The 72,089-nt window shown below is 40.3% G+C and overlaps 1 protein-coding gene across 1 annotated transcript; it reads right to left on the bottom strand.

The window, feature by feature from the left end:
- Positions 1–42,311: 42,311 nt before the first annotated feature.
- On the bottom strand, positions 42,312–56,506 carry LOC124974616 (cystatin-13-like). Its single transcript, XM_047537757.1, has 3 exons — positions 56,279–56,506; positions 48,756–48,869; positions 42,312–42,395 (listed from the first exon to the last, which is right to left on the bottom strand). The coding sequence occupies exons 1-3, from the start codon at positions 56,504–56,506 to the stop codon at positions 42,312–42,314; spliced, it is 426 nt and encodes a 141-aa protein (XP_047393713.1).
- Between the last annotated feature and the right edge of the window lie 15,583 nt (positions 56,507–72,089).

Genomic DNA, 72,089 nt, shown 5'->3' with positions numbered 1-72,089 from the left:
GTCCCAGAGCAGGGCCTACAAGAGAAGGCAATGGGGTCCCTCCTCAGTCTCTGCTCTCTCAGGCTTTGGGGCATGTCCTAGAACCCTGAGATTAGCACATTTAAACAAAGGTGATGTTGGAGCCCTACCAGGCTCCTTCTCTTGAAGGAAGAGGAGGGGAGAGCAAAGGACATCATCTATACTTGCCAAGGACACTGGGATCAAGATGGATGTGAGTAGTCTGCCATGTGTCCCAGGCAGCAGGAAGCTATGATGACATGAGTGGCAAGAATTGGGAACTCAGTTTGGCCAGGGCTCTTCATGTGGACCCCTGGGTTACCTGCCTGGTGGGCCCCTCACTAAGGCTCGAGCAGAGTGGCCTGGTGCAGACTGTTGTTAGCTCACTCCTCTGGGTCCCCCATGGCTTCATGAGCTGTTGCTACACTCCACTCCATGCCCAAGCAGCATCTATATCTGTGAGAACAAGGGAGGCTTATGTCCACTCTTACATTGTTTAGTTCCGAGCTGTCTTGAAAGGGACGGTTTTCAATGTCATCTTCAAATTTTCCACACTTCGTATGGCGCAACTTCAGTTTCATGGAAAACATCATCAAATTCTGGGAGCTCATCTTGGACCTGACATCAGATGGCTGGAGGTGAAAACCAGTAGGATGATCTCTAGTTTGCAAAATTAAGAGCAAAGAGCAGGTGGACCTAGTGGAGGCCCCAGGAAGATAGAGGCTGGGTCACAACCACTAATACATCACAGATCTCCAGCCCCCATGTGCCCACTGTATCACAGCTTCACTCTCAGGAGGAGTTTGAACCTACAACTGCATGTACCAAATGCACCGCAGAGTGATGTCTCCCAAAATGTGAAGGATAGTCTCTGACCCAAGAGAAGAAGACTTAATGTGAAATGTTATCAATGCTTTCATCTGAGCTACAGCAAGAAAAAATGCTACTGCTACACCTGAACACTCAAAATTGGAAGACTGCCAACATCCATTCCTATCACAAAGTACACTCTGAAATTTTACTTCCACTTCTTCCCACTCAATTCTACTTCATTCTGTTCCTCAGCATCCCACCCCATCTATCCATCCATTCTTCCCCAACCACCAAACTGAACCTGCAGCTGTCAACGCCAAAGATCCCACAGTCAGACTCCAACCTGGAACAGCACTGGACAGCAGACCAGCCAGGATGCTACACATGAGCTGCCTTAGGACCTTCAGCTCTTTGTGGGTTTGGAGTCCCATTGCCCTTATTTGGGGGTTTTGGGTGATGAAAGAGGAAAAGCAATGCCCATACTCCCCCAAGACCAGAAGTGCTTCACTGGGAGATGAACACTACATTCTTGATGATGTTCCATAGCAATTAATATTAAAAGCAGAACATTTCAAGATTAAGAAGAATGACCAGAGGAACTTTCTGGAGATGTCAATGTGCTGTCAGGTAGAGATACACCCAGGAGGTCAAAGCAGATGGAAATCAGAATAGAGAAGCTGAATTCACAGTGGTTCTTGGGCCTGATAGTGGATACAATTACTCCTTAAATCATCAGTTTCCTTTACCTTCCCTTTACTCACTCTGCCTCTATTTATCTAAGCATCCCTATTTGTCATGTGCCTCTGAAATTTTTCTCACTTTATCACCGTGACGTATTCTGTGTGGTTCTTTTACTTATTCTCTGTTGTATTTCCTAAGTTGTCCTCATTGGGAAGTCATTCATCAGTTAAATAATACCATAAGGAAGAAGATCTAATAATATTTATACTAGTCAATGGAAATAGACACTATTTTAAAATGTTAACTTAAATATTTCATAAAGATTCAAACTGACTTGTATTTTACCTAAATATGGACTAGTAATATAGGTTGCATTTTACCCAGGTATGGACTAGGATGGTGACACAAGACCACCCGCTGATAAGAACCCCCTCACCCCAAGTCCCTCACAGACTAGCAGGTGCAGGAGGGCACAGCAGTAGAGGATGTATCACCAACCTTTCTTCTCCAGAAGTTAAGTACACGCACCAGTCTATAGGCATACTCATCCTTGCTCTGCTGGTTGAATGAGTGCAAAGCAAATTCCACCATGGCAGGAAAGGAAGTATCTATGTTCCTCACATTTTCTATGGTGGCCCTTCAGACAGGAGTCACCAGGAACTGCAAGCCAAACAAAAGCAGTGGCATGGCTTGGGGGAAAGCCCTCCTCCCAGACAGACATGACATGGTGCAGGCACTGGGCACCCCTACCATAACCCTCCTCAATCCTTGCTCTAAGAATAGCTTACTGGACACAGGTTCAGCCTTTATATCCATCTCCTGGGGCACAAATTCCTCCCTCTGGGACTCCTCTCTGCCATTACAGTCTTACTGTCCCTTCCCACGTGTTGCCTGCCCTCCTACAGCCAACATTGCTCAGTTCACCTCCTGTCCAGCAGGGAGGGACCCTGGCAGGGTAGTTTAGGGAGGATGAACAAGGTGATGCAAAATTTTCTGAACTGAGTCCCAGCCACACCTGTCACCTAGTGCCTCAGTGAGGTAGAGGGCATCACTTCCCTGTTGCATTGGAGCTTGGTTCTGTTGCCCTAGCAGAGCAGCCTCCTCATGCAGAGATAGAGAAAGATGAGAAGGAACTGGCACTGGATTCAGCAAGCATGCATACGGGTTATGGCAAGGCTAAGAATTAGAACACCACACTGCTAGGGGACAGAGACAGGACTGGGGACAGAGATAATGCCGTGCATTCAGCACCAGGTCACTTTCTCCTGAGCACACCTGACACAAGTGTAGCCTTGTAGTGTGTGCTCATAATGTTATGCTGCCTCAGCATCTATTTGCAAATACATTTAACTTGTTTAAACCAGATGCAGAACTCAGAAACCTTCACATAGTTCCTAGTACTCTATCCCATCAGAATGACTCCAGCCTGTGGCCAGAGACAAAACTTACAGGCATCTCTCTTTCCTAGCAAGCCGTCCTCTGCACATTTGCACTATTTTCTTTAAAGGGACTAGTCAATATTTGCCCTGAACATAAACTTACCACCTCTTGGTCACAGTGTGACCTCCAAGAATTAATGCATGCCTGTTTTAATCCCATCAATTAGAGCTCCCTTGAGGAACTAGAGCTCCATTGAGAAAAAGTCCACGCATCTCTTGATCTCTTTCTCCCTTTGTTCTCTGACCTCCATGTGTGTCCACCCCCAGTGTCTGTAAGTCCTAAAATCTCCTAAACTTTCACATTGTGACTATGTCATTGAGGCCAGACTCTGAGAGTGAGAGCATTCCCCTAGGAGACCCATGTAGAAAGAGCTCCTTACTGTGTTCTGTCTGAGCCATTCAAAACAATTGGCATAGGAGACAGCATTGCAGTTGTGAATGATGTAGTCCTGGTATTGGGGCCAAGATGGTGGAACTACTCTTCCTCCTTCTCACAGATGATAGAGGCTCAAGAGTGTTAATCAGCATTCCATCGCTGTGATAAATTACCTGAAAAAAATCAACTTAGATGAAGAAAGGTTTATTTTGATTTACAGCTTTGGAGGTTTCCATCCATGGTTGGCTGGCCTATTGCTTTGTCCCTGTGGCAAGAAGCACATCATGGCAAGAAGCATGTGGTGAATCAAAGATGCTCACCTCATGATGGGTGAGAAGCAAAAGAGACAGAAGAAGAGACCTGGGGTCCCAATATCCCCTTCGAGGGCACATCCCAAATGACCTAACTTCTTTCCATGGGACCCACCTCTGAAACGTTCCACCACCTCCCAATAGAGGCACAGACTGGTGTTCAAACCTTCAATAAGTAGGCCTTGCGGGGCACTCTAGATCCATACTAGAGCATACAGGCTACCTACCAAGCTCTAGGGGAGCAGTGATTCCCAGTTGGTAACAATCATAGATGACAGGACATGGACTTCACTGTGGGAGTGAAGTAGAGCTGGGGTAAAAGGCTCAAATTACCTAACCCTGACCCTTTACCTGAGTTCTAGGATGTCTCAAAAGAGTAGGTACTGCTGGGGCAGGTAACTCTTCTGTTGCTGTATTTCTTATTCTGCTGTCCTTCCACTCCCTAGACCCTGCAGAGGTCAACTAGGACTTCCTGGGACAGCAATACCTGCCTCCAAATTGTTTTCCAATAACAATTTGTAAGGTCAAAACAACAGGTGATTGCTGGATGCCACTGGTAGGTAAACACCTGAAGACAGAAAGAAAATGGAAAAAATACCAGCAACCTGGAATTAGAAGATGGTCTAAAAATTCCATTGGAAATGGAAAACAAGGAGACATCACCATACCATGAGGACCAACCCAGAGAAAGTTTACCTCTTAGGGCCACTGGGCCCTTCCTCCTTTTATTAACCAGAGACAGAAACTAAGAAACTCCTCAGCTACAGGTGATTAAGAGCCTTAAACTAAATGAAATGGAAAAGAAAAAGGAAATGAAGAAAAAGAGGCTGTCCTAAGAAAAAATTTTAATGAGAGAGAGAGAATAGAAGCTTATATCTTGAAGTACCAAATAAGTGCCATGTCTAGCAAACATAATGCTGGAAATGGATTACTTATCACTCTACAAACAAACCCCCACATAAGATAAAGGCAATTAAACAAGTGTTATATGTATTTTGAATAGAACTTTGTGTTAACTAAACAAATCGTGTATCTGATATGTTTTCCATAATTAGATCCAAACAGAAAAGAAAAATGTATACCAAAGAAAAGCATACTAGTTATCTCCTGTGTTTCTACAACACACTCTAATTAAATTTGACATTTGTAAAAGATACATTAATTGACAAAAATTAATGAACTTAATACTGGGGCTATAATTATATCTGGGATACTACTACATTTAAACACCCTTTTCCCTACAGTAATCTTAAGAAAGCAAATAAACAGAAAATAGGGGGAAAAAATGAGCATGCCTCCTCTGTAGCCTGTCCTATATGTCCCATAGTCTTATTCCCTTTCCTATAAAATATTCTGTTTTACATTGTACATGATGTCATGTTACTGTTTTCTAACCCTGACTGTCCCTAATAAAGATGGGGTCAAAGAAAAAACACACTTGACCAAATTTCTTCTTCACCTACCAAACTTGCGTAGGTATGTGAACCAGTCTCTGAAGATCAGAGGTCACATACACCATGAGAAGAATGGTGGCTCTCTCTGAAGTCTCGTTGTGTACATCAGATGCCCTAGGATGTCATTGTGCCTTTGGTCTAATGGGTCCTTGGCCATGATCCCTGACTAAAGCTCAGATCCACCTTAGCTGTACCACCTTTGGCTTCTTCAGGAAACCCAGGTTTGGGGAGGATCCCTCCAAACCAGATTCTACTGAGTTCCCTCCATCGACATCCTAGTATACTCCCTATGGAACCACAGAACAGAAAACTTCTAGAAATACCAAAGTTTAATGAGCAATTTTATGTGATAAAACTGGAGCAGGGTGCATTTCCTTGACGGTACCCACATGCCCACTTGTAAAACTCCAGACACTTCAGAAGAACATACAAGCATACAGATGCTCAGCAACTGTAGAGTCATCTTGAGGAAGCACTGGTATCCCTGAAAGGAGAGAAGCATGTGGACAGGCTTGTGGCTGGTCCCAGTCAGGGGAATCACTCTGAGCACAAATCATTCAGGAGTCTAAAATCTGTAGTCCCAGGATGGGTACAGATGGTGAAGAAGCAGGTGAGGGTCTGAGGGAACAAGAAGAGAAAGGTGCTGTGAGTGGAGGAGCCTCGGGAGGCTCATGGTGGATACTCTGAACACAAGGTATAGCTCAATCTTACCCCTTCTGGACATCAGCAGATGGGTAAAGGGAACATAGACCCTGATATGTCACCAACCTTCCTGAACCCTGGGAGAATCCTGACATATGTCTTGATCTGAGGCTTCATCCTGAACCAAAGGTACTTGCATCAATTCCCCTCCCCAGTCAGTGACCTCCAGAGGGGCTCCCAGGATTAGAAGATGGAATTAGAAGATGTTCTTAAAAAAAACAAAAAAAGTTCAAATAGGATGTTTTATCTTAGTGTGAGCAGTTCTCACACATATGCTATTAGATGATCTACCAATTAATCCTCTCATAAAGGGTCTACTTACCTTAAATGAGGTGTTGCCAGATGTGAATCTCATTTCATCCTGTGCCCCAGAGCAGGCATTTCAAGCATAGCAGGGACCAGGGAATGGATGGGGAGGGAGTGCACTGGGGTACCTTTTTACTCCCCAACCCCTCAGGCTCCATGGTGGTGCCAGGTGATGTGAAATCTGCACACTCAGGCAAATGTGAAGTTGGAAACAGGCTCCTCTTGAAGGCAGGGGAGTGGAGGGATGAACACAGGCAAGAACATTCTCTATTCAGGCCCAGGAAACAATGACTTAGGGGGACATAAGCAGTCTGAAGGCCATATGTCTCAGGCAACAGTCAGCTACCATGGTGTGAATGGCCAGAATTGGAAACAGCTTAGCCAGAGCTCTGCAAATGGACCCTGGGCTGCCAGCAGCCCAAATAGCTCTTGGTGGGCTCCCTGCTGAGGCTCAAGAAGGGTGGTCTGGTGAAATCTGTTGCTGACTTACTCCTCTAGGTCCCTAAGAACGGTTCTCTCAGTGTCTCATGCACCCCACACAGCTCCCAAACAGTACAGTTCTGTGATAATAAGGGAGCCCCACATCTTATCTTATACTGTTCAGTTCTGGGATGTCTTGAAAAGGGCACTTGTCAATGTCTGTCTCAAGTTTTCCACACTTTCTTCTGCCCAGCTTTTGGAAAATCCACCTATAGACACAAAAAAATTAACATAGCCTTCCGTCTGTCCTTCAGCAACTCGACTATGTGGTTGTGTTCAATGAAGGGAGAGACCTGGACTATTTAAACCATTTGAGAATTCATTCATATCCCTGGCATCGGCTCACTGGAGGTGAAAGCCACAAGGATTTTTTCTAGATGAAGACGTAGGCTGAGTCACACACCATTAATGTCAAACATCACCAGCCCCCACACCCATAGTCTACCAGCATGAGACGCTAGCCTCACTCTCAGGAAGCATCTGAACCTGCAACTGCATTCCCATGTGACAGGTCCCGAGCACCTGGCACAGTAATGGCTCTCCAAGTGCTTGATGGAAAATTGCAGCCCCTAGAAAAGATGTCAAACTTATGACATGTTGTCAATGGTTTCCCTTATAGCAAGAAAAATGCATCCAGTACTACTATCATCCATGGGAACACATGGTTGGAACAATAGTACATGGAAACACTTCTGCTCTTTTTTAAAAGTGATTCTCAAATTTTCCTTCCACTTCTCACTTTGTTCTCCTTTATACCATTCCATGTCGTCCCACCCCCTCCATTCATTCTTCTCAGTTCACAAAACTAATGCTGAAAATGCCAGCAACCTGAGAATCCATTAGGTCAGGCTCCAGACCAAGACAGCATAGGATGATGGAACCGGTCAGGATGCTGCACACAAGGATGTTTCAGGTCTCTACAAGGTTGGGGTCCCTCCACTCTATTTATAGGCTGCCAGGGCTGAGGAGGAAGATCAATGTCCAACCCCCCAAGACCGAAAGTGCTCCGTAAGGAGATAAAAATACATTGCAAGTGGCATTCTGTAGAAATTTTCTTAAAGGAAGAACATTCTGGAATGAGTAGGAATGTGTGTAGGCAGTGTATAAGAGTGGCAATGCTCTCTATGTGGAGATACACCTTGGTACCCAGAGGGGGGAGTCTAATTGCAGAAGAGGAGCTGAGCCCACAGTAGGTCTGGGGTCTGATGGTGAGTCTGATATGTTCCTTGAGTCCTCTGTGTCCTCCCTACTTCTTTCTTCCTTTCCCTGTATCTCTTTCTTTCACTCATTTACTTTTTCAAATTAACTTTCTAAAAGTATTACATCTTTGACATATTATGTCTCAGTCTGTGTCTATGGACAGAAACTTTTCTTTTCTCGCTCATTCCATCTCCTTAGTAGTACTTATTTCCAAGACATTCTTCAGTTAAACCATGTCACAAAGATGAAATGTTGAAAAAATATGTCTTGCATGTGATTAGATATTTACCTAATATAAAAGAATGAATGTCAAAGTTAAACTCTAAACACTGAAACTAACTGAAATAAAGTCTCTTTGACCAAAGCATAGGCTGCAAGTATTAAAATGCAACTCATGGAAGACACCCTCCCCCCACCACTGATACACTTTGTCTCTCAATGAGTGGAAGGTACAGAGGATAAAGCAGGAAAGGATGTATCACTCACCTCTTCCCTTGAGGAATTCAGGATGTGCAACAGCCTGTAGGCATACTTGTCCCGGATCTGCTGGTTGAATGTGTACAAGGTAAATGCCACCCTGGGAGGAAAGTAAGGAGTCCTGTCTGCTTGGTCTTCCTTCTCCTTTTTCTCTTGAGCATGTGCGATAGGAGCCACCAAGAACTGGAAACCTAAGAGAAGCAGCAGCCTAGCCTAGAACAGAGCCCTCCTTCCATGTGGAAATGACATGGTACAGGCACTGGGTACCTCTTGCCTTTACACTTTCCAGTCCCAGTCCTACAGGAGCCTATTAGGCACAGGTCTAGCCCATAATCTCATCTGCTGGGCCACAAACTCCTCTCTCTGGTCTGCCTCTCTGCCACCACACATTGTCCCTTCCCATGTGTGTCCTTGCCTTCTTCAGTCAAAGCTCTTGAATTCATCTCCTGTACAGTAGGGAAGGGAAGGACTGAGGGGGATGGGTTAGGGAGGACAAGCAAGTGGAGGGAGGGTCTCTTGACCTAAGTACCAGCGATGCCTGCTCCCTGGTGCTTCAGTGGGGTCAAGCACGCCTGATATGGATGTCCCATATTCAGAATCTGAAATGAAGACCCAAATTCAAGAGGTATTAGTGAAAGACAGCCAGGCAAGGAGGGACAGGGACAAAAAGATAAGAGGGAGGAGTGAGCACATTGGGTGAAGAGAAGGCACAGCTGCAAGGAACCATAGAACAAGCTCAGAGCTACCTGAGGATCACTGGTCTACGGCCTGATGGGTCAGGGCTGAGGATGATGATGCAATCAGGCATCACATCTGTGTTGCTTTGTAGCTCTTTTACTACTCAGTGGAATCCTGTCAGAGCATCCTCCTCACCCAGAGATAGAAAAAGACAATTTAGGTGCAGGCATCTGTTGTCAGCTAGTAGACATACGAATTATAACAAGAAGGATAAGACTCTAGAACGCTAGGCTCATGGGGGACCAAATTCAGGGCTGGGGACATAAAAACTGCCATGAATTAAGTACAATGTCCCTTTCTCTTGAGACCAGTTGGACATAGGCGCAGTCTAGTTCAGAGGTCTGACTGCAGACTGGGTGTGGCCATGAAGGATGTCTCCTACAGTACCATGACAATGCCATGAGCCTGTGCAAAACCTCTCTCCCCTGATGTGTAGGACAGAGGGAGCATCCATGAGGGACTCTATACCTGTGGAAGGTGAGGATAGGAGCTCTGCTGGCACCCACAGTGGACCTTCTCAGCCCTATGCCATGGGGAACAAAGGCCACTGAGATCCTCGGCACACCTCTAACTGCTGGTAAAACCTGAGCTCTCTCCTGAGTTTTCCCAGAACCACAGGAGTTGGGGTGGAGGGATTCCATGTCTAATGGAGACCAAGTGTTAAGTCCAGCTCTGCCATAACTCATCCTGCACCTTCGCTCCGCTCCAGCACTCTGCCTCAGTTGTCCACTCCATGAATGTAGACGACATTCTTCATACATCCATAAATGCTTTGTTGTCTGCTGGGAAATTGTACTTAGGCAGGTAAAATGGGAACTACATTCCTTATCTCTGTTGTGAATACATTTGAAACTTGAACATTCATCATTTCTGCCTGGGGAGGGGGAGTAAAAGCATGTCTCAGAACTGCCACTGAGACTGACAGTAAAGTGCAGAATTCAGAAGTTATTTTCACCTCTGTGTTGAGCAAATGCACCTGGGTGTCTGCTCCTAGAGGGGACCACACATGAAGAGGGTAGGAGCATAAGGAATTCCTCCAGAAACTAGATCAGGTAGGAAAGACAGATGGAGCCCTGGACACAGACACAACTCAGGACACTGTGGGAGAGAGGCTACTGCTCCCTTTCTGCCTCTCCCCAAGTTACCTACCTGGATCCCCCTGACACTCACTTCTCACCCATCTAAAACACTCCTACCCACCTGCATCATGGACTGAATGGTCTCCCTGATGCTCAGGTTCAGTTCATTTTCTTTTCTGAATTACAGAACCATTGAGGTTTCAAGACTGGTTCATCTCATATGTTAAGACAAATGTATATAAAATTACTCCCCCCTAATAAAAGACGAACATCCTAATACAATAGTTTGTATATCACATGAATAATTCTTTGTATTGACCAGTGCTCTCCATTACATTACTAGTCAAAGGGCAGTGAAGAGTGTTCTCATAGCAACAGTTTATGGTAGACGATTGATTCTATTGCAGAAAGTATTCATAGCTAGAAAGTTGGAGATTGCAGAACGGTAAAAGGAGCAATCAACTAAGAAGCTATAATAGTCATTAATATGCATACACTTACCACCATGGATTTGAAATATACTACAGAACAAGTAACAATGTTAAGAGGACACAACAACCCATAATTATGTTGGAAAATACTCATACATCTCTAATCTCCCAGAAGACCATAGCAGGAAGACTACATGCTATAAAAGACATGACTGAATTGACAAAGTGAACTAGTGTGTTTCAGTAGTTGTCTGTTGTTATGGTTTAGCTGTGAGGTATCCATCAAAAGCGCATGTGGGAAACAATGTAAGAAAGTAGAGAGGTGAAATGATGGGTTATGAGAACTCTAATGTAATCAATGCATTAACCCAGCTGAGTGGATTAACTGGGGGGTAATGATAGGCATGTAGAGTGTGGCTGAAGGTGGTAGCTCAGAGGGAGCCTGTCTTCAGGTATATATCTTGTCTCTGGAGAGCAGAGCTTTCTCTCTCTCTCTGTGCTTCCTGGTCTGATGTCACAGATGCTTCCTTCCACCACACTCTTCCACCATGATGTTCTGCCTCACGTTGGGCCCAGAGCATGGAGTTGGCAGTCTATGGACTGAGACTTCAGAAATGGAGAGCACCAAATGAATCTTTCTTCCTCTAAAGTTGTTCTTGTTGGGTCGTTTGGTTACAGTAGTGAAAAAGTTGACTAAAAAACCTATAATTTCCTCTATCCAATAGAAATAAGAAAAAATGTTTTTGCTTGTGGCAAAATAAACATAATACAAAATTTACAGTCTTCAGCACTTTTATGTGAACAGATAAGTAGTTCCAAGCAGAGTTCCATTGCAGTTAATGAATATAAATTTTTAAAAGAAAAATCAGGTAAACATGAAATTATTTTTTTAATTTCAAAGATATTGGCAACTGAACCACAAAGGTAGAACTGATTGTGCATTTTCTAATGATAATATGATCAAATTAGCAGTAAGAAAAAGTACCCTAGAACTTTTTCATTAGACTGAATTTGTAGAAGACACTTGACATTGAAAGTCGTAAAGAAGGTAGTAATAAATTAGTAGTAAAAGTTAGTTGTAAATTTTATTGATACTAAATGACAAAACAAGTAGCAAAAACACAAAAAACACATTGTTATGTGAGATAATACTTTCCTGCCAAATATCTCCTCACTTATTTATCTTTATACAGTTGATAAAATGCATTATAAAACTTTGTTAATGGGACCTAATGCAGTGTTATGGGGAACTTTGCACACAAAAATGTATTTATTAAAAAGTCAGAAATAATAGAGAAGTGAGCATATCATATTAATATAAAAAATGAATGATAAAACAGTTAATGTTGTAAATAAGGAAAAGTGGGTAATTGATTCAAATATTGAGCAAAAACATTGTTAGAAACAGGCAAAGGAAACCAGAGAAAGAGAAATAAAATATTACTAATGAAAAAGGAAAGACACAGGACAAATGTTAATATGCATAAGAAAATAAAATACATAGAAAAGATTTCAAGTTTCACACTAAATCATGATAAAATAAGAAAGTTGACAAAATATCCTTTTCAAAATGAAAAGCATAAATTGGGGATGTGGTAGAGTGTCTGAACAAGGACATGGATTGTATCCCCAGTACCAAATACTAATCATCATAATAATAATAACAACAACAATAACAAAAGGAAAGCTTGCTCAGAGAAAGTCTCTGTGAAGAGACAAAAATCAACAGACTGGGAGCAAATATTTGCAAATTGCATATCCATGAAACGAACTAGCACATAATATATCTAAAGAGCTCTCCAAGCTCAAGAGTAAAAAAAAATTTAGAAAATGGGGTGAAGACATATCACCAAAAGCTTACAGATGGAAAATAAGCACATGGAGACATACTTAACATCATTAGCCACCAGGGAAATACAATTTAAAATCACGATGGGACATTACCACTTGCTCAATAAAATGACTAAAAATCAGTGGGCACCCCAAGTGATGGTGAGGATGCTGAGACTATGGATCTCCCACCCCTTACTGGTGGAATTGTAAGACTTTGCAGCCTCTCTGTAAAACAGTTTCACTGTCTCTTATAAAACTAAGCCTTGAATTGCCTTCTTGATCATATTTCCCTCAGAAATTAAAAAAACATTCTCACAGGAAAACCTGTACAGGGATGTTCCTAGCAGCTTTATTTGTAATAGTCAAACACTGAAATCATCACATATATCCTTCAACAGGTGAATGTTTAAGCAAGCTGTGGCACATACAGTCTCAGCTGAGACTTGAGTAGGGTTCATTTCCTAATGCATCACCCTCTATCCTACACTGACTAATGGCGATCTTACCTGAACAAGGCAATTCTTTGGAAAAGCAGAAAGCTCTAACACATACCTGTGAATTTGTACATGCAAGTATTTTCTGGTTCAGGATAAGGCACAAATGGGAGCTGCTGTTTCAGTTCAGGGAATGGGGGCATCTGCTTTCCTCCTGGAGTTAGTGAAATATTTTCCTAAATCCAGGAGACAGGCAGGAAGTGACAGGGGATACTGTAAGGATGAAGTTAAACTACCTCCTGAGACAAACAGAACAGGGAGAGGGTAATGAAGGGGAACCAGGACCAGGACAGAAGGAACTGACTGGACACCAGAAGCCTGTGCCCAATCTCGTCTGCTCAGGGGCCATTAGACTGAGGGTTCTGAGCGCAGACCACAAGGGGGTACTCCTCTAAGAGCAGCCCTTGCTCCCTCTCCAGGATACATCTGGAGAATTCTCAGGGGAACATGGCTCATCCTACTCACTGGGCCCCAACTCATCTACAAGGACCCTTCTTAACTGAGTCAAAATCACATGCATAATATTTAGCAAGGTACCATCTGTGTTTCCCTGAAATACACTCAGTGCAAAGGGAGAGTCACACAGTTCATTCTCCAATATACTTTTCAGAACCTAAGACCTAGTGCCTGGTCCATGAGAAATTGCTTATTTAAATTCTGTCATAGAGTCTGGATGACAATCACTTTAATATTGTTGCATCCAATTTCATGAACAATAATCAATATCTACACCCACTAACCTTTAAGTTACTCAGTGTTGTACACTCACAGCCCTTCCTCAATCCCTGGCACCCCATCTGGGATTCAGGCAGGAACAGGCTGCAGTCCAGGACTCTGATTCCTGCTGGCTATCTGTTGTCCCTCTCAGGAGATGCAGCACCCATGGGCCTGAGTTTTCTCCACAGAGTCTCAGCATTAGACCCAGAGCCTCATGTTTTTCTTTTGTTTTACTTCAATACTTCTTTTTTTGTTTTGTTTTGCTTTGGTTTTGTTTGTTTGTTTTTAATTTTTATTGTAAACAAATGGGATACATCTTCTTTCTCTGTTTGTACATGAAGTAGAGGCATACCATTTGTGTAATCATACATTTACCTAGGGTAATAGTTTTTTATTTATTCTGTTATTTTTTCCCTTCCCCCTACCCCTCCCACCCCTCTTTTCCCTCTATACAGTCCCTCCTTCCTCCATTCTTGCCCCCCTCCCATACCCCATTATGTGTCATCAACTGCTTATCAGCAAGATCACTTGTCCTTTGTTTTTTTGAGATTGGCTTATCTCACTTAGCATGATATTCTCCAATTTCATCCATTTGCCTGCAAATGCCATAATTTTATTATTTTTTATGGCTGAGTAATATTCCTTTGTATGTATATATACCACAGTTTCTTTATCCATTCATCAATGGAAGGGCAACTAGGTTGGTTCCACAATCTGGCTATTGTGAATTGAGCAGCTATGAACATTGATGTGGCTGTATCTCTGTAGTAAGCTGATTTTAAGTCCTTTGGGTATAGGCCGAGGAGTGGGATAGCGGGATAGGAGTAGATCAAATGGTGGTTCCATTCCAAGTTTTCTAAGGTATCTCCACACTGCTTTCCAGAGTGGCTGCACTAATTTGCAGCCCCACCAGCAATGTGAGTGTACCTTTTTCCCCACATCCTCGCCAACACCTTTCATTGCCTGTATTCTTGATAATCACCATTCTAATTGGGGTGAGATGGAATCTTAGGGTAGTTTTGATTTGCATTTCTCTTATTATTAAAGATGTTGAACATTTTTTCATATATCTGTTGATTGCTTGTAGATCTTCTTCTGTGAAGTGTCTGTTCATTTCCTTAGCCCATTTGTTGATTGGATTATTTGTATTCTTGGTATAGAGTTTTTTGAGTTCTTTATAGATTCTGGATATTAGTGCTCTATCTGAAGTATGGTTGGCAAAGATTTTCTCCCACTCTGTAGGTTCTCTCTTCACCTTGTTGATAGTTTCCTTTGCTGAGAGAAAGCTTTTTAGTTTGAATCTATCCCAGTTGTTGTTTCTTGCTTTTATTCCCTATGCTATGGGAGTCCTGTTAAGGAAGTCTGATCCTACGCTGACATTTTGAAAATTTGGACCTTTTTTTCTTCTATAAGGTGCAGCGTCTCTGGTCTGATTCCAAGGTCCTTGATCCATTTTGAGTTGAGTTTTGTGTAGGGTGAGAGATAGGGGTTTATTTTCATTTTGTTGCATATGGATTTCCAATTTTCCCAGCACCATTTGTTGAAGAGGCTATCTTTTCTCCATTGCATATTTTTGGCCCCTTTGTCTAGTGTGAGAAAACTGTATTTATTTGGGTTTGTGTCCGTGTCCTCTATTCTGTACCATTGATCTATCTGTCTATTTTGGTGCCAATATCATGCCGTTTTTGTTACTATTGCTTTGTAGTATAGTTGAAGTTCTGGTATTGCAATACCCGCTGCTTCGCTCTTCCTGCTAAGGATTGCTTTAGCTATTCTGAGTTTCTTATTCTTCCAGATGGATTTCATGATTGCTTGCTCTATTTGTGAGGTACATCATTTGGGATTTTAATTGGAATTGCATTGAATGTGTATAGCACTTTTGGTAGTATGGCCATTTTGACAATATTAATTCTGCCTATCCAAGAACATGGGAGATCTTTTTATCTTCTAAGATTTTCTTTAATTTCTTTCTTTAGTGTTCTGTAGTTCTCATTGTAGAGGTTTTTCACCTCTTTTGTGAGATTGATTCCCAGGTATTTTATTTTTTTTTTGACGCTATTTTGAATGGGGTAGTTTTCCTAACTTCTCTTTCTGAAGATTCATCACTGATGTATAAAAATGCATTAGATTTATGAGCATTGATCTTATATCCTGCTACTTTACTGAATTCACTTATGAGTTCTAAAAGTTTTCTGGTGGAATTTTCCGGTTCCTCTAAATATATAATCATGTGATCAGCAAATAGGGATAGTTTGAGTTCTTCTTTTCCTATTCATATCCCTTTAATTTCTTTGGTGTGTCTAATTGCTCTGGCTAGAGTTTCAAGGACAATGTTGAATAGAAGTGGTGAAAGAGGGCATCTTTACCTTGTTCCAGTTTTTAGGGGGAATGCTTTCAGTTTTTCACCATTTAGAATGATATTGGCCATGGGCTTAGCATAGATGGCCTTTACAATAATAAGGAATGTTCCCAGTATCCCTATTTTTTCTAGTGTTTTGAGCATGAAGTGATGCTGTATTTTATCAAATACTCTTTCTGCATCTATCGAAATAATCATGTGATCCTTGACTTTAAGTCTGTTGATATGGTGAATGACATTGATTTCCAGATGTTGAACCAACCTTGCATCCCTGGGATAAAACCCACTTGATCATGGTGCACTATTTTTTTAATATATTTTTGTATTCATTTGCTAAAATTTTGTTAAGAATTTTTGCATCAATGTTCATTAAGGATATTGGTCTGAAATTTTCTTTCCTCAATGAGTCTGTGTCTGGTTTAGGTATCAGGGTGATATTGGCTTCATAGAATGAGTTTGGGAGGGTTCCCTCCTCTTTTATTTCATGGAATACTTTGAGGACCATTGGAATGAGGTCTTCTTTAAAGGTTTTGTAGAACTCAGCTGAGAACCCATCTGGTCTGGGACTTTTCTTTGTTGGTAGGCTTTTGATGACTTCTTCTATTTCATTACTTGAAATTGATCTATTTAAATTGTGTATGTCCTCCTGGTTCAGTTTAGGTAATTCATGTCTCTAGAAACCTGTTGATGTCCTCGAGATTTTCTGTTTTGTTGGAGTACAGATTTTCAAAATAGCTTCTAATTATGTTTTCTATTTCATTCATGTCTGTTGTGATATTTCCTTGTTCATTCCAAATTTTAGTAATTTTTGTTTTCTCTCTCCTTCCCTTTGTTAGTGTGGCTAAGGGTTTATCAATTTTGTTTATTTTTTCAAAGAACCGACTATTTACTCTGTCAATTTTTTGAATTGTTTCTTTTGTTTCAATTTCATTGATTTCAGCTCTGAGTTTAATTATTTCCTGTCTTCTACTACTTTTGGTGTTGCTCTGTTCTTCTTTTTCTAGGACTTTGAGCTATAGTGTTAAGTCATTTATTTGTTGCTTTTATCTTCTTTTATTGAATGCATTCCATGAAATAAATTTTCCTCCAAGTACTGCTTTCATAGTGTCCCAGAGATTTTGATATGATGTGTCTTTGTTCTCATTTACCTCTAAGAATTTTTTAATTTCCCTCCTGATGTCTTCTGTTATCCATTCATCATACAATAGCATGTTATTTAATCTCCAGGTGTTGGAGTAGTTTCTGTTTTTTACTCTGTCATTTATTTCTAATTTCAATCCATTATGATCTGATAGAATACAAGGTAGTGTCTCTATCTACTTGTATTTGCTAACAGTAGCTTTGTAGCATAAAATATGGTCTATTTTGGAGACGGATCCATGTGCTGCTGAGAAGAAAGTGTATTTGCTCTTGCTTGGATGGTATATTCTATATATGTTCATTAAGTCTAAATTATTGATTGTGTTATCAAGATCTATGGTTTCTTTATTCAATTTTTGTTTGGAAGATCTGTCCAGTGGTGAGAGAGGTGTGTTAAAATCACCTAGTATTATTGTGTTGTGGTCTATTTGATTCCTGGAATTGGGAAGGATTTGTTTGACGTATATGGATGAGCCACTGTTTAGGGCATAGATGTTTATGATTGTTATGTCTTGCTGCCTTCAATCCTTCTTAATTGTCCCTTTCCTGCATTTCTTTCTCAACCACCAGTTTTGCTTTCTGTCTCTTGAAGTATTTGCTGCTTCCATTTCTTCCCCATTCTCTTGCCAGTTCTCTTGATGACCTCTTAACTAGTAGACTTTCATCAGCTTTTATAAAATATTGCTCCATATGAATTTTACTTCTTCATACATGTTTATCCATATGTGTGCAGTGGTTTCCACATGTCCACAAAGACTTTGATTGTCTGTCTGTCAAGGTGCAGCCTATTTCCCTTCCCCTTTGTATTGGTTTCACCAGATACTTGCCTTCTAATAAACAGTGACCCTTCAGATACCAGCTCGTCAAAGGTTCTGCAGATATGTGCTTCCCAAAGGCTCGGCAGCTTCCATTGTCTCCCTGGCTCTTGCTGTCTGAGATTGTTTGCTTTAGGTTTGGCAGCTTCTATGAGCCTCAGAGCTTTAGAGGGACTCTTACATATTACTAAGATGATAATTGAGGAGTTGAGGTCTCCATCCAACAGTTGGTGAAGGAGTTGCCTGACAATGCTTCTACTAGCTTTAGTCAAGACTTTAGATGATTTCAGTCCTAGCTGACATCTTTTCCCCAGTTTCAATATACTCTAATCAAGAGCTCCATGGATAGTCTACCCAATTTTCTGATCCATAGAAAGTAAAAAATAATTAATGTTCTTTTAAGCCACTAATATGTAATTTTTAATAAAATGATTTACAATGAAATGTGTAAAGTTGAATGGTTGGATGGTTAGTAGGATAGATAAAGACATAGAGACATATAAAGTGTAGTTATTGATTTCTATGTTAGACACTATTATCCTTTATCATAGTCAGAGTCACCAGCTATAGGTACACTCAGAGGAAACTTTAATGTTAAATATTTTCAGCATGACCCAAGAATCACTTCCAGCCTTCCCTGATGTATACATAAAGTGCATTGGAACACAGCCACTCTCATTTGTGTACCCATTGTCTATGACTGCTTCTGAGATACCAAGGTAGCATTGGGAAAAAAACCATACAGCTCATAAACACCAGAATTATTATATTCTGTATCACTCCCTCCCTCCAGAAATAAGTTGCCAAATCCTACTTTAGTAGATTCAGTCAAGGTCTTGACAGCATAGGGTCCATCAGTGTCTCAATTATTCATCCTACATGTATCCATTGAGGATGAGTGGAAATGCAGTCTCCTTTTCTGTGCTTTACTGTCCTCAGTATACTGAGATAAGACCTGAGGACATCTTGACTCATTCTCTTATCCTTCATCCAAGAAAGAAATGGTTTCCATTGTTCAGAAAAAGAACCAAAAAATAAACGTGTTTCTTTTCCCTACCATGGCAACAGTTATATTCTTTGCATAAGAGAACACAATGGTCAAAATTCACAAGTGTTTCCAACCACTTGGTCCTCTAATGGACAAAGAGTCCAGTGGGGAAAAGGCAAGAAAGACAGAGATTAAAGTCTTGAAGCCTCAGCCTTTACCAGACACTCAGTGACCTGGTGATTTCATCTGACTTGGCACTGGGGTTTTTTTAAGGCCCATGGCCCTACATTTGCAATCTCACAACATATTCAAATTTTACCCAAGAATACAAAAAACAGACAGAATTTAAAATACTGCCCTAAGGAATTATATGTTCTTTTCTCAGTGAGTTGGGGACAGGACCCATGTTATGGTTTGGACCTCATGGTAGTCTCCAAAAGCTCATGTGAGACAATGCAAGGAATTTCAGAGGTGAGCTGATTGAGTTTTAAGAGCCTTAACCTAATCATTGCATTAAACTGCTGATAGGGATTAACTGGGTTGTAACTGTAGGCCAGAAGAGCGTGACTGGAGGAGGTGGGTCATTAGGGGTGTGCCTTGAGGGTATATATATATTTCATTCTGTGATGAGAGGAACTCTTTCTCCACCTCCCCACATACTTTCTCTCTTTCCTCTTCCTAGTGGCCATGTTCTGAGTCACTCTACTCCACCACACTCTGTGACCATGATGTTCTGCCTCATCCCAGGTCTCTAAGAAGGAGTCGACTGCCTATGGACAGAGACCTCTAAAACCACAAGCACCCAAACACAATTTTCCTCCTCTAAAATTGCTCTTGTCAGATCTTTTGGTCACAGTAGTGAAAAAGCTGACTAAAGTAACCTATTGTATGATCCTTAACCCTTTAGGTTATAACCCAGACTATCCTACAGAAAAGGTCTAGAATGAGACACTTTACCAGTACAAAGGTGATATTAGTTGACTAATTTTAAATAAATTTATGAAAGTAATCTTTAAAAATAAATAATTTTTGTTGATTTAAGAATAGGCATTAAAAATTATAGTACAGGTGAAATATGCAACAATGAGAGCAATCAGTTAATATAAAAACATTACAATGCAACCCTTAACAGAAATGACCTGGGATTTGGCAGAAAAACTCAGAAAACTTAGATCTAGGGAAAATGAATGAATAAGACAGAAGGCAAGCTGGAAGGACTCCCATTTTCTGGGAGCTGTTTCTCATGGCAGGAATAAGGAACAACTGCAAGCAATAATAGCAATGAAATGTCATTTAGGCCTGTATGTTTTCCTTCCTTCGTAAGGTCCAAATCTCATTCCTCCACCAGAGTCATCTTTCATGGTCCCACAGACATCTTGGGGAGCAGTATTGTGGAGTATGGCCCTATGCTCACTGGTCCCATGGGGATGGACTTTTTTGCCTGAGATTCCCCCAACATGGAATGTTAAACAATGCCACAGTGGCTCCTTCAAGAACCAAGGCCTGACTTTGCACATGGACAATATTTATAACGTTGGGAATGGTTTTATCATTAGCCTAGTCAGGATGTGAACTCCAGATTCCATGAGATCCAGCAGTAACATCACCCCTCTTTTCTTTCAAACCAAGACTTCTTGGCACATGTTCCCAGATGAATTTCCAGGGCAGTGTGTACTTATTCCCTCTACTATAATCTACAATGATGTTCATGGGGCTGTTCACAGAGACAGGATTGAAAGCTAAAGAACAACAATGTGAAAAAGGTTAATTTGGAGAAGCTGAAGAAAATGGCATAGAAAGTCCAGTCCTAGGCAGGAAGGCAGATTCTATAAGAACTGCATCATCCATGTCCCCACTCTTTGTTCCAGAGCATAGCTGAGATCAGGCCCAAGAAGGAGCCAGTGTATCTAATCTTCCTACACAGCCCACTGGCCAGGTAAAAGGAGGAGCAGGTGAAGTGTGGCATGCTGCCTAACCTGATGATAACTCTTATGGTTTTGAATCTGGAATCTCTCCCAAAAGCTCATGTCTTGAAGGCTCAATCCCCATGCATCACTGTCCAGAGATGGGTCTTTGGGGAAATGATTGGATCATGGAAGCCTTGATATCATCAGTGGATTAATTGACTGATAACTGAATGGACTATTGAGAAGTGGTAGAAATATTTAGAGGAAGAATGTCACTAAGGGCATGCCTTTGGGGACTTTATCTTGACCCAAATCTATCTATCTATCTACCTATCTATCTATCTATCTATGATTTATCTAGTTCTCTATGTATCTATCTCTCCCACCTTTCTGGTTGCAATGAAAGAAGCATCTTTGCTCTGTCATGCCCTTCTGCCATAATGTTCTGCCCCAACCCAGGCCCAGAGCAATAAAGCCAGCCAAACATTCACTGAAACTTCTGAAACCATGAGCAACAAAAAGTTTTTCCTCCTTTAAATTTTTTTAATGTGAGATTATTTGTTTACAGCAATGAAAAACTTATTAACATAGAAAATTCATATGAATTTTGTGTAGTTGCCTAACAGCATAGTTCAGAACCCTATGGAACTGGTTTTTAGGGGGAATTTGGAAAAGTTTGGAGATGCAGGTTAAAGTCCTAGAATGTTGTAAGCAGAATTTAATGGACAAGTGTGGTATAATTTCAGATGACCAGAAGGTCATTAGGAATCTGGACAGTAAAGACTGTGCTCATGGATGGAAATGAGGACTCTTAGGAATTGAACTAGAGTCTGTTTATGTTACATTATGACTATCCTTTCTAATCCTATCCTCCTCCCTTCTTTTCATTGCACTTTGTATAATTCAATGAACTTTTATTCTTCCTTTCCCACCATAATGTGTGCTATCATTCACATATCAGAGAAAACATTCAGCCTTGGTTTCTGGGGATTGACTTATTTTACTTAGCATGACATTCTACAGTTTCATCCATTTACTGGCAAATGCCATAATTTCATTCTTCTTTATGGCCCAGTAATATTTCATTTAAAAATATATATATATATGTATATCACATTTTCATTATCCATTGATCTGTTGAAGGGCACCGAGGTTGGTTTCATAATTTAACTACTGTGTATTGAGTTGCTATAAACATTGATGTGGCTGCACCATCATAGTATGCTGATTTTAAGTCCTTTGTGTATATACCAAGGAGCGGGATAATTGGGTCAAATGGTGGTTCCATTCCCAGTTTTCTGAGGAATCTCCATACTGTTTTCCAGAGTGGTTACACTAATTTGCAGTCCCACCAGGAATATATGAGTGTACCTTTTCCTCTACATCCTCACCAACATTTATTGTTACTTATATTCTTGATAATCTCCATTCTGAAGGGAGATGGGATCTCAGTGTAATTTTAATTTGAATTTCTCTAATTACTAGAGATGTTGAACATTTTTTCATATATTTGGTGATCAATTGTATTTCTTCTTTTGTGAAGGACTCATTCAATTTTTTTGCCATTTATTAACTGGGTAATAAATTTTTTATCTTTGATGCTAAGTTTTTTGAGTTCTTTATATATCTTGGAGGTCATTGCTTTATCAGTACAGACAATAAAGATTTTCTCCCATTCTGTAGGCTCTCTGTTAACATTCTTGATTATCTCCTTTGTTGTGAAAAAGTTTTTTAGTTTGATGCCATCCCATTTATTGGTTCTTGATTTTACTTTTTGTGCTTTAGGAGTCTTAGTGAGAAAGTCAGTTCTTGAACCAATACGTTGGAGTGTTGGGCCTACATTTTCTTCTAGTTTATGCAGGGTTTCTGGTCTAATTAGTATGTCTTTGATTCACTTTGAATTTTACGCAGGGTGAGAAATAGCCCATCCCCTTTTTTCTATTCCTCAAATGGGAATGTTTACTGGACCATTGTATGTTATTTATATGTAACTTGCTTTTGATTTTGTTTAATTCATGGTTACGAGTATGTCTTGGGTCTCAGAGGAGTCTTTGGACTTGGACAACTGAGAAATGCTAAAAGTTTTAAGATTATGGGAGTTCTTCAAGACGAACTTAAGTTTGCATGGAGGGAAGAAATTTGGGGAGGGGCAAAAACAGAACATTATTGTTTAGATCTGGATAGTCCCCAACAGCTACTGTCTTGATGCCCAATCCAATTATGTCCAGAGATAGGACTTTTGGAAAGTGATTGGATCACAATGGCTCTGACATCGACAGTAGATTAATCCTTTGATATCTGAATGGACAATTGGTAGATGGCCACCCATAAAGGGTGGGCAGGTGGAGCACAGTAGGAGGGAGTGGGACACTGGTGGTGTGACCTTGGCAACTAGATCCCCTTCCAGGCAAAGAGCAAGTAGTTTGGTCTTTATTTCTTCCTCAAACTGATTCTACACATTTATTTATTATTTAGCTTCCATTTTAAATGGAATATACCACTCCAGGAAACTATACAAGACTTTTTCCAAAGGACAGGTATCCCTGAAGTCCTACACTTCTGAGAGGCTCCCAGGATGTGTTGCTTAAGAGGTTAGTGCTAGGACTACATTTTGAGAGTTAAGATAGAGGTTCTTTCTTCATGTACTAAACCTGGTGTGGACAAGGAAGGCATGTGATTCAGTCCCTGAAGATCAGAGGCTACATGCATTGTGAGGAGTCTGTAGTCCCCTCTGGAAACCATCTATATATTTTGTATCCTGGGAGGATATAGTCATTGTGCCTCTGGCCTAATGGATCACTGACCTTAATCTCTGACACAGCAGCACAAATGTCACCTGTGGCTGACTCAGAAGGTCCAGGCAGGGAAGAGGAAGGATCCCAGCAACCCAGAGTTCAGTGGGATGTCCCCATCAACTGCCCAGGCCACTACCTCCAGAACCACAGCATGCAAAGTTTCAGAAATGCCAATGTTTAATGAACTATTCTCTGTGATGAAACTGGAGCAGTGTGTATTTCCTTAGATAATACCCACATGCTTGGTAAAGAACAAACAAGCATACAGATGCTGAACCATTAAAGTGCCACCTCAAGAGAAGTGCTGGTATCCGTAGAAGGAGAGAAGCATGTGGACAGGCTTGTGCCTGCATCCCAGTCAAAGGGGTCACCCTGAACACGAACTTTTCAGGAGTTCAAAGTCTGTTTTCCAAGGACGGGTACTGACAACAAAGTAGCACACAATGGTCTGAGGAGACAAGAAAAGAAAGGTGTTGTGAGAGAAGAAGGCTGAGAAGGTTTGTGGTGCCCACTCTGAACACAAGGCCAGTCTCAATCTTACCCCTTTTGGATGGCAGCAGGAGGCGAAAAGGGACGCATGCCCTCAGACGGGACCACCCAGTCTGAACACTGGGAGAGTCCTGACCCATGTCTGGGTCAGAAGCATTATCTTGACCCAAGGGTACTTGCATCAATTTCCCCTCCCTAGTCAGTGACCTCCAGAAGAATTACCAAGAGTTCCATGTGTGATTTAAGATCCTAAGAGCTCAAGAGGGATGCTTCATCTCAGTGTTGAGCAGCTTTCAAATATATTCAGTTAGGTATATGCTAGTTAAACCTGTAGTAAAGGGGTTCACTAATTATAGGCAGGGTTGTTCACAGAGATGGGCTCTACCTCTTCCTTACACCCAAAACAGATGCTACAGCTCATGAGAGCCCAGGACAGAGTCTGGGAAAGAGGGCAGTGGGGCACCTTCTCACCTTCCAACCCCCAAATTCAGGGGCAGTGTATAAGGACCTTAAAAAACAGCATATTTGGGCAAAAGCAACACTGGAACACCACCAGGACACATTTCCTGAAGGCAGGGGAGTGGAAGGATAGAGAGCAGGCAAGGGACATTCTCTACTCAGGTCCAAAAGATAAGGACCAAGGGGAACTTGAGCAGTCTGAAGGCCATGTGTCCCAGGTAGTAGGCAGCTACAATGGCATGAGTGGCCAGAGTTGGAACTCAGGTTGACCATGGCTCTTCAATGGACCCATGAGATGCCTGCAAGATGAGCTCCCCACTGAGCCTCAAGCAGGGTGGCCTGATTGAGCCTGCTGCTGGCTCATTCATCTAGGTCCCTAAAAGTGACATGAGTTGCTCCTACACCCCACTTTATGCACAAGCAGAACCCACATCTGTGAAAACATGGAAGGCACCAGGGCATTGTGTCTTACGTTTACCAGTCCTGGGACTTCGTGAAAAGGGCAGTTGTCAAGATTTTCCTCAAATTTTCTGCACTTGGTTCTGCCCAGGGTCACCCTCATGGAGAAAACCACTGGAGAATCCACCTGCAGACACAAAAAGACTAAAGTAAATAACACTTCTTGTTGTCCTTAGCAGCTTGATTTTGTGATTGTGTTCAACCTAGGGAGAGACTAAACTCCTCTACTTTTTAGGTCACTCATGTGCAAGCCATGTGTTCACTGAAAGCCAGGCCAATTTCTCTAGATCAGGAATTAAGGATAAAGAGCAAATGGGCTTGGTAGAGGCCTGGGGATGATACAGTCTAATTCATATACCACTAATATGTCACCGCAGCTTTTTTGCCCCCACTCTACCACACTGAGATCCCAGCCTCACTCTCAGGGAGTGTCTGAACCTAAGACTGCATTCCCAGAAGACAGCTGCCATATGCTTGGCATGGTGACAGCTCTCCAAGTATTTGATGGATAATCTCAGTCCCAAAGGAAGGAACCTCCTTGATGACGTGTTGTCATCTGTGCTTTCCTCTGAGTTGCAGCAAGAAAATTGCTACCCATGGTACTACTTCTCTTGGGCACACATGACTGGAACAACAGTATCAGAAAACAAATTCTGGTCCTCTTTCAAATTGCATTTTCAATTTGTTCTTCCATTTAATCCCACTCCATTCTACTTACTTATGGTCCATGTCATCCTACCCCATCCATCCAGGATTTCTTCCCAACTGACCCTACATCTGCCAGGGCCAGAGGTCAGGCTCTAGGCTAAGACAGTGCAGGACAGCACAAGCAGCCAGCATGCTGCACACAGGGCTAAGGAAGAGTTATGCTCTCCTTCATGAAACTAGAAGTGCTCCACTAGGAAATCAAATGCATTCCTGGTGCTGTGCTATAGAGGTTTCTTTCAAGGAAAAACATTTCAGGATGAATAAGAATGGCCAATGGCAGTGTCTGATGTTGTCAATTTGCTATGTAGAGACACACGTAGGAGCCCAGAGCAGGTGGAACTCAGAAAAGAGGAGCTGAGCCCACAGTGGCTCTTGGATCTGATGGTGGATCCAGTTATTCCTTCTATTCTCATGCACCCTTTCTCTCTCTCTTTCTCCTGGGGTTCTCTTTTTCACTCTTTCGCTTTTGCTAATTACCTTTTTAAAAAATATTATGTCTTTGACATATTATCAATCTGTATCTATGGGCATTTTCTGTTTAAAACCTTGTCTTTAGTCAGTCATTTAATCTCATTAGTAATGCTTATTTCAAAATCATTATTCATTTAAATCATTTCACAAATATGAAAAATTTGAATATTGTATCTCATATGTGAGTAAACATTGACCTAGTTTAAAAGACTTTCTAAATCAAATACATTCTAAATACTGAAACTAAATAAAATAGGTTGTATTTAACCAAAGTATGAACTACAAATGTTAGAAAAAAAAGATTCATTAATGATACCCCTCATTGCTCTTTCCCTGAGCAGCAGGTTCAGAGGGCAAGACAGACAGGAAAGGGTATGTCACTCACCTTCTCCTGCTTGGCACTCAGGACATTCAATACCCTATAGGCATTCTTATCTTTGCTGAGTAGGTTGAATTTGTACACAGCAAACTCCAGTGTGGGAGGGAAGTACTGAAACATTTCATTTTGGTCATTTTGCTCCACTTTTTCTTGTCTATATGAGACAGGAGCCACCAGGAGCTGGCAATCTAAGAGAAGCAGCAGCAGGGCCCAGGGCAGAACCATCCTCCCAGGTGGAAATAGCATGATGCAGGCACCAGGCATCCCTGCTTTACGATTTCCAGTTCCAGTCCCACAGGAGCCTATAACCTTATCTGCTGGGTCACCAAACCCCTCCCTCTGAGCCTCCTCTTCACCATCACATCCTGTCCCTTCCAATATGTGGCCCCGCCTCCTCCAGTCAAAGCTCTTGAATGCAATTCTTGTGCAGTAGGGAGGGACAGGAACCAGGCAGGACCAGGAATGAGAGGGAGGGCCTCCTGAACTGAGTACCAGCCACGCCTGCACCCTAGTGCCTTAATGAGGTATAGGGACTTTGACGACAAGAGATCATGTGATAGGCTCAGAATTTGCTTGAGGATTCCTGGCCTGAGGCCTGTGGGAGAGGGTTGAAGTGACAACTGCTCTCAGGTTTCATTTTCATACTGACTTGTAGCTCTGGTTCTGCTGCACTGGCAGGACATCCTCCTCACACAGAAAGAAAAATAAATAGAGGTTCACAGCTGTTGCCAGCCAATGTGGATATGGCTTTTAGCAAGATTATGACAACTCTGGCACCCCACATTGATGGCAGTCATGGTCAGAGATGTGGTCTGGGGACATAAAAATGCCATACATTCAGTATCAGGTCACTTTCTCCTGAGCACTGGTGAACACAGGTGAAACCTGGGACAGAGATCAGACCACAGACTAGGCAGGCACAAGGGATGCCTCCGCTAGGCCCACAAGAGTGCCAAGAACTTGCCCACACCCTCTCTTCCCAGACCTGCAGGACAGAGGGAGCATCCATGAGGGACCTGTGGAAGGTGAGGACAGGAGCCAGGCCTCAGTCATGCTGGCTCAGCTAAACCCTTATCCTCTGGCCGACCCTCCCATCCCTGTGCCATGGGAGACAAAGGCCGGTGAGATACTGAGCTCCTAGGCCCTGCTGGTGAAATTGATGAACTCTCCTGAGTTTTCTCGGTACCACAGAATTTGTGGGTTCCCTGTCCATGTTGACCTGAGGGCAGCCCAGTTCTACTACAGCTGATCCTGCACCTTCACCCTCCTCCAGCTCGCTGCCTCTGTTGTTTACTCCACAAATGTAGATGACATCCTAATGCCTTCCTATCTATTATATGGAGGTGGAGTTGTACTTACACACTGAAAATGCTGTGCTAAATGGAAAGTTCCATCCTGGATCAGGAATTCTCCAACACTGGCAACTCCTTTCCTTGTATCTGTTCCACGACTTCTGGAACACACACATCATTTCTGCCTTGGGGAGGGAGTAAAGGTAAGGCTTGTAGCTGCTATTGAGTTTGACAACAAAACATGAAATCCAGAAGTTATTCTCAACCCTGGGTTGAGCAAATGCCCCTGGTGTCTGCTCAGAGAGGGGACTGTTAATTCATTTCCTCCAAAAATGAGCTCAGGTGGGAGGGGTGCTAGAGACCTAGACACAGGCACAGACCAGACACTGAGAGACAGTCCCTTTTTCTGCTAGACCCTCTCCTCTGGCCACCCAACTCCATTGCCCTGCAATTCATCCCAGGCCCAACTGACAATGGACTGTGTCCATCTTCAGATTCAATTCAAATTCCTTTCTGAACCACAGAATCATTGAGTATCTGAGGCAGTTTCTTTCTATATGTTAGAACACAGATGGATCAATCCACACCCACTAACAGGTAAATCACAAACAAGTATGGAAATCTATAGATCACATAGACAGTCTTCATTATTGACCCATCCTCTCACAAATATTATTAATCAAAGGGCAATGAAAAGAGCGTTCTCACAGCAATAGTACATGGTGCATGATTGGATCTATGGCAGAGAATGGCCAAAATTAAACAGATGAAGATTACAGGAAGGTAAAAGAAAAAAGAAAGTGTAATACCATTATGTATTAGGGGTTTTAAAATTTTTTATTTATTCTTTTAGTTACATATGATAGTAGAATGTATTTTGACTTATCACACATGCATGGAGTACAATTTCTGATTCTTGTGGTTGTACATGATATAGAGTTACACTGGTCATGAATTCATATGTGAACATGTTATGTCGGATTCATTCTACTCCCTTCCCTTCATTCCCCTTTGTCTAATCCAATGAGTTTCTATTTTTAATCCACCCCTTATTGTGTGTTAGCATCTGCATATCAGAGAGAACATTTGGACCTTGGTTTTAGGGATTGGCTTATTTCACATACCATGACAGTCTTCAGTTCCATTCATTTAACCAAAAAATGTCATAATTTCATTCTTCTTTATGGCTGAGTAATATTTCACTGTGTATACATGCCATATTTCCTTTATCCATTCATCGTTGAAAGTTGGTTCCATAGCTTGGATATTGTGAATTGAGCTACTATAAACACTGATGTGGCTACATTACCATAGTATGCTGATTTTAAGTCCTTTGGGTATATGCCAAGGAGTAGGATATCTGGGTCAAATGGTGGTTCCATTCCCAGGTTTCTGAGGAATCTCCATATTGCTTTCCAGAGTGGTTGCGCCAATTTGCAGTCCCACCAGCAATGTTTGAGTGTACCTTTCCCCCACATTCTCGCCAACATTTACTGTTACTTGTATTCTTGATAATTGCCATTCTAACTGGCGTGAGATGGAATCTCGGTGTAGTTTTAATTTGCATTTCTCTAATTGATAGACATGTTAAACATTTTTCATATATTTGTTGATGATTCATATCTCTTCTGTGAAGTGTCTGTTCAGTTCCGTAGCCCATGTATTTTTTGGTGTTGTTTTTTGAGTTCTTTCCATAACCTAGAGATTAATGACCTATCTGAGGTACAGGTGGTAAAGGTTTTTTCCCATTTTGTAGACCCTCTGTTCACATTTTTTATTGTTTTCTTTGATGTGAAGAAACTTTTTAATTTGATACCATTCCATTAATAGATTTGATTTTACCTCTTGCATTTTAGGAGTCTTGTTGAGGAAGTTACTTCCAAAACAGACATGATAGAGAGTTGGGCCTACATTTTCTGCTACTAGGTGCAGAGTCTATGGTTTAATGCCTATATCCTTGATCCACTTTGAGTTTTGTGCAGGGTGAACTTCAAGCCAAAATTACTCAGAAAAGATAAAAAAGGACATTTCATACTGCTTAAGGGAAACATAAATCAGCAAGACATAACAATCACAAATATTTATGCTCCGAACAGTGGCTCATCCATGTATGTCAAACAAATCCTTCTCAATTCCAGGAATCAAATAGACCACAGCACAATTATACTAGGTGACTTTAACACACCTCTCTCACCACTGGACAGATCCTCCAAACAAAAATTGAACAAAGAAACCATAGATCTCAATAACACAATCAATAATTTAGACTTAATGAACATATATAGAATATACCATCCAACAAAGAGTGAATACACTTTCTTCTCAGCAGCACATGGATCCTTCTCTAAAGTAGACCACATATTATGCCACAAAGCTACTGTTAGCAAATACAAAAAAATAGAGATACTACCTTGTATTCTATCAGATCATTATTGATTTAAATTAGAAATAAATGACAAAATAAAAAACAGAAACTACTCCAACACCTGGAGCTTAAATAATAAACTATTGAATGATCAATGGATAACAGAAGACATCAGGGGGGAAATAAAAAAATTCTTAGAGGTAAATGAGAACAAAGATACATCATATCAAAATCTCTGGGACACTATGAAAGCAGTACTTAGAGGAAAATTTATTTCATGGAGTATATTCAATAAAAGAAGAAAAAAGCAACAAATAAATAACTGAACACTACAGCTCAAATCCCTAGAAAAAAGAAGAACAGAGCAACACCAAAAGTAGTAGTAGAAGATAGGAAATAGTTAAAATCAGAGCTGAAATCAATGAAATTGAAACAAAAGAAACAATTCAAAAAATTGACAGAGTAAATACTTGGTTCATTGAAAAAATAAACAAAATTTATAAACCCTTAGCCACGCTAACAAAGAGAAGGAGAGAGAAAACTCAAATTACTAAAATTTGGAATGAACAAGGAAATATCACAACAGACACAATTGAAATACAAAACATAATTAGAAACTATTTTGAAAATCTATACTCCAACAAAATAGAAAATCTCGAAGACATCGACAGGTTTCTAGAGACATGAATTACCTAAACTGAACCAGGAGAACATACACAATTTAAATAGATCAATCTCAAGTAATGAAATAGAAGAAGTCATCAAAAGCCTACCAACAAAGAAAAGTCCAGGACCAGATGGGTTCTCAGTTTCTCAGAAAAGAAGAGCTCATTCCAATGGTCCTCAAAGTATTCCATGAAATAGAAGAGGAGGGAACCCTTCCAAAGTCATTCTATGAAGCCAATATCACCCTGATACCTAAACCAGACAGAGACACATTGAGGAAAGAAAACTTCAGACCAATATTCTTAATGAACATTGATGCAAAAATTCTCAACAAAATTTTAGCAAATCACATACAAAAACATATTTAAAAGATAGTGCACCACCATCAACTGGGTTTTATCCCAGGGATGCAAGGTTGGTTCAACGTCCAGAAATCAACAAATGTCATTCACCACATCAACAGAGTTAAAGTTAAGAATCATATGATTATTTCAATAGATGCAGAAAAAGCATTTGATAAAATACAGCACCCCTTCATGCTCAAAACACTAAAAAAACTAGGGATATAGGCACGTACCTCAATATTGTAAAGGTTATCTATACTAAGCCCACAGTCAACATCATTCTAAATGGAGAAAAACTGGCCTATGTCATTAATTTTATCTCTGGTCTTTATTTTTTCTTTCCTTCTATTGTTTTTTAAATAATTTTTAGTTGTAGATGGACACAATACCTTTATTTTATTTATTGATTTTTTTTGGGGGGTGCTGGGGATCGAACTCAGGGCCTTGTGCTTACAAGGCAAGCACTCTACCGACTGAGCTATCTCCCCAGCCCCATATATTGATTGATTTTAATGTGGTGCTGAAAATTGAACCTAGTTCCTCACACATGCCAGGCAAGCACTCTACCACTGAGCCATAACCCCAGCTCCTCTATTGGTTATGAAAATGTTTTCTTCTTGTTTTTTCTAGAATCTTGAGTTGCATAATTAGGTTATTTATATTAGATTTTTCTGATTTTTTAATATAGAAACTCATAGATATAAATTTTCCTCTTAGAACCATTTTTATAGTGCCCCAAAGATTCTGGTATGTTCTTACTATTTACACTTACTTCTAAGAATTTTTAAAATTTCTCCTCTGATTTCTCCTATCACCTATTTATCATTCAAAAATGTATTGTTTGAATACCATGTGTTTATGTAGTTTTTGTAGTTTTTCTTGCTATCAATTTCTAATTCTATTCCATTGCAATCTGTCCCTGTATTATAATTGTTAATGCCCATTCTTATATCAACAAAGGTTATATACTTTTAAAGATTAGTTACTTTGAGGAATTTATTTAATATTACCCAAATAATACCACCTATATGCTGGTAGAATGTCTCATTTCAGATCCCATCTGCAGGAGAGTTTGGGATATAACCTAAAAGGTCAAGGATCACAAAATAGGTTCTGCCTCCAACTCTTAAGACAAAACATATAATTTCCAAAGGCAGTATTTTAAAATTCTGTCCAGGTTGTTTTTTGTACTCTTGTGTGTGTGTATTGTGAGACTGCAAAAGTAGGATCAGGGGCCCCACAGAAACCCCAATGTGGAGTCAGATGGAATCAGGACTCAGAAATGATATCAGTGTTAGCCTGCACTTGCCAGTCTTGGGCCTCAAGTCTTTAAGTCTCTGTATTTCTCTCCCTATTCCCACTGGATTTTTGTCCCTTAGAGTACAAAGTGGTTGGAAATTCTGGCAAGCTGTAAATGTTTTATTCTCTTGTCATACAAACAGTATAAATGTTTCAATACCACAGAAGAAAGAACAAACTGATAATTTGGTTCTTTTTCTGAACAATGGAGATCCTCTCTCTGCAGGGTCAAGGATGAGAGAATGAGTCAAGATGTCCTCAAATCTTTTCTCAATATATTAAGAACAGTGAAACACAGAAAAAAAGACTATGTTTCCACCCATCCCCAGGGAATGCATGTAGGATGATAAATTGAGACATTCTGATGTAGCAGATGCTACTGAGACCTAGACTAAATTTCCTACCACAAGATTTGACACCCTATGTCTGGGAAAATACAGGTGTAAGTACTTTGTTGTTTATGGGTCATCTGGTCTCTTTTCTAACAACCCAGACCTACCCTTATGTCTTGGAAACAGCCAGAGACAATGTGTACACAAATGACAGTGACTATGTTCCAATACACTACATTTACAGAGCAGGTAAAACTGTAAGCGGCTCTTGGGTCATAGTTGACAATGTCTGATAATAAAAGCTCCTCTGAATGCACTTGCAGCTGACGAGTCTGATTATAGTACAGGCTTTGGATGATGCTTCACTGAGAAATCATTCCTCACATCTCAGACACTAAGCATGGCAATGTTCATTTTGCTCCATGTGAATTCACCTAAGCTCAGGCAGTTCTCTTTGGCACTCTCTCTCCCAGGTTTTCCATCTTCCAAGTTTTGTCTTATGATTCCTTCGTTTCTTGAAACTTGGCCCAAGAGAGAGCACATGGAGCACTTAAACCCTGGTCACTGCCTTGGACCTGAGAGGTTCACTCATGTCATACTGGCCCAGAACTTGGTCACATGCTACCAACTCTACCCACAGGCTCAGGAACCAGACTGTGAACACTGATTTTCAGTGCTATAGTTCTCCCATGGATCAGCTTTAAAACTGACTTTTTATTGAGATAATTGTAGATACAGAGGCAGTTACAGGTAATAATACAGGGACCCTATCTATTCTTTACCCAGTTCCTCAGATGTTACATTTTGTAAAGTTATAGTTTAATATCATAACCAGGCTATTGACCCACATAACCCACCTGTCTCAGATTTTCCCAGTTGTACTCGACTCTTCTACATACATGCATTTTGTGTGTGTGCACATGTGTGCACATGCACGCTCATGTTGACTCTATGCAATTTCATCACCAGATAAGTCATGTATCCCCTGCCACGTTCAAGTTCCTCAGTGAATCCAATCTCACCAACTTCCCTGGTGCTGCCCTTTAACTCACATCTGCCTCCCTCCACATACCATTCCCCATCCTTCACCCCCAGCAACCACTCATCTGTCCTCTATTTCTAAACTTGGTTATTTCATAGGGTGATATAAACGGAAGGATGAAGAACATGCCTCTGGGACTGGCTTTTCACTCTGCACATCTCCAGACGTTTCCTCCCGTTGTTGGTTCCCTTGTACCCATGAGCAGAAACCCCCTGGTGGGTATGTGCCACAGTTTGCTTAAACATTCACCTGTTGAAGGATATCTGTGATGATTTCAGTGTTTATTACAAATAAAGTTGTTAGAAATAACTGTACAGATATTTCTGTGAGAATGATTTTTCATTTCTGAGGGAAATATGATCAAGAAGGCAATTCCAGGCTTAGTTTTATAAGAAACAGTGAAACTGTTCTCTTATTCCAGAGAGGCTGGGAAGTCTTACATTCCCACCAGCAAGGAATGGGTGGTCCAGAGTCTCCACATCCTCACCATCACTCAGGGTGGGCACTTTTTATTATTCTAGTCATTCTGTTGAGCAAGTGGTGATGTCCCATTGTGCTTTCAATTGTGTTTCCCTGGTGGCTAATGACGTTGAGTATGTCTCCATGTGCTCATTTTCCATCTGGTAACCTCTTGATGATATGTCTTTCCCCCATTTTCTAATTAGATTGTTTTCACTGTTGAGCTGGGAGAGCTATTTAGATACATTAAGTACTAGTTGTTTGCTGGATCTGAGGTTTACAAACACTTCCTCCCACTCTGTAGCTTGTTTTTTCATATGCTTCACATGGATTTTCTCTGAGCAAAAATTTTATATTTTGAGAAGAAATTATTTTTTAACTTTTTCTTATTTATATTATGATTGGATGTGGAGTTTGAAAAGTCTTTGTTTTACATACTGTCTCATATGCATACTAGTATTTGTCCTGTGTGTTTAGAAGTCTGCCCTTTTTGATTAGTAATATTTTATATTCCCTCTTGATCACTTTTTCTGTCCTTTACTCTCTCCCTCTCTCCCTCTAGCTCTGTACTGTTCTAAGATTGCCTATGTCAAACAATGTTTTTCTTACTTAAAAATTTTGATGTATCATAAATTTTACCTCTTTATATCGTTTTCATATTTTTCTCTCTTTTCTGACTTTTTAATTTCATTCATGAGCATGAAATTTCTTGTAATAACACATCAGCTTCAATTAACTTTTTAGTGTATTGTATCTGCTATATAAAAATAAATAAATAATGAGCTATTTGAAAGTAAGGTATTAACTCTTATAACAATGTTCTTTAATTGTGTTTACTACCTTGAGGAGCTTTTACTAATAATTAAATTTAAAACTGACTTTACCTATTTATTACTAATTTTATAAAATCTATTTTTTCAATTTCTGCTAATTCCATTTAATGAAATTTTCTGGTGTGTTTTTACTACTAATTTAATGAAGAAGAGCAGTGGTCCAAAACTCATCAGTGATAGCTAAATTGTTAAAGTTGTCAATGTCTTTATAATTTTTAATCTTACTTCACAGATCTTTATTTCTTTTGTTTTTTAATGTTTATATCAGGGTATTACAGTTATACATAATAGTGGGGTTCATTTTGACATATTTATACATGCATAGAATATAATTTGCTCCACTTTGGTCCCTAGTACTTCCTCTTTCCCTTCCCCTTCCCCCATCCCTTCCTCTATTCTACTGGTCTTCCTTCTATTTATTTATTTATTGTTTTTAAATTGTTATTTTATAGATACACATAAAGGTCGAATTCACTGTAATGAATTTAAAATATTGCATAATTTGGTCAATTTTATTCCCCATTTTCTCCTTTTCCATCTTCCCTCCCCCTCAATCCCCTACTTCATTGATTCCCTCTTCTATTTTATTTCATGATTATCAGATTATTTTTTATTTACATTCTATCCACAGCAATGTAAGCACACTTGAAAATACTGAATTATATACTTAAAAATGGTGGAAACTGTAAGTTTTATACTATTTCTCACTTTGCAAAAATGAAAAATATTTGAACCTTTCTATTGAACAGAGGGATTCAGATAGAAGTACTAAAATGCATTAAAATTAACTGTATTTGTCAACCCCACTGCATCTTGCATAACATTTAGCCTTCCTGATATCAGCTTCTCAGAGATGAGAAATATATTGGAATCTCTCAACATGATTGTGGAATCTCCATGTTCCCTGCAATATTGTCATTTGTTCCATTGTATATTTCAAGACCATGGTAGTTTGTGGATACAGGTTAATGACTATTAAAATTTCTCAATTGATTGCTTCTATCTTCCTACAATCTCCATTTCTCTTCCATGGATGTGCTCCCTACTAGATGCAATCATATATCATGTTAAAATTACTATAAGAACACTCTTTCATTGTGCTTTGACTAGTGATATATAGCAGAAGGTTGGTCAATAAAGGACTTTCAATGTGAACTACGAATTACAGTAGTTGGTGGGGAGTGAATTTATCCACCCCGTCCTAACATGTGAGAGGAACCTGGCTTGTATTCTCAATAATTCTGTGGTTCAGAAAGAAAAACAGGCTCAACCTGAGTATCACGGAGACCACATAATGCTCGTGTGGAGGGGAGGAGTGGGTGTTGGGGGACATAGATGGACAACCCCCGGGGAGTGGGAAGAGGGGAGAGGGGAACTGTCCCTCAATCTCTGGAGCTGTGTCCAGGGCTCCAGCTGTCCCTGCCACCTAAGACCATTTCTACAGGAATTTCTTGTGCCCTTACCATCTCCATGGAAGGGAGGGGCCCCCCTATTCAGACACCCAGGTGCATCTGTTCCTCTGCATGGTGAAGATAACATAGATTCTGCATTTTGCTGTCAGTCGCAGTGACAGCTCTGAGACCTGTCTCCACTCCTTCCTCAAGGGTAAAATGACTAATGTGCAAGCTCCAAATGTACCCATAGCAAGATAAGGAAAATATGCTTCAGTGCTGAGGAATTCCTGATCTAAGGGTGCAACCAATCATTCATTGCAGCATTTTCACTGCATCAATATAATTTTTCCACCAGACAACAAGCCACTCAGGAAGGCATGAAGGTGTAATATAGACTCACAGAGTAGACAACAGAGGCAGAGGGTTGGAGCAGGTTAAAGATGCAGGATAAGGTGTGGCAGAGCTAGGTTGGGCTTCTGGTCTTCAGGGACAGGAAGCTCCCAGATCCCATGGTTCTGGGAGAACTCAGGAAAGTTCATCAAGTTTCACAGCAAGGCAAGGGTGTTCAGTATCCTTGTGGCCTTTGTCCCCCATGGCACAGGGTTAGGAGGGTCCACCATAGGGTGGGGTCTCAGCTGGACCAGCACAACTGAGGCCTGGCTCCTGTCCTCACCTTTCACAGATTCCTCATGGATGCTCCCTCTGTCCTGCAGGTCTAGGAAGAGAAGTGTGCACAAGCTCACAGCTGTGAGCCTGAAGGAGGCACCCCTCATGCCCACTCTCAGTCTGCAATCAGACCTCTGACCCAGGTCACACCTGTTTCTAACTGTGCTCAGGAGAAAGTGATCTGGTACTGAATACATGCATTGTTTCTTTCCCTACCCCCATCTCTTTCCCTGATTCCCTCTCCCTGTGTGGGATTCTAAGGTCATCTTTACCAAGGCCCATGCCCACAGTGGCTGGGTTCTACTTGTCTTCCTCTGACTCTCTGTGAGGAGACTTCACTGCCAAGGGAGCAGGGCCAAAGCTACAAAGCAAGAAGGAAGAGATGTCTGACAGCCATCATCTCTTGATAAGACATCACCTCAGGTCCCTCCCTGAGTAGCAGGTACAGGAGAGGTTGTGTCACCTACCTGACCCCAACCCCTCAGGCTGTTGATTTTCAGTCAGGTTCTCATCATGTTCCATGAACCCCATGCAGGTGAACATTCTCTGCATCAACATTTGTTCTTTCCCCTTATCTTTTTTTCATCTCTGTTCCTCCTTGCCTCACTATCTTCCAGTAACACCTCTTGGATCTTGTGTCCTCATTTCAGTATCTGGTCTTAGGCATCTTAATAAAGGTTCCTCTACTTCATGAAGGCAGCAGGGAGCTGGCATGACTGAAACTTGGGTTAGAAGACCCACCCTCACTCCCTCCCTTTGTTCATCCTTTCCAACCCAGCCTGCCTGGTTCCTGTCTCTTCCTACCTCCTGGATAGGAGCTGAATTGAACAGCTATGACTGGAGGTGGTGGGATCACATGGTGAAGGAAGAGAGTATAAGAGCAGAAAGGAGGCCCAGAGGGAGTAGATGTGACCCAGCAAACGAAATTTAAGGGCTGGATGTATGTCCAGTAAACTCTTCTAGGAGCTAAGGCTAATAAGGGTAAAGGCAGGGGTTCCCAGTGCCTGCACCATGTCATGTCCACCTGGAAGGAGTGCTGTTCTGGGCAGTGATGCTGCTACTCTCAGTCTTCCAGCTCCTGGTGACTCAAGCCAGGCATTCCCTAGAGGATAAGGAAAGTAAAACAAAATCTCTTGGTTCTTAACCTCCCTGCCACAGTGGAGTTTGCCTTGTACATATTCAACTTTCAGAGCAAAGACAAATATGACTATAGGCTGGTGTGTGTCATGAGTTCCTCAAGGGACCAGGTAGGTGACACAACCTCTCCTGCACCTGCTACTCAGGGAGGGACCTGGGGTGGTGTCTTCTCAAGAAGTCTTTATTCGTATATAGTACATATTCAGGTAAAATACAACCTGATCAAGTCAGTTTCAGTTTTTATAAAAGTTTTAAATTAGCATATTTAAATGGAGTAAAGTCTGTTGAACACTATATACATGTATGTATGAATACATATGTATATGTACACATATATGTATAAAATTCAGTCTTCATGATTTGTGTGACATTTTTAAAAAGACAAAGACTTCAAATGAAGTCAAAAAGGAAATAAAACCAGGGAACAAACAAGAAAAGCAACAACCTAGGTCCATAATAATTAAGTGAGAAGTAAATCAAAGAAATTTATCTATGTGCAAAAAGCAGCACATATATAAACAGAGAAAGGAGATCAGGAATTGGGTCAGTGCTGATTCAAGGAGCAATCCCATGCCCCCATCAGTACCAAGAACCACTGTGACCTCGGCTCCTCTTCTCTGATTTCTGCCTACTCTAGGCTCCTGGGTGTGTCTCCACGAAGCACATTAACATTATCAGAAAGTTCCTCTGGTCATTCTTATTCCTAAAAATGTTCTCCTTTTTATGGAATTGCTATGGAATGCCATCAGGAATGCAATGTTCAGCTCCTAATGGTGCACTTCTAGTCTTCGGGTTGGACACTGTTCTTCCCTCTTCAGCACCAAGAAATCCAAAATAAGGGCAGTAGGACTCCACACTCACCCATGGCAGCTCATGTGCAGTATCTTGACTGGTCTGCTGCTCAGAGCTTCTCTGATTGGAGTCTGATCTGTGGGATCTTTGGTTCTGGCAGTCACAGAATCAATTTATTGGACTGGGAAAAATGGATGGATGGGATAGAAGGAAATGGCATGGAGTAAAATAGAATGGCATGGGAAGTAGTGAAAATACACATGGAGAAGCAATTTGAAATAAGAGCAGACTTTGTTTCCTGGAACTCTGGTGTCCTTGTGTAGCAGTACCACTGGATGGCATTTTTCATGCTGTAGATCAGGTGAAAGTATTATTTGTGCTCTAGCTCAAGTGAAAATATTGACAACATTTCATATTTGGTTTGGGGACTGAGATTATCCATCAAACACTTGGGGAACCATCACCCTGCCTAGTACTAGGTATTGTCCTCTGGGAATGCAGTTGTAGGTTCAGATGCCTGCCGAATGAAGCTGGGGTCTCACTGTGGTAGAGATGCTGGGGTTGGAGATGTGTGATTATTAATGATTATGACTCAGCCTGCATCTTACTTAGGATGTCTGCCGGGTCCACTTGCTCTTTGCTCTTAATTCTCCAAACTAGGGAGGCACTCATGCCACTGTACTTCCCCACTGACTAGAGCACATGGCCTTCAGACTGCCCAAGTCCACCTTGGTCCTAGAGCAAAGAATGCCCCTTGTTTGGTCTCCATCTCTGTATTCCAATCAAAGAACTCCTCAGAGCAGATCTTATTTAGGAGGCCAAACTTTGTTATCCAAGGCTTGATACTGATGGTAAAGAAGCAGGTAAGGCATTGAGGAAACAATCAGAAAGAACAGTGGGCGAAGGGAGCTGAAGAATCTCATAACTCACTGTGAACACAAGATCTTACCTCAACCTTGCTAATTACCGGGGCTGGGGGCCTGAGGATGTAGCTCTGTCCTCAGGTGTGACTCACTCATCTTACCGCTGAGCTGATCCATGTGTTCAGCATGACCTGAACCAAGGGCACTTGCATTATGCTACTTTGTCTGCACACATTCCCTTAGGTGGATCAAGAGGTAGTTCTGGTGAAATTCATGTACCCAAGAGCAGGAAGAGGACTCTTTGTCCTGGCAGGAGCTGCTCTTGAACTTATGCAAGAGTTAAAACATTGGTTAATGCTCTGACAAGAGGGTTTACCTAGGTGGGGTAGTATTAATTGGATATCACAAGGTGATATCTGCTCACCTGAAGCACATACTGCAGCTCATTACGGTGCAGGGCACGGCCTGGGAGGAAGGACAGCAAAGCCCGTCTTCAGCTTCCGCCCACTTCAGGCTTTAGATCACTCTCTGAGGACTCTGAAATCTGCATCCTCAGGTAAAAGTGATGTCAGAGCACTGCAAGGCTAATTTAGAACCTGACCCTGTTCAGCGCTGTCTCTGCCTGGCCTCCACCTGCACATCAATGCTGTAGTCTCCATATCTAGATTTTGGAAAGTGACTCCTTTTGCTCATGTTGTCCTCCACATCACCTCAGCCCACCACACATGCATACATACATGCATGCACAAGTACGTGCACGCACACACACACAAATCATGGTGTGCCAATAGCCAGATTGTGGAACCAACCTAGATGCCCTTTGATTGAAGAATGGATAAAGAAACTGTGGTATATGTATATAATGGAATATTACTCAGCCATAAAAATAATAAAATTATGGCATTTGCAGACAAATGGATGAAATTGGGGAATATCTTGCTAAGTGAGATAAGCCAATCTCAAAAAACTAAAGGATGAATGATCTTGCTGATAAGCGGATGATGACACATAATGGAGGGTGGGAGGGGGGCAAGAATGGAGGAAGGAGGGACTGTATAGAGGGATAAGAGGGGTGCGGGGGGAGAAAAAAATAACAGAATGAATCAAAAACTATTACCCTAGGTAAATGTATGATTACAAAATCAGTATACCTCTACTTCAGGTACAAATTGAGAAACAAGACGTATCCCATTTGTTTACAATTAAAATGAATTTTAAAAAATCATGGTGTGCTTCAGGATAGCCTCCAGTAAATCTCATGCTCTTATACAGTCCCTGCCCACATTGAGTCAGGGCTGATCTCAGTGTCCAATAAGATAAGGAGAAGTCTATGGCATTTGATATCTATGGTCATCAAGGGCATGTGACTTCCATCTTGGTCTCTGGGAACATTGTCTGGATGAAGCCTGTCACCATATCAAGACTCAACCTTGTGGCTAGGCCTGCATGGGTGAGAACAGAGACCTCTGATCAATAGCCACTGACAACCTGCAGCCACCTAAATAAGCCATCTTTGAAGTGGGTTTTCCAGTCAATTAAACCTTAAAATGATGGCAGTATAGTCAATGTCTGAGTGTAATATCATGAGAGGTGAATTCTAGAACCACTCAGTCAAGTCCAGTCACCTCCAGATGCCTGGTTCTCAGATGCCATGAGATAAATAAATTTCTTAAGCCACTAATAGACTGACTGATTCCTCAAACAGAATTAGATGACGGATATATTCAACTGCAGACACACACACACACACACACAGAGCGAGAGAGAGAGAGAGAGAGAGGGGAGAGAGAGAGAGAGAGAGATTACTCTCCAGGCACCATTACTCTTGTACTTTTCTACTTCAACTTGAAACCAACTCAAATCTCCAAATGGACTATCTGTATTTCTAATTGTTCTTGGGTTTGTAACCGAGGGTTCCTAAGCCTTTGAGTTCTGTCCAGAAGTCCTGAGCAAGATGTCTGTTGAAATCCGTGACTGGCCACTCTCCAGGTAGTCAGAGTTTCTGAAACTTATACAAATATCCACCATGCTTGAGGCAGTTGAAACTAATTTTCCAGGAAATGTTGTCAGTGGAAGGTAATTTGTACTCAGAGCTTGGTGAGGTATAGAAAGTTTGTCTCTGCTAGTAGAGGAAGTTGCCACCAAGAACAGGTTGCCCATCCCTTTAAAAATCATCACACATTCTCAGTATCAGCCCTTGAAAAACACACCAAAAAAAAAAAAAAGGCCACAAAAAGAAGCCAAGGATCAACTGTGGTGTTCAAATGTCTTGCAAGTGCCTTTATTTCTTTAAAATGGAAATGACTGTGGCAGAATGTGCTAGATGATAATTAGACATCTTCGCATTTTTTCTTCAGCATGCTGAGTTCAAATTTCCATGGTTTGGATCTAACAATGAAAGTGCAAATATATACCTAAAAGAAACAAAACGAACCATTAGCTTGTATGCAAGCAAAAAGGGAAAAGGAGGAGGAAAAATAGGCATTCCTATTTTCCAGTCCCAGGATTTGGCTCAGGAAAGCTAAGATGCTGACTGAATCAGCAATGCTCACCAGAGTCCACAGACTCTGAACCTTAGGCTGAAGTGCCAGCCTCACTCGGTAGAATGGGTCCTCAGTTCATGCCCCTGTGGTCTTAGATACCATAACTGTGAGTTCATTTGCTCAAAGAGAGCAAGGGTCTGAGACCAGGAACTGCTTATCCTTGGGAAATCCCTGTGTCCAGCCACACTAACTTTCCCGTAGCCCATGGAGACCCCATGCTTCCCTGAGGCCTACTGCATCCTACCCTGGGGAAGCAATGTAACAAGAATAGTGCAGGAGCCAGGCATGTTGGCACACACCTATAATCCCAGCAACTCAGGAGGATGAGGCAGGAAGATTGCAAGTTCAAAGTCAGCCTCAGCAACTGAGAGAGGTCCTAAGCAACTTAGCAAGATTCTGTCTCAAAATAAAAAATAAATAAAAGGACTGGGGATGTGGCTCAGGGGTTAAGCACCTCTGGGTTCAATTCCCACTACAGAAAGAAAGAAAGAAAGAAGAAAGAAAGAAAGAAAGAAAGAAAGAAAGAAGAAAGAAGAAAGAAAGAAAGAAAGAAAGAAAGAAAGAAAGAAAGAAAGAAAGAAAGAGGGAGGGAGGGAGGGAGGGAGGGAGGAAGAAAGGAAGGAAAAAAAAGAAAGGAAGGAAAAGAAAAAAGGAGAAAAAAGAGAAAAAAGGAGGAGGAGAAAGAAGAAGAAGAGTAGTAGAACAGGATCCTGCATACTTCAGAAAGTTGAGTCAAAATTTGGCCAGAGATCAAGAAAACAGCTTGTAGCTGGAGAGCTGGGTAGAGATACACAGATCTAGTCCCATGTCCTGCAGAAGGAATGGTCCTTCTAGTCACAGTGTGAATAAGCACACTTGTTTCCTTCTTGTCTCTCCTAAAATCTTCATTTAGTTAGAATAAAAATATAAAAATACTTCCAAGACATCAAGGTGAACATGAATGACAGCATCAAGTAGAGGTAAAATTGCATAAGATATAAAGGTGTAGGAACAGTTTGAGAGGTAAAATAAGAAAAGCCACATGCAACCCAGACAGTTAATAAAGACCAGAGTCTTGTCTGCTGGGTACAGAGGGAGAGGAAAAACGTCCAGAACTGGTAAGCTGTGATTGGTGGTGGGAAGGAGATAGTGGATGCTGGGCTTATCAGAGGATTAACTAATTAACTGAATAATTTCTGGACCAACCAAGGAAGAAGAACTGAAGAAAAAAAAAAAACAATAACTGAGATCAATCCTAGAGGGTAGTTGTGCAAAATAGATTAAAAGTCCTTATGAGGCAGAAAAATATTGGATAAATAATTCAACTTCCAGAATTTGCCTAAAAGGAAACAATAATTGGATATACACACAAATAGAAATTTTAAAGATTATTTTTATTACACTGTTCTGTTTATGTATTGTTTCTTTCTTATTAGAGCATTATAGCTATATATAGCTGGGTTCATCCCAACAAAATCATACATGCATGGAATTGGACACACTCCATTTCAGTCCTTATTTCTCCTCACTCCCCCCTCCTGATCACCCCCTGCACTCCACTGATCCTCCCCTTGCTCATTCATTTATTTATCCTTGATTGGTGCTTTCCACACACATAAAAATATCACAATGTTCTTAATAGCTAAACCTTGGTGGGGAGGAAAACTTAAGTAACTTATCCTTGGTGATTGACTAAATAATATGTGGAAGCACCATAAAATGAAATCAAGTAGTTCATTACACCATGTTCCCAAGTAATTTTATAGTTTTGAAGGTGCTTATTTTTTATTATTAAACAAAACCTAGATTTATGAAACAGTGTTCATAAATGGGATGTCGCTCAGTGGTATAGCGCTTGCCTGGCATGTACAAGATCCTGGGTTCAATACTCAGCACTGAAAAGAAGAGAGAAAACTAGAATATATAAAAATACATTGGCAATGGTAAGCATTACATAAGGGTATTATTGATTTCAGTATACTTAATATTTTTTAAAATTTCCAAATTTTCTACATTAATTTCTCTAGGTCAATAGCTATTTAAAATAACATCAAGTTTTGAAGTTTATTTTCCAAGGATCCCAGATTTTTAGCCTTCTGAAATCCAATACAATATATAGCCCACGGAAACCATTAAGTTCAAATCTACAGGAGCTCTGTAGATGAAAAGGAAAGGTTCATGTACAACGATGAGGACAGAAAAGAACCACCCTCATGACCAAAAGGGGATGCAAGTGAATTTCTTGTAACACAAAACCAAGACAGTAAACTGGCCCCAGGCCCCCAAAACCTGAACTCATCCTTGATTTTCCCCTTCTCAAATCCATGGTCAATGCATCATTAAATTTTGACCAGGACTTTCATAGGCACCCAGAACCTGAGCACCTACACTAACCCAACCAAAGTCATCTCTCAACTGAGGTATTCCAGTAGACCTTAGGGATTTCTACTGATCTCATGTCTCCACCTCTGCCCTAAGCCACATTTTCTCCATTGTCTCTCCAAGTTTGTACTCCTCTTGTTTCCACCTGGCATGTCTTGCAAGACTGATTTCTATGGGCTTCACCAATAGGTATCTTTGCCCTCTAATCTTGCAAAGGGGCAACATCAACCTCTAACCTCTATGGACCATGGCAATGGGCACCCTTAATTTATGCCATCTATGCTCTGGGACATGGGCACCCTCTGGCTTCAAGATGGGTTTGGTCAAGGGAATATAAAGGCAGGAAACTAAGAGGTAGGAGGAGAGTGAGGTCAGGAAATCACAGTAAATTGTCCAGGATTCTCTATCACCTAAGGCTGCAGCTCTAGTTAAGGGCCATCTGATTGCCCCAGGGAAAAGTCCTAGAAGTGAAAACTTAGAAATGTCAACACATCTCTCATCTTGGTGGAAATCAGGAAGACACAAAGTGTAATGATGAGGAGATGACATTTTTCACACATGCACATAAGAAAAAATTCATGACCCTAACACCAAGTTAGAGTTAGACAAGGCAAAGGGGAGATACAATCCATTGCATATACCACTGACAGATTATGTTGCTTTAAACATCTTGGAGAGTAAACTTGAATCTGTGAACCAAGTGTGAACAACCACATTAGCACTGATATTGTCAAGCCCCACCCACAATCTCAATTCTGGGTAGATTCTCATCCCCTGGCAATGTTCAGCAGGCATCAGGACTTTGAGTTGCATTGCTGCTAAAAGTGAAAAGCTGAAAACATTCCAAAGCTGCCAAAATAGGGCAATGACTAAACACAATGTCATATAGTCATGTGATAGCTTAATATATGATTAATAAAGAAAACCTAATAGTGATGCAAAAAAAAAAAATTTTGGACAACTCCCATATATATCAATTGGTCCAAGAAGTCATTTGGCCTAAATAAATAATAGCAAATTGTACCTACATGAATAAATCTGAAAGCATGGGAAGCGAAAAAAAAAACAAGAGAAAGTTCCAAAGTCTTATCAATTTTGAAAAACATACAAAACTCTACATACATAGTTTTCTTTTTTTAAGTTTTTAAACCTGGGTAACAATGTTACTCACCAATTTTGGAAGACTGGTTATCTTTGAGAGGGAAAGTGAACTGTATGTATAACATTTTACTTCTTAAAATAAAAATTTAATAACACATTTGGTGAAAATTATCAGAATGTTAGGAGGCAACAAACTCTTCCAAGAACATAAAGAAAAGAAAGTCCTTGTACATTGTAGGTGGAAATGTTGATCGATGTAGCCCTCATGGAAAACAGTATGGAGGTTCCCCCAAAATTCAAAATAGATCCATCAGGTGACCCAGCAATCTCTGGAAATGAAATCACCACTTCATAAAGATACTTGTACTCCTGTGTTTACTGAAGCATTATTCACAATAGCCAAGATATGAAAAAAAGCTAATGTATACCAGTGGATGAATGGGTAAGAAAATCATGGTATATAAAGACAATGGAATATTATTTAGACTTTAAAAAGGAGATTCTGCCATTTTCTACAACATGTATGGATCTGGAAGACATTCTAAGCAAATAAGTCAGACACAGAAAGAAAAATGTTGGAATGATCACTTATATACAGAAATAGAGAATACAACCATGGTTACCCAGAAGTAGGGAAGAAATAGGGAGGCAAAGGTTAGAAGTTACAAAAATAGCAGAAATGTAGGGTGAACAAGTCTAGAGAGTTAGTGTACAATGTGAGGATTATAGTTTTTAAATTGAACTTTATTTATAACTGACTTTACTTATATCATGAAAAGAAAAATGGATATGTAAAATAATGGACATGTTAATTTGTTTCACTATAGTATCAAATTTACTATCTATATAATATCATATGAGCTACCTTAAACATAAACAATAAGATCAATCTTAAAAATAAATAAAAATAAGAAATAGTTTAAATTAACATGATAAAATGATAATAGTTGCAAAATCTGTGTGAACATGATAAAATGATAATAGTTGCAAAATCTGTGTGATAGGCACATGGGTGTTTAATATACTATTCTCAGTACCTACATAAATTTTTTTAAAGTGTTACTTTTTAAAGCTATTTCTAGTAGCTGATAATAAGAATTCACTCTCTAGATGTAGCTGTTCACTTGAATTTTGGCATCCTCCTGTGACATCTACTATTCATTAAAATATTTTTTAATTGGAGCTTGTCTGAGTCATTTTTGGCAACTACTCAGCTTCCATTATCTATGCCTAACCATATCTCATGCCAGATTTAGATTTATGCAAAATATGCAAAAATACAGAAGGCACAGAAATATAATGTATATAAATATTTTTAAAGTAGCTTCACTCATAAAAGTGAAAAATTGGAAATAACCAATGAGAAGATTGCCAAGACAAATGTTTTTGAAAAGATAGTGTAGATCAGCAGTTATTAAAAGGAAAAAAGGAAAGAGAAGAAAGGCTTTATCAGTGTATGTATATTTATAGTGAAATAATCTTGAAACTGTCTACACAAATGGTATTTAGCCCTGGTAACTCCTGAGCAGGGAACAGAGTTGGGACAACATCAAGGGCCCAAAGGGGCACACCATCACTTTCATTTCTCTAAAATGAGAGTTCATTTTTAGACAATATTTATGTTACTTGAAAAGATTAAATCTAAACAAAAAAAAATGTCCCTGACAATGAAACACGAAGAGAGTAAGGAAATGTCTGATTAAGGCTGGTCCCTTTGTGCCAGTCCCCATCTGACCACAAGGTCTGGCAAGACCTCTATGCAACTGGGATTGCCCCTCACCTCTAACATGAAGAAGTAGAAGACTGACAGGAAGCCATGCTGGCATAAGGGGTCACTGGTCAGGGAGACTTGTGCCCTCCAAGCCTCCAGGACTTCCACCTGGCAGCTGGACTATGGGAATCAATCAAGCATTCCTCCTTGTCTTCCCTGCTTGGAAACAACCACAAGCTTGTGGAGTCCTGTGCTGAGAGGAATCCTCTTTCAAGGACTTTGGCGACTGGGGGTGGTCATGCCTGGAGGAGATAGTCTACTTAGATGGCTTCCATCCATTCCTTCTCTGCCAGTACTGTAGCAGGGTCTTCCTAAGTGTTCTTAGAAGTTCTTTAATATGTGAACTCCCTTGGGACATCACTGGTTTGGTTAAGATTTCCCAGGTTTTAGCAATGAAAGGTCCATATCCCAGGGAATACCTAGGTCCTGAACAGGACAATAGGTCACTCTACAAGAGACCTGAGCAGAGAGCTTGCTCATTCCCTGGCACCAGATCTGAGCAAACCACTCATCTGGAACATTCCTGCTCCAGCACACACAACCGCACAGGGATTAGTAGTTGAACAGCAGAACCCAACCTAGATTGCAAAACAGTGAGAATTAATGAGTTGGTTTTGCTTTGCTCTTAGTCCATAGGTGTATGTGTATGTGAGAGACAGAGAGTGTATGTGTGAGTGTATTGAAGGGGTCGGGGAGATTAGTAATAATAACAGATCATAGAAACAGTGCTCCAGGTCTAAATCCTGGCCGTCCTTGGTCATGAATATGCTCAAAACTGGTCATGAATATGCTCAAAGTAGAGGTCTGGGGTTGTGGCTCAGTGGTGAAGCACTTGCCTAGCACATGTGAGGCCCTGAATTAGATCCCCACCACAGCAAACAAATAAATATGCAACGAAAAGGGAACTCGAACATAAAATAGAATTGATCCAATCAGTTTTCTTCACCTGGTACACAAATCTAACTGGGGCCATCACTCCCTTTGTCTTGGCCACATACCTTTTGCATTTCAGGATTTTGTTGAAATAAGCAGTTTTCATTTTCTCCTGAAGTTTTTTTGCACATTGTTCGTGCAATTTTGGCTTCAATATAGTACTCCAAACTATCTGTTACCTGTCAATGAGTAATAAAAAATAAATATTAGAAAACTATCAAATTATCACCTCTGGTAAACAAGCATGCTAATTGGCTGCACAGGGCAAGAATGTCTCCTTGTCTTTTCTCTCTTCTACATGTCCTTGCCAGAAGTTTAGGAATAATTTGGAGGGATTCTTATCTTTATATCTTTTTCTCTCTCAATATGGTATTTAATTTTAAAGTAATGGCAGTTGTCCCCAGGATAAAGCAAGAAAACTATTCCCAAAAAGATATCCCACTAGGAAAGTTAAAAGTTTACTTATTGGAACTTGAAAAATAACAGTTTGTAGTATCTTCACCTCCAATCAATAGATATTGAGGGAATATTGACATGTTCTAGAACAGAAGCTTCCATAGAGTCAATTTCAGTAATCCATACCATAGTGCATGTATGTAGACTCTCAAAGCCCTACTTCCTAGATATCCTACCAGCCCCCAGTCAATCCTCCATCTACCCAAGGAGGGCCTCTTGGAGAGATATAGTTATGAAACAGAAAATGTAGATTTTCTTATTATTGAGAAAGATGCAACAACCATCATATGTCCCAGCTATCCCACTCCTTGGTATTTATTTTAAAAAAGAAAAAAAAAACTAAAATCAGTATACTCTATTGACACGAATGTACTAGTGTTTACAGCAGGACAGTTCACGATAGCCAAACTATGGAACCAGCCCTTAACAGATTAATGGATAAAGAAACTGTAGTATGTATACGTGATGGAGTATTACTCAGTCATAAAGAAGAATAAAATATAGCATTTGCTGGCAAATGGATGGAAATGGAGCATATCATGATAAGCGAAACAAGCCTCAGAAAGTCAAGGGTTAAATGTCTTCTCATATGCAGAAGCTAGAGACAAAAAAAAGGAACAAAAAAGGTATCTCACAAAAATAGAAGGGAGACCAATAGAGTAGAGAATGGGATCAAGAAAGAGGGAGGAAAGGAAGGGAGGGCATGAGGAGGTACTGAGGAATGAAATGAACCAAATTATGATACATCTATGTACAAATATACCACAATGAATTCCCACTTGCATGTATAATTATAATGCACCAGTATTTTTTTTAAACCCCGGAAAATAGAAGAGGGACATAATAAGAAAAACAAGGTCAAGGAGACTTAAGGGAGTGAACATTTTAAAGAGAATGACCAATAAACAGTAATTAAGCCCAAAATTATTAGAGATAAATCAGAAAATATAATAAACATTTTAGAAATTCTGGGAAAATTGTCTGGGCACTGAATAAAATGAGCATATCAGGCAGAATTCTAATATGCCCCCAAAGTCCCAACCTTGCTGTCCCTGCCCTATAAGACACCTAGGACTGTGAAAATGGCAGATTTCATCCATTTCTAAGGCGTAGCTAACTTTAAGATGGATAAGGTAGACTTGACCTCATCATATGAGACCTTTAAACCTGGGGTTAGTATGAAGGCAAATGAAATGAAAAACAAAAAGTCTCAAAAAGTTAAAAAAAAAGGGGGGGGGAGTACTGGGGATGTGGCTCATTGGTTAAGTGCCTCTGGGATCAATCCCTGGTACCAAAAAGTACAAAACAAACAAACAAAAATTAATTAAATAAACACCTTTTTGAAGGAAAAAAAAAGAGTGAACAAACTGTTGCTAAATGCAACAGAATATGTGAAACTCATGAACATAATAATAAATAATACATAACATAGGATTCCTTTGTTTCAAGTTCAAAGAGCAAGTAAAATTTTGCTGTTAAGGAATGCAGGTTTAGGCAATGCTGACAGTAAAGTCCACTGTTGGGGAAGGGCAGGCGTGAGAGGCATGCAGGACTCACAGCAGAGCTATCGTGTTCTTTCTAGAATATGCTGGGAAAATTTCATGCATACTCCCTTTATGATTTGTTTTGCTTGACATTTCTACTTTATGAACTTTTCTATATTTTTGTTGATTTCAAACCAAAAAGATTTTAAAGAAGAAATGTGCATTCTTATTTTTCATTTTTTTATTTATTTGTTCTAGTTAGTTGTACATGACAGTAGAATGCATTTATACATTTTGATAGATCAAATATAAATGAAGTGTAATCTCTCATTTTTCTGATTATATGTATTGCAGGATGACATCAATCATGCAGTCATACATGTACATGAGGTAATAATATCAATTTCACTCTAGTATCATTCCTTCCTTCATACTCCTTCCCCTCCCTTCACTCCCCTCTACCTAATATAAAGTAATTCTATTCTTCCCTACCCCCCACCTTATTGTGAATTCGTTTCTACATATCAGAGAAAACATTCAGTCTTTGGTTTTGGGTGTTTGGCTTATTTCACTTAGCATGATATTCTCTAACTCCAGTGTTTTGGTTTGGTTTGGTGGTGGGGATTGAAGACACTAACCATGCAGGCACATAATCTGTCACTGAGCTACACCTTCAGTCCTCAAAGGACATCAGGTTAAGCAAAATAAAACAAAAGCAGAAAGACAAGTATCACATTTTCTCTCATATGTGGAAATCTGGGGGGTAAAAAACGACCTGAAAGTAGAAGAAAGACTATTTGGGAATCACCAGAGAAGTGGATGAGTAGGGAGACCAAAGAGGGAAAGAGAGGGTAGAAGGGAGGATGGATATGATCAATGCACAATCTGCCCATCTATGGAAATGTCACAGTGAAACTCAGAGTATACAACATGTGTTAATAACAAAAGAAGAATAACATAGAGGACTTAGTCTGTTTTGTGCTGCTAAAACAGACTAAGTGATTTATAAAGAATAGATATTTATTTCTTAAAATTCTGGAGACTAAGTAGTCCAAGGTTAAAGACCTGCAACTGATGAGGGACTTCTCACTCTGAGAGTCACTCATAGTGGATGAATGAGGGCAAAAGAATGCACAAGAGAGAAAGGACAAGCCCTTGCATAATCAGCATCAATCCAAACATGATGGAAACACCTAACACTTGGGCCTACCTTCCAACAGTGTTGAACTAGGAATAAGTTTCCAACACATGCTTTTGATGGGGGACATATTCAAACCATAGCATTTGTTCTACTCAATAGCAACTCTATGATTCTGGCCCAAGATCTGATAAACAGATCAGGGAAAGAAAATCAAGAATCCCACAATAAATTTGATATATTTAAATATTTAGTCTATGGTGTGTTGACTTTTCAAAACATAGAGACTCTTTAATAAAAAGGATTGAGACAATTGACTTTTTTTAAATGTAAAAATTAGATCTAGTGCTTACTCTATAAGTAAAAGTAAATGCAGGATTGATTGATGACCTAAAATTTTTAAATGTCTTAGAAGAATTACAACCATTATACTTTAAATGGAAAAGGGTGTCTTAAGACAAAACCCAAAAAACTTAAGGGAAGAAAAAACTAAATGCTATGTCAATATTTTTTCAAAATCCAGACACTATAAATAATATCAAACTACAAACAACAAAAAAGAAAGTGCAGCCAGTCGTAGTGGTGCACCCCTATAATCCCAGTGACTCAGGAGGATGAGACAGGAGGATCTCAAGTTCAAAACCAACCTAAGCAAAAGCGAGGCACTAAGCCACTTAGTAAGACCCTGTCTCTCTTTAAAATACAAAATAGGGCTGGGGATGTGGCTCAGTGGTTGAGTGTCCCTGAGTTCAAACCCTGGTACACCCCCCAAAAAAAGGAAAATGCAAAATATTGGCAGTTTATATAAAAATAATGAATTAATTTGAACAGCACATAAAGAACAACTACAATATATAAGAGCAAGACAAATGATGCAGGCAAAAAAGAAAAATCATCAAAGAAAATACATATTATCCATAAACTAAATAAAAGACACTCTATGCTTCATGGTACAGAGAAATACGAGATGATATTTTCACATCCATCAGATTGGCAATCATCTGAAAGACAAGTGAGATCTACTATTGGTGATAACAAGTGGCAAGAGATGTCCTCAGACCTGCAGCATTGACAAGAATCAGACCAGAGACCCTGCATCTTATAGAAGAAAAAGTAGGTACAAATCTTCAACTTGTTGGCTTAGGATCAGACTTCCTTAACAGGACTCCCATAGCACAAGAAATAAAAGCAAGAATCAACAACTGGGATAGATTCAAACTAAAAAGCTTTCTCTCAGCAAAGGAAACTATCAGAAATGTGAAGAGAGAGCCTACAGAGTGGGAGAATATTTTTGCCAACCATACCTCAGATAGAGCGCTAATTTCCAGAATCTATAAAGAACTCAAAAAACTCTACACCAAGAATACAAATAATCCAATCAACAAATGGGCTAAGGAAATGAACAGACACTTCACAGAAGAAGATGTACAAGTAATCAACAGATATATGAAAAAATGTTCAACATCCCTAGTAATTAGGGAAATGCAAATCAAAACTACCCTAAGATTTCATCTCACCCCAATTAGAATGGCGATTATCAAGAATACAAGCAACAATAGGTGTTGGCGAGGATGTGGTGAAAAAGGAACACTCATACATTGCTGATGGGGTTGCAAATTAGTGCAGCCACTCTGGAAAGCAGTGTGGAGATTCCTCAGAAAGCTTGGAATGGAAACACCATTTGACCCAGCTATCCCACTCCTTGGTCTATACCCAAAGGACTTAAAATCAGCATACTACAGAGATACAGCCACATCAATGTTCATTGCTGCTCAATTCACCATAGCCAGATTGTGGAACCAACCTAGATGCCCTTCAGTTGATGAATGGATAAAGAAACTGTGGCATATTTATACAATGGAATATTACTCCGCAATGAAGAATGATAAAATTATGACATTTGTAGGCAAATGGTCGAAATTGGAGAATATCATGCTAAGTGAGATAAGCCAATCTCAAAAAACTAAAGGACGAATGATCTCGCTGATAAGCGGATGAGGACATATAATGGGGGTGGGAGGGGTTAGCATTAGGTTTAGGGTTAGGTTTAGAGTTAGGCTAAGGAGAGCGGTAAGAATGAAGGAAAGAAGGACTGTATAAAGGGAAAAGGGTGGGAGGGGTGGGGGGAAGGGAAAAAAAATAAACATCATTACCCTATGTAAACGTAAAAAAATAAATAAAAAAAAATAAAAAAAAAATAAATTGATTTGATCTGTAGCATGAATGAGAATGTAGGTTCAATCCCCAATACCATAAAATAAATAATAATTTAAAACTTGATTTAGCCCTGTTGAGGGGCAATTTACCATTTTCTTGCAAATAACTCTCCTTTACCAAGGAATTCAATTTCAGAGTGTATATCATAGTGATGTGTGGACAGGAATTTTCATTGTTGCAGTTTTCCTATGGACGAATCTAATGGTTGAAATTTTTTTCCTAAGATACAGTGCAAATTATAAGTTGAATCTAAATGCACTTCCATTGATATCTGAGACATCTTAAGTGGCAAAAATATAGTGCAACAGTATAATTTAATGAATATAAAATGTACCTTTAAAATTTCCAGTAATGTGGGGCTGGGGAGATAGCTCAGTTGGTAGAGTGCTTGCCTTGCAAGCACAAGGCCCTGGGTTCGATCCCCAGCACCAAAAAAAAAAAAAAAAAAAAAAAAAATTCCAGTAATGTATATAAAATGCCTAACAAATCTAACAAATACCCAGAGGACAGCGTCATCTGTTTTTGTGGTGCCCCCAGCAACAACAAGCCAGAATGGAAATGCAAGAAATTGATTCTGCTCTCATATTTTAATTCAACAACTTCCAAATCTACTCCTAAAAATTTTCCATGACTACAGATCAAATTTCTTAACCTCAGCACCTCTGAAATTTTGGGACTGGGACCTTCTTTGTTTGGGAACTGGTCTGTATATTCTATAATGTCTAGTAGCAGTATCCCTGGCCTAAACTCACTGGATGCTTGTAGCTGCACCTCCAATTATGACAACAACAAACATCTCCAGGTATTGCAAACAATCTTCTGGGGAAGCAAAAGCAACCCCAACTGAGAAACACAGCTATATATTGACATTAAGCTGATGTTCCTTGAGTTACAATTGGGTTACATCCTTACAAATCCATTGTAAGTTGAAAATGTGTTAAATAAAAAGGGCATTTAATATAGCCAACCAAACAACTTCCCATCTTAACAACATAGTATGCTGGAGAGTGTTGGCTATCTACCTCCAGTCTCTGTGCTGCATGTCACATCACTGCATTGTGAGCTGAGTCCAGTGTCACCCTATTCACCTCTGCCACCCTTCATTCCTCAAAGTCCAGTCAGGATGACCTAATTTCCATTCCCTCAGCATACTCTTCTGCATCCTATCTCAGGCTTCTAACTAACAACATTACAATCATCTCTCAAGAAATTTAACATTCATATAAGACTCTCTTATATTACAGAGTCCATATTCAAATTTCCCCAGGCATCCCTATAAAATTCTTCATCAATTTTTCTTTCATATTCAAGAGATAATATTGGACCAGTTGTCATGTTTCCTAAGTGTCCTTTAATGTAGAATAGTTTCACAGATTTTTTCCCTTTCATTATATTAATATCTCTGAGTATAGAATGTCTGTCCCATATTATGGATTTGATTGTTCCTCATAATTACATCTGGAGCATGTATTCTGTGCAGGAATACAACATACTACATATAAGGTCATGCCCTCTCAGCACATCACATCAATGGATATGTGATGTCAATTTGTCCCAGTGTTGATGACCAGCATTTGGCAAGGGAGGCACTCAGTCCAAGTCCTGATTGTAAGGCTATCTTTTCCCCCTTTGCAACTGCAGTCATTCACCACATACTGATGTGCACTTACAAAGGTGGTCCTGTAACATTACAATGAACATGAAAAATTCCTATTGCCTAGTGACACTATAGTCATCATAGAGTCATGGCTCAGCTCTTTATTTACATGTCGGTGGTGATGCTGCTCTAAACACAATTATAATAAGCAATCCCTGCCACAATTCATCTCCAGTACTCTCACCCAGTGGTTGTAGGATTAACTGATAACCTTGCCTGAATTGATGATTATTATGATGGTTGCAAAAGGTAATTTTCTACTTATATCTTTTTTGTCACTGCTATGAATTGGTATTTTTCTGTAAAGGGCCTTCCAGGTTCCTTCTTCCAGCATCAGCTGGACTCCAAGTCACAGTCTGCTCACTGTGTTATAATCCCTCCCTGTCATTACTCATGCTGATGGTGCTCAACTTGTCCTAAACTTGGTCCCATGAAACTGACTTCTGGGCTCTGACCTCTACTTTTGGATGTAACTTTAATCAATTTCAAGTTACTTTAATGGATATTATATGTTTCATCTCCATGTCAGAATAACAAAGAATAAAATGTAGCTAGTTATTGCAAAAACTGTCTATGGACAATAGGTTCTGGCCGAGGACAGGAAATGAAACAGCAGAGAGCAAATGCTTCACCTACCTGCTCTTGGCTGTTCAGAACCTCCACCACCTTGAAGTAGTATTTATCTTCGCTGCCCTTGTTAAAGTCTTTCATGGCATACCACAGCGCCTGTTGCACATAGACATAGGATTTAGGGATGTTTTGGAATTTCCTCAAAACCTTTGGTGAGCCCCAGGCTTGGACTCTTCTGGACATAAGGACAACAGTGACCACCAGGAGCAGCAGAGCCTTGCAGAGTCTGGCCATGGTGCTTCAGTCAAGGTGTTACAGGTCAAGTTCCTTCTTGGTCAGACTTGGGCTTGGTCAGATGTGGACTTGGGGTGAGGGGTTCTACTGCCTTACTGCTGCAGAGATTCAATCACCCCACTCCTCTTGGCACTGCTATGGGCTAAAAGGAAGGAACTTCTATTAACATCTTTGGGATACTGTAATAACATAACAAGAAATACATATTTGGTCTTCAACCCCAGTTTCTGTCACACAGCACTAAAACCAGTGGAATTTCCCAAGTAATAGGGTGAAAATAGAAGAGCATTTCTTATCTATAACAAGCCCTGTTTAACCATATGAGTTTATGCTAATGAAGTGGTTCTTTCTGGCCCCCTAGATAACCTCAAGTTGGCAGCCAGTTGCCAAAGGAACCATGTGATGAAAGGATTGGAATTTTCAGTCCCACCCTTGACCTCCAGTGAGGGAGAAGGAATGGAAATGGAATTCATCATCAATGATCAGTGATTTAATCAATCATGCCTATGAAATTGAGATTCTGCAGATACCCTAAAAGATGGTTCAGAGATTTTCCAGGTTGATAAGTACACTGAGGAGCTAGGTGGAAGGGTGACACACTAGGAAACAGCCTGAAACTCCAGGTACTCCTCTTCCTTGCCCTATATGTCTCTCATCTCCATCTTTAATAAATGTCCCTTCAGAACTCATATGGAAATTTAATTGTCATTATAGCATTCTTAAGAGGTTGGACCTTCACAAGATGATTAGATCATGAGGTCTCTCTCCCCATGGATGTATCACTGGAGTAGTTTAGCTTTTGCAGGAGTGAATTGTTATAAAGGAAACTCGCTCACTCTCTCTTCTGGTAGCCAACATTTCTGCCATGTTAGGAAACAGCAGAGGCCCTCACAAGATGTAGTACCTCAGTCTTGGATTCCCTGGCCTTTAGAACCATGAACCAAATAAACTTCTATTGTCTACCATTTATCCACTCTGTGATATTCTGATATCACAATAGAAAAAGGACTAGGACGTTGCTAAACCTTAGGAGGAGATAGTGGGGACCTCCAATCTATAACCAAGGTAGACTGAAGTGTAGGCGACCTGGGGACCCTTCGCTTTTAATTGGCGTCTGAAGTCATGTGGAACTGAGTTTGAAGTTAGTGATGTCTTAGACCGACTCTGAGTAGAGTCAGGATTTAATTGAAATCCAGGACTTAATTGTACATCTAGCTGGTACCCACAGAGAATTGGAGAATTGCTTGGTGTGGACAACCCATGCATTCAGTATCAGAAGTGCTATGTGGGTTTAAAAAAAAATCCTCATAATAATTGTCTTATACGATTTTTTTCTCTCCTTCTCCAAAAAGAAGGTGAATGAGAAATCTGCAGTTACAATTCAGCACATTTTCCCCATCTCCTGTATTTCTTTTCTGGAAGGATTCATACCTTCATGCATTCACCCACATCATTTTCTTCCCTGTTGAGCAACCTCTAATCTCCTCATCTTCAAAGTCCCTCTAAATCCAAGGAAGGAGATGCCTATTTGTATTAGGCCTTTGTGAACAGGCAGCAAAAAAACACTTCAACAAGGAGAATATGGTCTCAAAACTCTTTTTATTCTCCCAGGGACATGTGTGACAATTCTCAACTAAGACTCTTTATAGTCCTCAGAACTGTATCATCAGTATTTCCCCTTTCATGTTAATTCATTAGTAGTAGTACTTACACCTATTTACTAACATAAATAGGACCTGTGTATTTTATCTCTTTTACTTACTAATATCCCCATGGGGGCCATATAATGGGGAGCCCCTTTACACAGGAGGAAAATGAGACTTTCAAAGGGGTCAAGCAAATGCCTACATTTATTTATGGAAGCATCTTGACTCATTGCCTGCTCTCACCCTACTGCTAAATCTACCTCAATCTAACAGACAAGCATCTGTAGATCACCACTTGGAATGTGCCTTTGCTTTGGAGGATATCCATTTCTACTACCAAAGATAAATCAGGATGTAGTTTATAAAATCTGGGATATGTTAGGTATAAATAAGGAGCAAGTTAATAGATTAAGAGACATAGGCAGAATCCATGAAGATTAAGTGGAAAGTAGAACACATCTAAGTTGGATGTACAATGTAATGAAAAACCCAAGATACACCTAATACCCCTTTGGCACTACATATAAATGTGATACATGCAGCTGGAATATTCAGAAGATCTTAATTCAGTCACCATCTTGTGACATCATTCTAGCCCCATATATCCTCTACCTGAGATACGCAAATCAACTCTTCGTCTATGAAGGAGGCTTATGGGGGGCCTCCGGGCCCAGGTAGACTTGCCTGCATCTGTTCTTTAAATGAGTCAATGTATACAACAGCATTCCCTGATCTATAGTTTCACTTTCCCTGGTTTCAGTTACCCATACCAGGTCTTAAAATATTAAAAGGAAAATTCCAGAAATAAATAATTTATAATTTTATTAGTTTGTTGTAATTATTGTTTTACTATTGTTGCTCATCTCTTACTGTGTCTAATTTATAAATTAAACTTTATTCCGGTTACGTATGTATAGAGAAAAGATATAGTATAAAAAGGGTTTGAGGGCTGGGATGTAGCTCAGTGGCAAAGCCCTAGGTTCAACCCCCAGTTCCAAAAAAAGACCAAAAAAAGAACCCCACAAAAAAAAAAAAATTAAAAAGGGTCTGATACTATCGCCAATTCAGACACCCACAGATAGGAAGACTACTGAAATACTGAAAAGCACTTCTGGCTACTGGACCACTTGGTTCAAATCTCCACCATGTTCCCATTACCCACCATCATCAGAGAGCTGATGCAACAGAGGTAGGGGATGCAATCCAGGCTCCAGGCAATGTGATCTGTCCACTTCTACCCTGCTTGCCCTAAGCTGTAAGCTATTAACCTGCTCCATCTCATTGTTTTGCTTTTTGCTTGATGGTTTATATTGATCTGATAAAGCTGAGATTCAAGCAGTTATCTCTGGTCAGTAAGTCTTCATTCCCTGATCTCTGGATAACTTCCCTGGAATTTACCCGGAGGCCACTCAGAACTTATTACACAGCTACACTACAGACCCACCTCTGAACCAAGCTCTTGGTCAATTTCCTGGGTGCTGGCCTTTGAGCCAACTGCCCTGGCCCACACGTGGTTTTTGCGTCCCTGATGAGGACTTGAACTGATTGATTGCTGTCCCCAACTGCTCTCTGCCACTAGCACACTCAGTTAACGCCCTTGCTCCAGGTCAAGAGTCAGTTGGGGTCTATGCTTCAGGGATCTTCTGCCCTGTGGCTCCACTTCCCAGACAGATGGGCATACATGCAGCCCCTTTATGAGGTCAGGCAGTCCCTCTGTTGCTGCTCAAGTGAGGGCCCCTCTGACCAGGGGTACCAGCAGCGCTCAAGAGGACACAGCCTTCTTCATACCTGATGACATTGTTTCTGGGCTCTGGAATAAACCAGCTGAAAGAGAAAACACTTCCATGGTCATTTCTGTCAGGTCCCCTTTATATAACCCCATGGATTAGGAGCAGGACAAGAAACCAAAGGACCAGGCTTAGGGGCTCTGGGGTGGAGAAGTCCTAGGGGAGGGGAGCCAAGCGTGGTGCCTGGGCTAGGAACTAGTGTGCTAACCACCAGCAGGCACTGCTACCAGAAATACATCAAGGCAGAAGGCACCAGCAAGCAATGACCATGCTGAACTGAAACACCTCGGGGTGAACAAGTGGACAAATGATTAGATGTAAAAGCCAGCATGGATCCTGGTGGCCTGTCAGTCACATCTTCTCCAGAGTTTTTAAATTTGTCCCAGGTAAGCTTTCCTAATTTTGCTTACCTCCCCTTGGCTATCGCTTCCTCTCCTGTTTGTGATCTGGGATCCCAACACTTGTCTGCCCAAGCCAGGCTCCACTGAGCAGCAGAGTTCAACCCATTCTGTACTGAGATCTGCCTTGGTGGTAGGGAGTACCCAAAAACTCAGAAGCTTGGGTATTAATATTTCTCTTTTCAAGATAAAATTTAGATCAGCACAAAGCAAATCATATCTAAGATAAAATTCCAAATAGAAAGTGAGACCTAAGAATCATTCTGTTAAGTGTTAAAATGTTTGAAATGAAATTGCATTTTTTAAACTAGGGAGCCATTTCTAAACAAGTACAAAATTCAGAAAACAATGGAAAATAGTTAATTCAACCACACATTTTGCATCAACAAACACACACACACACACACACACACACACGCATGCACACACCCCACCAAGTCAAGAGATGAAAGTGACACAGCATAAGGCATTTGAAATATATTTGGCAAAAGGCTAAATTCCCTTTTATTAAAAAAAAAAAAAAACTCTTTCAAAAGAAAAAAAAAGTTCTTAATTTTCTTGTCTTGCTTTGAGCAGATAATATGCCCCCAAAGAATCCATTTCCCTTCTTGGCAACACATCAATTAAAGACAATTGGCCTGTGATAAGCAAGACCTCTCCAACTGCCCCATTGATCCACCTCAGTGGATCTACCATCAAGTAGGAACCTGATGTCTTGCATCCAAACAGAGCACAGGGGTCCAGAGGAAGTTGTACAACAAAGAACAGAGAGACACCCACATCCTTCACTATGAATCCTGCAGATCTGGACAGGAAACCATGCATCATAACCCCATGCCTCTTCCAGGGGATGGCAGCACTGGTAAAAGGCAAAGGTGGTGGGTGGTGGTTGCTGACTGCTGTGATGAGTGTGAACTCCAGCCTGAAGGGGGATAAGAGCAGTCATCAGTTCCCTCAGGGAAGAGGGGGACCCTGAAAGAAGTCCTTCAAGCCTCCTCTAATGAGTGGGGATAAGAGCCTCCTCATCCCCTTGGCAAAGCAAATACACTCTGCCATGGAGTCGTAAGGAGCAAGATATTTATTGTTCTAGCTACTATTACCATATAAGAAACATTTTATTTTGCTCACAATTATAGGAATCATCAAGGTTTAGGAAGGACCCAGCTAGGTTGTCCTCACTGAGGGTGTCTCATGAGGCAGTCAAGAAGTTACTGGGACTGTGCCTATAGGTGTGGGGATTTATAACAACTTTATTAAAATATAATTCACACACCATATGATTCACCCTCTGAAGCACATGATTCAATGACTTTTAGTATATTCACAGAATTTAACATTCAAACTACAATAATTATTAGAATATCTCACTACCCTAAAAGAAGAAACCCCACACTCCTTAACCAACACCCCTCAGTTTTCCCATTCTCTTCTAACCCTAGGAAACCATAGATCTATTTTCTTTCTCTATAGATGTGCCTATTCTGGTCATTTCATGTAAATGGAATCACGCTATGCATGGACCTCTGTGTTTTGTTTCTTTCATTGAGCATGTTTGCACATTTATCCATGTTGTAGCTCTGTTGATACCTCATTTCTTTTCATTGCCAAATAATAATCCATTGTATGGTTATCGCACATTTTATTATCTATCAGTTGATGAGCATTCGTGATATTTCTACTTTTGACTGTATGATTAATATTGCTATAATCATTCTTTTTTTAAAATGTAACCCTTTTTAAATTTTTTATTAATGCATTCCAGTTACACATAGTTTGGGTTCATTTTGACATAATTATACAAGCATGAAATTTAATTTGCTCATTCTTATTTAAGCTTTTGTGTGGACATGTTTCTATTTCTCTTGGGCATGTATTTAGAAGTAGAATTACTGGGTCACATGATAAGTCTGCTAAACTTTTTTGAGGAACTGCTAGATGTTTTCCTAAAGGGGTGGCACCATTTTACATCCCCACCAGCAATGTATGGCGGTCCAAATTCTCTACATCCTTGCCAAGATTTGTTATTCATCTTCTTGATTATAGCCATCATAGAGGGTGGGAAATGAGACAAATGGAAGAATTTGACAAAAGTTTCACCAAAATTTTTAATTTCATTAATATCGAAGAACTCTTTTAAGTAATTTTTAAAAAGACAAAACATCCAACAGAAAACTTGAGTAAGAGTCATAAACACACAAATTACAGAAAAAAGAAAATATTTTTAGTCTCCACAATGAAGGTTCAAATTAACCAACAAAATAATGTTACTATTCTCGTATGTTATGGGGCAAAAAAAAACCAAACATGACAAGACTAGACTAATTAAAGTGAGAAGGCCAGATTGATAAATCTCCTTCATGCACTGTGGCAGAGTGGAGATCCACCAGTCTTTGTTAATAGCCATTGATTTAATAATCTCTAGTAACTATTTAAAAATACTCATCAATGCATTAAAAATAATCATCAATGCAGTCTTCTGCACTTAGGGTTTGGTCCCACTGAAATATTTGCCTGCATGCACAAAATTGTAGAAAAAATTACTCACTGCAAAACAGTTTCTAATAGTTAAAAAAAAAAGAGGAAAAGAAAGAAGGAAAATAATCCAAATATGCATCAATAGTAAAGGGTTAAATAAAAAAGTATGAAATAGAATCTTCAAAAAATCAGTCAAAATGCATGCATGTAGTGAAAGGAAAGAGATCTATCTTACATACATGTTATAAAAAAGGTTGTAAAACTCTAAGTAAAGAAGAATCTGGATACGTTAAGAATAATGATTTGTTAAGCTCAAAGGAAAGGAAATCTGGTTATTTTGAACCATTCATAGACTATACCTGAGGGATAGAATCCCACAGGATTTCACTTTTGCAGTTAATTCTTTCCATAATGCTGACTCTCTTCCTAAATATAATTTGATTAAATAGGTCAATATTCAATGTAAAAAGTAAATGTAGGGAGGCTTAAGATAATCAGAAGCAAGTGCTTACCACATTCCTTACCTCACAGTTCCACTTCCTGGGATATTGTGACTCCTGGATATGAACAGTGAGGGTGCAATTCATATACTGCCTCTTTATTCTTCCCTCTTCCTCTCACTGTTTCCATAAATGGATGGATGAATGGATGGATGGATGGATGAATGGATGGATGGATGGGGATACATAGACAGGTACATAGATACATAGATGGTCCACTAGTTACTATTATAAGTTTAAAATGTAATTAAACCTCTTCTTCTGATTGATCAACTCACAAAGCCCCTTTGGAACCTCTCTCTGCAGGTTAAGGAAGGGTGTGGGTAATCCTGCCTTTGCATCATTTTCTCTTGTCAATTATCCTCATTTTTTTCCCTTCCCACAACTGAGTTTGCCCATCAAATGGCCAAACACATTGAAAATTTAAAAAAACAAATACTTGAGCATGGACTCTGGTCAAGAGGCATAGTAAAATTTCCCATTTTTAAGTAAGATTCTTTGCATATGGTAGATGATTACTTGAGTCTGACAAAATGGTGGATGTGGACATAAGCAGAAAGAAGGACAGTTCAGAGTTATGAAACTGGTTGAGTTAATACATATTAGAGAAGAAGTCAAAGGTGACCACAGGCAAAAGGAAATGGGTGGTACATACTGCTGTAGATAATAGAGGAAAAGCAGGTTTGGGCAGGGAACATAAAGAGTTGTATTGCAGCAAGTGGAGCATCAGGTACCAGCAAGATACAACTGTTTCAGGTGGTCCTCATCCTACATCCCTTTGCCAATCAATATTCAGCCCACTGTCTCATTTTATACTTCATTAAACTTATAAGAAATTATCTTATTAATTTCTCACTGGTCTGCCTTGCCATTGCCCCCTATCATATGAAGAGAACCGCTTCCGTCTACAATGACTGAATAATGGCCCATGACTGATCTAGTTTAACACTTGTTCTGAACATATGTCATTTGCATCATTTTCCATTATTGTCAACAATAAAGTGATCATTCAGTGAACATCTCCTGTACATACTTTAATGCTTAGGACAAATGTCAAAGAAAGCACATAGTCAGCAAGCATAAAAATGTAAGAAGTTGCATCTCCTCTGGACATGTAAAGATGATTACTGCTATGTGTGTGGGGGTTAGGGGTAAGAGACAGAGAAAGAAAAATAGAGACAGAGATGGAGGAACACATGAACAGAGAGAATACATGAGCAGTATGTGTAATTCATTAGACTTCTGAAATCAGGAAGCAAAGTTGCTGTGCTGCTGTGTTTTGATATAATGATTGACATACATGCCATTTCCAGTGAAGTGAGAAAAGAAGAATGCAGAAAAGAAGATGAAGAACAAGAGAAAAAATGTAACTAGGGTTGGGGGAATGTAAGCCAAATCAGTAGATACTAAGGACAAAGGCGAGATTTGAGTTAAGACAAAGGGTCAAGGGAGAGTCACCAGAGGAGGATAAATAAGGAAGGAACAACCTACACACTGATACCTCCTTTATTCGCCTCCCACATCTGTACTCCTGAGGCTCTGGATCTTCCTCCTCCCTCAGCTGAGGACCTGGAGCCTGGACTTTACTCTTCCTTCACCTCTCCCCCACTCCCCTGATGGGGAGGATTTCTTCCATGCATGATTGGTTCCCAGTTACAGGTTCAAGTCTCCCAAGGTATTTGTCCTTGTTCTTCAAACCAATTTTGAGCATGGGAGCTGGAGCTGAGCAGCAGGGTTCACAGGTATTCCTAAGTGAGCATGCCTCTTCTGGTCCCTCCTGATTTGGGTAGACAAGCTCTCATTTAACTACGATGGGTACATGCAGAGATGCCGTTCTTCCTGGGGATGCACCTCTGTCATCTGGTAATTCTGTCTCTGGTAATTTCAGTGCCTCCCTCTATTTTCAAGTATTGAAAATACTTGAAAATTTGGGGTGCATTTGGGTTCAGAATTATTATATCTTCCAAATGAATCTCTTTACAGCATTAAATATGGATTTCTGTGTGTTCTCTGGGTTCTTCTGTCTGGCTCATATAGTGGTGAGGGCCAAGTTCCACAGAGAGGGAAAGGGTGGCACTACCCATCCAGGTAACATGAGTAAGTGCCCTTGACTAAGCAAGCATTTCCACCAGAATATCCTGGTCCTCCAGGTAAACAATAACACAAAAAATGAGACTTTATCTCCTCTCTATTTTTTCAGTAGTTTCTTTTATTTTTTAATGTAAATACTAGAAAATTTTAAATTACCCTCATGCCTCACATATTATTTTCATTGGGAATTGTTGCTATAGGGAATTACTTCCCAGTTCAAAGTTTAATCTGTCTCCTCACTATACATACATGAAGTGCAACCTACTCCAATTAGGATCCCATTTGTGTGGTTTTACAAGCTGTAGAGTTACACTGGTCATATATTCATATATAAGCATAGGAAAGTTATGTCCAATTTATTCTACTGTCTTTCCTATTCCCATCTCTCCTCCCTTCCTTTCATTCCCCTTTGTTTGATCCAATGAACTTCTATACTTCACCTTCCTACCCTCCCTTGTTATGGGCTAACATCCACATATCAGAAAAACACTGAGTTTTGGTCTTTGGGGGTTGGCTTATTTCACTTAGTATGATATTCCCCAGTTTCATCCATTTACGGGCAAATGCCATAATTTCATTTTTTCTTTATGACTGAGTAATATTCCATTGTGTATATGTACCACATTTTCTTTATCTATTCATCTGTTGAAGGGCACCTAGGTTGGTTCCATAGTTTAGCTATTGCCAATTGAGCTGCTATAACATTGATGTGGCTGTGTCACTGAAGTAGGCTCATTTTAAGTCCTTTAAGTATAAGCTGAGGAGTGGAATAACTGGGTCAAGTGGTGGTTCATTTTGCAGATTTCTAAAAAAATCTCCATTCTGCTTACCAGAGTGGTTGCACCAATTTGCAGCCCTGCCAGCAATATTTGAGTGAAATTTTTCCCCATATCCTCACCAACATTTATTGCTACTTGTATTCTTGATAATTGTTATTATGACTAGAGTAAGATAGAATTTCAGTGTAGTTTAATTTGCATTTATCTCCTCTCTTCTAAAGATTATATCAGTTCTTTCATTTTCTATCCCCATTGCATTTTCTAAAATATTCCAGAAGGGCATCTTTTCTAGTTCCTAAGATTTATTTTTATCCATCTACTCACATATAATCCTTCTTAGTCATTTCTTTTTATTTATCTTTTATAAAATTTATATTATTGAATGTTGGTCCTCCCCCAAAGGGGGGGAAAAAAAAACAAGAAATTACCAGTCTTTTTGTAGGAAAATATGATCCATTCACATTTTCACAATCACTAGTGAATTCTTTTGTCCTCTATACAAGGTTAGTTTTTTCCTTCCCTTTCAATCATGATTTCTATTGTTTCTTTTTCTCTTTACTGATGCTTATGGAGTTGGGGTTCTTTTTCCTCTTCTAGTGACTTGGAAGTTCCTTATTATAGTTCTTTTATTTATTAGTTTAACTCTAGTATAACTTTTTAAGCGTGGTGAAATGAGGAGATAATCCTGAATTATTCAGACAGGTCCAGTATAAATTCGAAAGTCCTAATAAGGGAAAGAGGACAGTAAGAATGGCAGAGATAGTGTGCCAGCAGCAAAGAGAGAGACGGAGAGATAAGAATGCCGCACTGCTGACTTTGGGGATAGAAGAAGTTGCCCTGTGCTGGACTCTTCAGCTAAAAAACACAAGCGTCTATTAAAGTCAAGAACAAGAGGACCTCTTACAAAACGGCAGATCCCACCTTCATGGCTGGGTCAGCATATCAATTTTGACTTACTGGGAAGAATTTGGGTGAGGAGAGTGTGACATCCAATGGGTATTTGAGTTCAGGAAATCTTAATGCAGCAAAGATTATGCTTCAGGAGGGGAAGCATGTGGTACAAGTCACTCTTGTGGGTCTGAGATGTGTGGTTGTGGTTCTAGTGCCCTCTCTCCCAAATTTATATCTATCAGTTGCCCCTCCACTTCTTAATATGAGCAATTGAATCTCTCTCACTTTTACACAAAATATGGAAGAACACATCCAAACAAGACCTTCAACCTCTCTTCCAACAGATTGCTGTGAGTGATTCCCTCCTTTGCAGAAATTCTGGAGTCTCCTCAAACTGCAGGGCCCAGATAAAGTTACTAAAGTAAATTACTTAGTAATTTGCTTCTTCCTTTCTCCCCAGGTCTCTATCACTCCATTCTGACCTCCTCTAAAACTCTCCTTCAGCTCTTCTGTGTCTATGGAACTGAGGATCTGCCCAGAGACAGAGATGCTGCACTGTTTCCCGGATAGAAGTCCCCATGAAATATTGCACTACTATAGCCAAAAAGTTTGTCCTAAGGAGCTCTATTAGCTTTAGATTAATGCCTTTTAAAAGCACAGTAGCTTGAGGAAAACAATGGCTCCATCACTCATTCTTTCATGGATTCATTTACTGATTACTTTCTAAGGCCGAAATTGAGCTACAAGGGTAGCCACAGATAGGAAAGGTGTCCATCTGGCAAGACTCACTTTGTGTATGAACTCAAGACTGTTGGGTTGTAGTTCCTATTTGGGGAAAGTTGCCTAATTCTTCAAGGTCTCAGCTGTTTCTAAGAAACAGGATTAAATGGCTTGTGATTCCAACTAGGAACAGTCAAGCATCACTTAACAAAGGGGACACAGTCTGAGAAATGTGTCTTTAAGTGATTTCATCATTGTGTAAACATCCTAGAGTGTATTTACACAAGCTTAGATAGTATAGGTCAATCACTCCACATGGCCTCTTCCCCCATCCCAGTACTGGGGATTGAATCCAGGAGTTCTCTACCACTGAGCTACATCACCTGCCTTTACTATTTTTTTTTTTTTTTGAGACAGGTTCATGCTAAATTGTCCAGACTAGCCTCAAACTTGCAATCCTCCTACCTCAGCCTCCCAAGTGTCTGGGATTACAGGCATGCACCACCATACCTGGCTTCTACATGGCCTCTTGATGCAAACAAGAGTCATGGTTAACACAAGATATATGAGGCTGCTGCCAGCTTAACATGGCATTCTGTTTTATAGTGAACTTTGTTTTAGTAAGTCAAAGAATATACTCTAAATAATGGTTAAAAATGCAATATATTAAATACATAAACCAGTAACACAGTCATTTATTTATCATATAGGATATTAAATCTTATGTACCGTACATAACTATATTGCTGTACTTTTATATGACCAAAAGCACAGTAGGTTGTTTACATCAGCAACACCACAAACACAAGAGTAACACACAGCACTACAGTCTCACAATGGCTACATCACTAGGTGACAGGAATTTTTCAGTTTCATTATAATCTTGAGTCTACAATCTTATATGTGGTCCATAACTGACCTGAACATTGTTATGTAGTGCATGACTCAGTCTGATTCATTGATTCTTCTTTTATCCAGGGTCTCAAGTCTTTCTCCAGGAGTTGCATTTCAGGAAAAATTTTCATAAATTTTTATTTCATCACAAATTCCCTTTGTTAAAAGAGAGCATGAGGTCCCATGCCCCAAAATTTTGAGTATTCTTTTGACCTGATTTCTGGCATTGGGTCTCATTTTAAGGGTGAAGTTTGTTGTAACATTTAGCAAGTGGAAGTGAGTTCCCCAATGGGGTTAAGTACTTTACCTTTGCAAAAGTACTTTCTTTGGACAGAATCTCAGTGTCCCTCTCTTTCCACCAACCAGATGAACCTGAGCGAATGGTTGCAGAGGGGCTTCTAGTAGCTTCTGCAGGCACAGGACACACTATGAGTGTATCCTGATTTTCAATTTCTGCAGGGCCCAATGAGGGCCCTAAATTTTCTGACCAGAAGGAGCATGGAGTGTTCTGAAATGGGGGCAGGTCCCTTCCCTACACATGTTTCCCACTATGTTGGAAAGCTTAGGGGCAATGTCCCTGGAGGGGGACACTTGGGCAGGGAACAAAGGCCGCGAGGAGAAAAGGAAAAGGTGTCGTTAGAATCTAGTGACTGCCTTCTTGAGACCGGCCCCAAGTTCACATCCCTGGTGATAACAATGGAAAACTGCTTGTTGTACATGCTCCCCTATGCTGAGATAAGACCTCAAGCCCTCTCATCCTCCACCCTGAATGCCCTCTGTTCTTTGAGCAAGAACAATGTAGTCTGTTTTGTCCTTGGCTTATTTAGAAGTTGCAACAAACTGTGTCCACTAAGGGAAAAAGTGACCATAGAACTAAAATGTTGCAACTCTTTGGTGGGACAAGGTCTATTGTGGGTGTGAAAGAAGGTGGTAGAGATCAGGATTCTTTCCTACCCACTCTGCCACCTGTGGCATCTCCATTGCTCTAGTCAATGCCATCAGTGACTTACAAATACAAGTATCCAAATATATCAGTAGCCCAGACTGGGGGGGAAAAAACCCTGCTTCCCACACAAACAGCACTGAAGCTTACAGCACATCTACCCCCACACTTCCCTGGATCCCACTGCCCTATCTGTGGTAGGCAGGCACTGTGTTCCCTTAAGGATGTTGAATTACATGGTGAAGACCTTGAAATTAGAAAGTAACAGAACTGGGACAGGATCTCATATCTTGTGAGCTTCCCAATGGCTATATAGTCTGCATTTTGGAGGGTCCAAGGACTGAAGACTCAAAGTGCTGTTGGCCCTGGTTTTGCAACAATACTAATATAATTGGCACTGACTAGGAATAAAGGATGCAAGGGCTCAGGAAGCAAGGGGGCTGTTTTGAACTTCCTATTGTTAACTGCTTTTCTCATTCCAGTCCTGCCAAGAAAGTGGCAACACATTTCCCAGAATACCTGGTGAAGGGCTATTTGCTAAGGGAAAACAACTAAAGAGGTTAAAGGACACATGGTCAGCAACAAAGGCATATTTATAACCCCTGGCCCCCAGTGGTGAAGGGAAGCAGTGGTCACAAAGTCCAGAGAATTAGTTTCCTCTGGCTGCTGAATTAAAGGCTTGGCAGTTTACAACACAAATTTATAGTCTCGCAGTTCTGACTGACAGAAAGTAGAAATGGGTCTTGCTGGTTAAAATCAATGTGTTGGCAAGACTGCATTCCTTCTAGAAGCTCTAGGAAAGAATCTGTTTCCCTGCCTTTCCCAAATTCTAGAGACTGACCTCATATCTTGGCTTGTGGTCTCCTTCCATCTTTAAAGTCAGTTACAAGTGCAGTCTTTCTTACCCCAGTCACTTCAACTCTGAGTCTCCTGCCTCCCTCTTCCATCTTTCAAGGAATTCCAGGCCCATCTAGATAATTCCTTATGTTAAGGTCAGCCCACTAACAATCTTAATTCCATCTGCAAACTTAACTTCTCCTCACCATATAACAGAACATATTCACAGATTCCAGGAATCGGAATATGGACAACTTAGGGCAATTTTTCCCCTCCCACGCTCACTGGGAATTGCTGTAGCTACAGGAGAGGCCACCTGACAGGTACCACAGTCAGGAAGAAATACCCAGTCTTTGCTCCAGTTGCCTTCTAATCCCCTGCTGCCCCCATGCCCTACATTAATCAAACCCAAATATGGGCTCAGGGACTCTGCAGCCTGTTGTTGGTGTCCCTCCATGGCAGACTCCTGGAACCGAGAGTTGCTGGGCAATGAGAACCTTGAGACCCATGCAGCCCAACACCCAAGTGGAAGTAAATGCTAGGTATAGTTCAGTTGCTATTCATGTAATATATGTAATATAAGTATATATGTGTATTGTATGTAATAAATGTATGCAGATGCATATGACTTTGGAATTCAGGAGGATCTAGCACTAATATAAAATATCCATTATAAAAATAAAATTTTAAATTCTCCTGAAGATACAGAGGTAGAAATATCAACCATGAGTTTCCTACACATGACAGTATAATGTATTTAAAGGGGGGAAATGACATTAAAAATACTGTGCTGTGATTGTGTGAAAAGCAAAGAGAGATCAAGAGAATAAACAGACCAGGGAGTGGAAGGAGGGGAGGGAGGGGATAGTGCGTGGAAGGGATATTGGTCAAATTATAATGCTATATTTTGTGCATGTACTAATATGTAGCGATAAATGCCACCATTGATCATGCACCAATAAATGTGGAGGAAAGAAAAAGAATAAAGGGAAAAAAGCTCATGCTGGTCAGGTGAATGGGTACACATGTAATCCCAGTGACCAAGATCGGAGGATCACAAGTTTGAGGCCAACTTCAACAATGTAGTGAGATCCTGTCTCAAAATAAAAAAATAAAAAGGACATGAGATATGATTCAGTGGTAAAGCACCCCTTGGCTCAATCCCCAGCAACACGCCCTCCTCAAAAAAAGTCAGGCTGATATCCCTTTGTTTTTCCAGTTATTTTTTTCTTCAGAGTAAGAGAGTAAGAAATATAGAATGTGGCATGGGGACCAGGGGTGGAACTTTCCCCATCACTGAGCCCACAAGTTTGTCCCAGAATTTGACCCATGTCATCCTTTGCCCAGCCTTTACCACACAGAGGCCCAGAGTCATGATGGAGGGTGTTATGGAGTTGGGGCCACTCCTCATACTCCCCAATTCTTAGTGGTTGCCATCTGTCCTCAGGACCACAGCCCCCCAAACAGTTGACTTCTCTGCTCGGAACTGTCAGACAGGAAGTAGCCTCAGGCCCAAGGAGGCAGCTAAAAGAAATCTATTGAGTCAGCTCTCCCTGGGTTCAGACCTCTGTAAGTGATTTTTATCAATTAAAAAGAGATTCCTTTTCCGTTTTCCTGGGGAG

Source organism: Sciurus carolinensis, chromosome 2 (genome assembly GCF_902686445.1).
Source record: "Sciurus carolinensis chromosome 2, mSciCar1.2, whole genome shotgun sequence".
Classification (NCBI taxonomy): Eukaryota; Metazoa; Chordata; class Mammalia; order Rodentia; family Sciuridae; genus Sciurus; species Sciurus carolinensis.
This window is presented reverse-complemented; position numbering and strand designations above follow the sequence as displayed.

Coding starts and splice junctions, on each gene's coding strand:
- LOC124974616 (XM_047537757.1), bottom strand. CDS start 56,506: ATGGCCAGACTCTGCAAGGCTCTGCTGCTCCTGGTGGTCACTGTTGTC. Junction 48,870..56,278: donor TTCTGAACAGCCAAGAGCAG/GTAGGTGAAGCA, acceptor ACTCATTGACAG/GTAACAGATAGTTTGGAGTA. Junction 42,396..48,755: donor AAAATCCTGAAATGCAAAAG/GTATGTGGCCAA, acceptor TGTTTCTTTTAG/GTATATATTTGCACTTTCAT.